At 37.2% G+C, this 72,089-nt stretch overlaps 1 protein-coding gene and 1 long non-coding RNA gene across 4 annotated transcripts; both read left to right on the plus strand.

The window, feature by feature from the left end:
* The first annotated feature begins 6,259 nt into the window (after window positions 1-6,259).
* On the plus strand, window positions 6,260-49,697 carry LOC109021288. Of its 3 annotated transcripts, none has more exons than XR_004797759.1 (14): window positions 6,260-6,873; window positions 19,601-19,918; window positions 21,049-21,228; window positions 22,519-22,654; window positions 23,926-24,260; window positions 24,670-24,799; window positions 25,017-25,145; window positions 25,251-25,295; window positions 41,873-41,952; window positions 47,692-47,781; window positions 47,939-48,028; window positions 48,951-49,004; window positions 49,117-49,182; window positions 49,278-49,697. XR_004797759.1 is itself a non-coding variant. In XM_035683371.1 (14 exons), the coding sequence occupies exons 1-14, from the start codon at window positions 6,488-6,490 to the stop codon at window positions 49,428-49,430; spliced, it is 2,199 nt and encodes a 732-aa protein (XP_035539264.1). In that variant the 5' UTR covers window positions 6,260-6,487; the 3' UTR covers window positions 49,431-49,697. The 3 variants fall into 3 exon arrangements, 2 of the variants coding, with proteins under 2 accessions (XP_035539264.1, XP_035539265.1); XM_035683371.1 differs by having other exon boundaries at window positions 47,692-47,788; XM_035683372.1 differs by having other exon boundaries at window positions 24,688-24,799; window positions 47,692-47,788.
* Window positions 15,860-17,517, plus strand: LOC109021315. The gene is made up of 2 exons (XR_002001072.2): window positions 15,860-17,014; window positions 17,293-17,517. It is a non-coding gene; the product is annotated as an uncharacterized LOC109021315 (long non-coding RNA).
* Window positions 49,698-72,089: the final 22,392 nt, after the last annotated feature.

Below are 72,089 nucleotides of genomic sequence, written 5' to 3' on the forward strand. Positions count from 1 at the left end.
TGGTGGCTGGGGTGGTGGAGCACGGCAGGGCACAGCGGAGCTGTGGGTTTTCAAGGGAAACCCATGGGTCTTAAGGCATGGAAATGGAAGGGAAAGCTTGGCTGGTCATGGCTGGCCATGGGGAAGGTCAAGATGTTGCTGGTGGAGCTATGGTGGCGAGGTGGAGGCGGCACGAAGCCTACGGCGGTGGATCTAAGCCAACGGGTGGAACCCGTGTGCTAGAGAGTGAGGGAGCTTGGGAGAAGGGGAGGACTTGGCTGGCATGGAGGAGCTCGGGAAGGAGTCACAGTGGTCAGGGGAGGTGTTTGGTGGGGCTAGGACCGGTGCACAACGGCGCTAGGGCCGACGGTGGCCTTGAAGCCGTGTGAAACTCATTTATGGGTTGGTTGCGTGCGTGCGACGAAGGGGGGAGAGGAAGGTTGCCATGGCTTGGGTTCCATGGGAGGGGTTCACCGATGAGAGGGGAGGCCGTTGGTGGCGGTGCGGTGGCCTGGGTGGTTGCGTACGATAGTGGAAAGGGGCTGTGCACGGTGAAACCGTGCGTGGGGGAGGACGGCTGCGAGGTGGAGGCTGGGCTTGACGGTGTGAGAGGAGGCTGTTGGTGGCGGCGGTGAGGCTCGGTGGCGCTGAGCTGGCTAAGGGAGAATTAGGTGAGAGGGAGGGGTAGGCGTGCGATGTACGCTGGGGGAGAGGGAGGAGAGAGAGGAGGAAGGGAAAAGTGAGGGAGAAAGAGAGAGGCTTGAGTATTTAATCCAGACCCTTCATCTTAGGGATCTACAAAACGATCTAACGGTGGAGGATTAAAACACATATTTGAAAATGCGTAAACATGAATTTAATTAAAAGCACTGATAGGATTTAAGATAGACTATTATTTAAACTAAACTTTAGTTTATAAAATAATATTCATTCATCATTAATAAATGATGAAGTCTTATTTAATCTTTAAAAGGATAAAACCATTTAATTAATTAGATTTTTCAACATAATTCAAATCTCATAATATTTTGAAAAATTGAAATCATTTTAATAATAATATTAAAATGATTTCCTAAAATTATAAAATTTTTGGAGTTCTTAAAAAATATTATAATTGTCGTATTTAAAATCAAGCTTAGTTCAGTAACACTGGAAATACCTCATATAAATATTTTCAGTGCATGTAAAACACTGGGCGTACTTTATAATTCACATAATATCTTTAAAAACACACCATCGAGATTCGACACGCATAACGAGGCTCACAATCGCTAGAGAGAAGGGTAGAGTGTTACATAATTTTCGTCCTCAAAACTAGCTTACGTCAGAAAGAAGGAACGAGGTGTTATACTTGGGGAGGAGGAAGGGGTCACCGGCGACGAGGTGCCGACAGCGGCCCATGGAGACGTTGGGAGAAGAGGGGGATTGGGGAGAGAGAGGCTACAACTTGGAGGGGGAGGAGAGAGAGGGAAGAGGGGAAATGCTAGGGTTTTAATCTAGGCTCTTTATCTATGGGTCCCTAAATCTAATCCAACGGTAGAGATTTAACATAGAGAAATAAACTACTAAGTAATAGGAAAAGAAATAGAAATACAATTGTGATAAATAAAACTTCAACTTCATTTTATTAAAATTAATAATTTTCATCATAAAATAAAATGAGCCTATAACCAGTGCAATGCGCAGATTGTTGTGTATGAGGGAGAAAGATTTAGAGAGAGACTGGGTTTTATAGTGGAGAAATTTGAAACGGTTTATATGACGGTTTATTTGACGAAAGAATATAAAGGTTGAAATAGTGCCTTTAGGTGGAGACTTGAATCGGTTTATATATTTATATGTAAGAAAATAAATGAAACTTAAAAGTTACAACAATTCATAATGAAACATTGCTTTTAAAAGGATTACTGTTCCATAAACGTAACATTTCAACTTTAATAGGAAGAATGCCTACTTTTATGGGTAGAATGCCACATCGGAGTCATATGACTCTGCTTAAAATACAAAATAATATAAATATTGAATTAGTACTTTTGGGTAGAGTTTTGAATCGGTTTATATTTTTATATGTAAGTACAGAAATAAAATTTAAAAGTTACAATATTCATAATGAAACATTATTTTTAAAAGATTTACCGCTTTATAAACATAACACTTTAAATTTAATGTGTAGAATGTCTAATTTTTTTGGTAGAATGTCACGTCAGAATTATATGACTTTGCATTTATATATAGTAATAGATTATGAGTTTTACAAATATTTCTAAGAGAAATAAATCCATCTAGATAATAGAGTTTTTAACATAAAATAAAATAATGAATATTCAATAATACTCTTAAAGAACTAAAATCATTTAAATAAAATGATTTGTTAAAACTTATTATTTGTGGGGCTCCAAAAATATAAAAAAGCTTATTTTAAAATTAGGCTTGGTCCAATAACACTAAAAATACCCCCATTTAAAATAATTTTGGACATTTCAAATATTTCGAAAACTTTAAAATAATGGGATCCATTTAGAAATCATCTGCTAAATTTAAAATACAACTTCAAGATTTTAAATGCAAAGATGAGACTCATGATCAATCGAGAAAAAAATGAGCAGTTGGTCACAAATGGTGTAGGCTCTTTAGGGTCTGAAACCCGCTTTTCTCTCTCTCCCTTCTTCTACTTTTACTTCCAAGTTCAATGTATTCTAGAGGTAGGTTTGTATGTGAGCCATGTGGCATGTGGGTAAGTGAGATGGTGCGTGCCCTAGGTGTGTGCTAAGCCCTACATCATCCTCCATTTTCTTAGCTTCTTCTAGAAGCCGTCATGCATGTTTGACAAGTGTCAACTAGATGCTAACCAAGAATGCTTCTTCCCTACGTTCAAATGATGTAGTTTTCCTAGGGGAAGCCAATGACCTTTCCCTTTCCAAGTGGGCGCCTCCCTCTGCCCAAACCCTAATTAGGATTTTTCTTGTCCCTTGGGCCCTTAGTGGCCAACCCTCACTAGCCCATGATGTGCCTCCTAGTGGGCTTGGGTGCCCTTTCTCTTAAGATGAATAAGGCCCTTGCTGCAACTCAAGTTTCCTTTCATGCTATAATTTGGACAATATCTAAGTGGGCTAAGATTAAGATAATAAAATGGCAAGTAAGGACTTAGCAAAAGTCCGGGTTGTCATACTAAGATTGAACTTTCTTACCATGCCAACCTCCAATGGAGACTTCTTGAATCTTTTCTTCCTTTTGGTGCACAAGGTTGGTGTTTGGATGGAGTAAAAAATGGTGTTTGGTTCTCTTAGGGTGGGCGAGAAAGAGAGGAGAGGAGAGAAATATGAAAATACAACAATGACCTTTAATCTTCCATCTCTCATGTGTATGGGTGCAAGCCATTGATGACCTTATTTATACTCTCTTTCGCTCCCACTTATTCTCTCTCCTATCATCACTTATTTCTGAAAAATGAAGAGCCTCAAGAAACCTAACTACATGGGTGCCAAGTGGCCCTTTGTGCTCTAGCTGCAAATCTCTCCAGCTACCCTTTTCAATCATTGCCTTTCTTGGAACTTCACAAGTTGCATTGCATGGAGAACAAGTGGCGCCTATTGCTTGTTGGCCGAAACCCTAGCTCTCCTTCCCTTTTTCCAGATTCTTCTAGAACCCTTACTCTAGCTTGCATGAGGGACGTGTGTTTTTTTTCTTAGAAAACCGAAACCCCCTTGTGTCTCCCTCATGATTGCATATTTGAACCCCTAAACCCTCATGCATTAGTGACAAGTGGTGTGTTCCTTACCCAAACCGACCACTCCCCTTCTTCCTTTCATTGTTGCTTTTCTTGAAACTCAAATACATCAGTGCATAGATTCCAAGTGGAATCCCTTGTCTTTCCCGAAAATGACTCTTCCTTTCCATCATCATACTTCTTCTAGAAACTTCAAAACCCATCTGGCATGCTTGCCAAGTGGCGTGTACCCTTAGGAAAGTAAAACTCCCTTCATGATTGCACCTTTTAGAAGTCCTAAGGTTCTTATGCATGAATGCCATATGGCAAGAGTGGAGGAGGTGACATGTGCCTCCTTAAATCTGAACCCTAATGCTTTTTGCATGCTTACCAAGTGGTGTGACCATCATGTTCAAGAAACCCTGATAGGCTTTCTCAAACCCTTTTCCTCTTGGTGGCCAAAAATCATTAGGCCTAGGGCCTAACCTTGTCCCTTAGGCACCTACTCACTAACCATGTAAGGACAAGATCCATCTCACCTCACAAGGTTTTAATTTCTATGGCCCTTGGCCTATATTCCCTTAGGTCAAAATAGAACTAATTCTAAACTTTAAGGACCTAGCTCGGGCTAGGGTGTCACATTAACTTAGTGCCAATTGCCGCTTGTAGACTTTTCCATAAATGAGATGTGAACCTTGAATTCTGATCTGACACTATACAGGGGCTGAATCCCGAACCGCTTGTAGCCAATATAGGGGTTGATGTAAACCTTTGCTTTAGTTCCTCAAAGTCCTACTCACATAACTCAGTCCAAATGAACTTGGTGTTCTTCCTTGTCAAATGTTGTAAGTGGACTTGATAGCTTGCATAATCATTCCACGAATCTCCTATAGGAGCCAACTAGTCCCAAGAAACTCCTAACTTCCTATACCATTGTGGGATGTTTCCAATCCATGATTGCCTCAGTCTTACTAGGATCTACTGCGACTCCTCCCTTCGATATCACGTGACCGAGGAACTCAACTATGACACCCTAAGCCAAATTGAGAACATGGTAGTTACGCTTATTAATCTTGGACTTGAATAGTTACATATGGAGGTGGAACTTAGGCCTAAGAAATCTAAGCTAAGCTATTAAGTGGTCCAATTTTATCGAATGTTTCAAGGTACTTGGAAAAATGGTACTCCATCTGAGGTAACCTATATCATTACTCTTTTATACAATATGACGTAGGAGTATTATTCCTTTTTAAAAAATATCCTATATTTAAATAAATTAAAAAAGAATTACAACTACACAACTCTCTCGTTGTTTTTAACATGAGAGGAAAAAAATAAGTGCTACAGTTATAAAGAGATTATACAAAAGCAACTCTACAAATTGACATGACTTCATATGAATTTGATACATTAGATCTACTTTACAATGAAAATATATTTACAATTTAACATATCAAATCAAATCTTGTCAACGTATGAATCTACTTTTGTGAAATCTATTTATAATTAAAACATTTGAAAAAAGAGTGCAACTAGGGATCAGACCCAGTGATTATCGCAAATTTACACCCTCCAATATATGTATGACACGTGTTTGTTAAGAAGTGTAAAATAGAAGTGTGTAGGAAATTAATTCCATGTAACTACTCCCTTCCCCCGGTCAATCTCTCTCTCTCTCTCTCTCTCTCCATTGAATGCCAAATTTTCGCACCCTCTCTCTCCCTCCCTCCTCAAACTGAAGTCCAAAGCATAGATCTCTCTCCCTCCTCAAGCCAAAGGCCAAGGCACAGATCTCACTAACTCGGTTGATCTCCCTTAGGCCGAAGTAGAGATCTTCGTGTACCTTCCCTAATTTTAGCAGGAGCGTACAATTTTTTCTTTTTTTCCCTTACTTTTTTTTTTTTTTTTTAGTTCTATAATAGCCAACTCACACACGAAGATGAATCTAAATCATGGCTTAGGTCCTCATCCATTACTTTTAGCAAGAGAAGATCTCATTTGGTTTCTTGTGTCATGAAAGCAGTTCCAGCATCAAGACCACCCAAAAAGGACATAATGGGTGCATCAAGACCAACCAACAGGAGAGGCATGTGAATCAAGCAAATCTAGCTTTTTGAAAGGGTTTCAAAGAAAGGGAGAGACAGGGTTAGAGAAAGTGAGAGGGTTTTGTCAAGAGGGGGAGAAGGGATAAGTGAAACAGGGGTCTTCACCGAAGAAATAATTTGCTTAAACTTGTTCCTATAGTTGGTTCTATAAATTGCTTTGTCAAAATTTTTTAGTGGATGTAAAACACATATAAACATGATTGAAGATACAATCTTTAAAATAAATTATGGTATCGTATGGATAATGAGTTGATATAAAATAAGATGAAATAAATTTAGATGAATTGAATAAAATATTATTAGAATATTATTTTTTAACATTATTATTATTTTAAAATTTAAAAAATTAAATTATTTATTATATTTTTAATAAAAATTTAAAAAAATTATAATAATAAAATAAAATGAATTGATGACTTAATTCAAACCGAGCTAACAAAAATCTACCTTTCGTAGAGAGGATCAGCATCGTAAGACATATTCCTTATCCTAAAATTCTACCAACGAGGTTTCCAGCACACGCGTGACACCTTCCCAACCCCAACCGTTAGTTCTCTTCACCGGTGAGGTTGGTTTCCTATATTTTGGACATCCGACATCGTACGTAGCCCAAGCACAACTGGTTGGGAGACTGCGAGTCACGCCACTCTGTAGATTCATCTTCCTATTTTTGAATTTCACTTGGAGTTTGCTTCTGATGTCTGTTCCTTGGCGAGCTTTCAGCAGCCTCGGCGCTCTCTCAATGCCACACCCTCTCTCAATGGCACACCGTTCTTTCGCGGCGCCCTACTCCGAATTTAGATTTCGTTGTTCTTCTATGGCTGGATATCAAGAAACGTCCACTAAACGAAGAAAGATGAAGATGGAAAAACCGAAAGATTTTGTTCCGAGAAAGGACGAGCAAGAACAAAATAAAAAACAAGGAGAAGAAGAAGAGGAAGGGATTTCTATTTCAAAATTACAAGTGCCAAGGCAAAAGTACATTCCGGTTTCAAAGGCCGAGCTATTAGACGCCATCGTTTCGATGATGTTCAAGTCGCAGAAAGATGGAGATGATTCTCATGAGTTTCTTCTTCTCTCATCGTAAGACCCAATATATTTGTAACAGTGTTGAGCCATTCATATATATTGGTTTTGCTTATTTACACAGGTTTTTGGGTTGTCGAGAAAATCCCTAGTTTCCGTTTTCTGCAGCTGAGTGTGTGTGTGCGCGCGCGCATATAGGAATACTCGCAGCCCACTTTCTAACTGATAGAATGTGCATACATGCATGGCCACTCACACAAGAATGGTAACTAAAAGGAATGCATAGATCATCTCTGTTTCTACATAGCACACTATTTTTGTGTGCCTTCCTTTTTCCTTTTTGGGATTTGTTTTGAGGAATTGGAAATTGAACCGAAAAGAACCATACGAGGGGAAGATCATCTAAAATCAAATTGATCCCTGTACGTCAGATATAAGAATCCTCTGTTCATGAGAACTAAGCTCCATAAACTCTCCGTTATCTTCTTACTTAATCACACGAAGAGTTGCAACAATTAAATGCATGTTTGATGCATAAAAGAATCAATAAATCCAGTTGTCGTCCTATTCTTTTAACAATATACTTATTGTTCTTCGTGGTGTCTTAATTCAGGCTTTTCTGAATACAAGCAATAGTGTTGGAGTTTGCCGCTGTGACAATAGTCCTGATCTCTGTCTCTGTCTCTGTCTCGGTCTCGGTCTCTCGTTGTCACTCTCAGCCCTGTTTTCTCGCTTATAATTCAAGACACAAAGCTGAGTTAACATTAGTAACAAAAGCAAACAGCGTTCCTCCAATTGCATTTTTGAGACTGCCTCCAAAACCACCCTTCTTGTTGCTAAGAAGACCATTTTTTCAAAACTGCCAGCCCTCTTTAGGTTTCTTTACCATATAGAAACAATCTCAACCAATTCTTAAATTCAGCTTCACATACTCTACTTCTCAATGAAGGTCTTGTTACTTGGTTGTTGTGAACCAATATTGCTCAAATAAGCTTTAATCCTAGCTAATTGGGATAAGGTATGTTGATCATCCTCTGCCTGCTAGCCCTATCTATGATGACATTTCAGGTGTAGTCTTTAACTAATTCTTCTGAACTAAGCTTGAGCTTTATTTGATTGCTATTTAGCCTAATCTAAAGTCACACTCAATCATCTTCAACCTCAAGCGTATTATAAAGCATCATTTCATCCTCAATCACTTTCCTAGGGAATGCCTTGTGAATGCTTTTCATTCCTCATCATTAAATAATTATAAGTTGGAGTGTAAGTTGTCTTCGGCACACTGCAAGCCACATTATCATCATGATAGTGATCTATCGGCAAATAAAATTCCTATTACTAGCTTCTACCTGTCTTTGCATGGAGCATTTCTTCAATAGTTTTATACATAGCCAATGGTGTCATTTTAAGAAAGACATTATTTCCCACACGCAACTCATGCATTGGGTACTTGTTGTACTTAATTCAACTTCTTATTGGAGTCAAGTCTTGATAGATGTTGTTAGGGAGCACAAAAAGCATGCCCATTAATCCATATTGACCAGTTTTGATACAAATACACTTTTGGGGACTTCGGTCAAGATATTGTTTGGCTTTACTTGTGTAATACTTTGGATTGTGTATTGGAAGGTGGTGAATGACATCCCATATTGCTTGGGTGTAAGAAGTTCAAACCTATATAATGATTTCAAGAAGCATCAATTGTATCCTTGACTAGTTCTTTTGGAGTATGGACCCAGATGTAGCTTTAGCCTTTCTTGGGTTGTTACAAATAATATCAGAGCCAATCTCAGCTTGAAATGTGGGAATGATCGGTACCACCTATGATGGAACTGGAATGACCCTCTAAAGACATCGGGAACTTAAGGGGGGGACGTTGTAATACCTCGAATTGTGTATGGGAAGATAGTGGATAAGATCATACATTAGTTGGGCAAGAGAAGTTCAAGCCTTTATATAATGATTTCAAAGAGCTCCAATTGTATAATTGATTAGTCATTCTGATGTATAGGTCTAGATGTGTTTTGGGCTTACCTTGGTCGTTACTTTAAATCTAACCTTTACATCCTATAGCATCTCCATATGTCACTGTTGTTAATGGTTCCCATGATAAGCTTAGAAGCTTGGTATCCACCAAACTTAGTGATTATATGTCTTTATCATCTATCGTATATGTTCCTGGTTTTCCTTGTAGTTTGTTTTTTATTGGAAAACTTACTAAATCCCTTCAATGCTTTGAGTTTTTGTCATTCTATATGTATAGTGTACATAGTTCAGGATTTTAAGACGTTGATGGAGTCATGGAGATTGGAACTGGGCATGAATCGGTTGTCTGTCCATCTTGACTTTGAGCCTTTATCTCTCCAAGCCCTCCAATCTTAACATCACCCTTTTAGTGGCATTGTGTAACACCCTTTTCCCGTAGGATAGAGATGTTACTAACATTCATAACATAATGCTCGGTAAAGAGATTCATATCCTGAAATACCTCATTTATTGAAAAACATCAAAATATTAAAACTGAATTGAACATGACTATTTCGAAAACTGAACGTAAAATAAAAGAACATAAACTAATCCTATGAATGACATAAAAGAAATCTAATTCTGGTATGCATATGACTTATTCCTTCCTAAGTCTTTGTACTAGATCTATTCTTGGCCATCCAGCTCAGCGTCATCATAATCACCATCTATAAGAATTAAACACGGAAGAAAACAAGAAGACAAACAAAAATGAGTCGAATTCTCAGTAAGTAGCACATCACACCATAAAATATAATTTGGCCAAACATGGACTTAATTTCTGAAGACTCTTCATAACAGCTTCATAGATTTACAATCATACACGTAACATGACTTTCTGAAAGACTTTACATACATATAGCGTCACAGATTCATATAGCATACGTATTCATCATTAACATGAGCGGAAGCATATATAATCATGGCAAACATGTAACTTGAATGCATAATATCTTGTTTATCTTGTCTTAACATGGAGTGAAACACGCTTGAGTCCGTGTTTCACTTAATTGGCGTTACATGGAGTGAAACACGCTTGAGTTCGTGTTTCACTTATCTTGCATAACATGGAGTGAAATACACTTGAGTCCGTGTTTCACCTAACTTGCATAACATGGAGTGAAACCTGCTTGGGTCCGTATTTCACCTAACTTGCATAACATGGAGTGAAACACGCTTGGGTCCGTGTTTCACTTAACTTGTAGTTAACTACGCTTGAGTCCGTGGCACCATAACATTTCTTATCTTTCTTAATGCATGAAAATTTATTGGGCTTCATGAACATTTTTAACATGACATATTCTTGTATATGGCATAGCATAACATGACATAATATGACATATTCTTGCACATGGCATAACATAGCATGGCATATTCTTGTACATGACATAACATAGCATGGCATATTCTTGTACATGGTATAGCATGACATAGCATAACATGTTATTTTCTTATACATGGCATAGCATAACATGACATGACATAACATGCTCTGAACGTTTTATGATATTCCATGGCATACATGATCTAAATACTACATGAACATGGCATACATGATCTAAGTACTACATGAACGTGGCATACATAATCTAAGTATTACATGGACATGGCTACTCCATGAGCATCTTGACTTGAATAACTACATGAGCATCTCATGACTTTCATATGATTTTAGTAACATTTAATTAATCGAATAACAAATTCATTCATTCAAGCATAATCTCATATTTCATCAAAGATCGTAAAAGGAATCTAACCTTGACTTGCTTCTTAGCGTAGCGTAGTTAACTATCATAAGCACATTATATTTTCATACATAACAATAATATTCACAGTACGCATACATTCATATGATCATACTATTTATTAGATTTAGTGTTGCTTTCACTATCTCAAGTCGTAATTGGTGACCTTTTAAAGAAACACTAGCCGATTGGGCTCAAGGCCCAAGGAAAATAGAGGCTCGGTAGCTTACACAACAAGGGTTAAAAGGGCATCTAGGTAATTACAGAATTAGTGGAGGGGCTTTTTGGGAAAGGCTGAAAACAAAACACATGAAAGGGGACACATCTTACGGTAAGACTAGGTTGACGGGTATTTGTGTAAAACTTATAGTAATGCATGGGTATTTTAGGGATGCTGAAACAAAATAAGAAAAGGAAGGAGACTTGCTTACGGGAGAGGAGGTTGTGCGATAACTCACCGAGAGGGGGCTGAGTGCAACAACGGCTCTGGGTGGCTAGGAGTGACCGGCGATGCGGCTGGTGTCTCTAGGCAGTGGTGCGGCACAAGAGAGAAAAAAGGGTGAGAGAGTTAGACAGAGGTTCTGTCTAGCCGATAAGCACTAGGGAGGAAAATTGTAGCCGACGACAATGGGCTTATCGGAAGGGAGTGAGCTTGACGGGGTTGGGCTGGTTGGTGATTTCTGTGGTGGTGTGGGAGGTGGTCCGACGAGGTGGCTGGGAACAAATGCAGGGGCTGTCTTTTATTCTTGGTGGGGAGGAAAGCAAAGACGTAGAGGACTTATGGGTCACGCACGTAGTGGAGGAGGGAAGGCTCACTGTCGGTGTGCTCAGTGGTGGTTTCTGGTGAGGTAGGTGTCTCGGTTGGATGTGAGAGTGGTTTTCTTGGTTTGCGGAAGCTGCTACGGTGGCTATGTGTATAAGGTTTCTAGTGTTTATTTCTAGAGGTCTCAGGGTGGGTTTTAAAGGCAAGGAGAAGGGTATCGTGGATCATAAGAAGATTGGATTGAGTTTGGAGTTGGGAATTAGTTTCAAACTAGGAACCTATTCCAATCTAGGAGACCAAACAAAAAAATAAAAGAGGTGTATAGTTGAGAAATCCTACTCAAACAAATTACTACCTCAAAACATATCTAATAAAATAATAACAATAAAGATAACAATAAAATAGTAGTAGTAGTAGTAATAATAATAATATTAATAATAATAAAATACACTTTTGGGGTTGGGGTGTTACACATTGTTTTCTTGGTCATCTTGCCCTTTCTATTTGGAAAGGCCAGGTTATAAGTCTTGAACATGTGTCCTCTTTAGCTTGTGAAGCGTTTTAACATAGATGACACAATTTTGTTGAGTTGATAGTCATCATTCAAGTCCTTTTAAATTGATTTAGTATAACTTGGGGGGACTAATTACTATCGAATAACAAATTTAATAAATTTGTGACATTTGTAGATGATCACTCTTTAATGACATTATTGTTTTTGATAAATGGAATCAAAAGCCTTTTTGGATGCAAAATTTCTTTCCACTTTTACTGTCATAGAACATGAATATGCTTCCTTTTTGTGTAACACCCGCTCCCCCTAGGGTTGGGGATGTTACTAAAACTAAATTTATCACCATATAAGAGATACAACATAAAGCTTTAACACATTTTTATTCAACAAAAAATTAAGTGGAACATGAAAACACCTCTCATTTTTATTCATAGAAGCCTCCTCCTTTTGTATTTTCAATCTAGGAACTTTCCAGCTTGTGAAGATTTCACAAAGAGGTTTCCTGGGATTTCTAGCAAGCTTCCTTTGATGATTTCTAGTAAGGCAAGAATTATTGATCTAATGAGGGTTATCTGGCTGAAAATTTGGGGCTTCTGCAGTCCAAAAAACCTGGTATTGATTCTAATTAAGGCAGGTTCCCATTCCTAAAATCTGGTAAAATCAACTTTTTTTTTTTGGTTGCCTATTATAACTGCTCAATAGGTTATACAACCAATTAGAACTATAAATCAGTCAAAAAACAGCTGAAACTAGAGATATGATGCATATTTCGGAGTTCTTAAAAAAAAGGGTGATTTAAGCCTTAGGAATTCGGGTGTGTGTGATACCCCATATGATAAAGATAATGGTAACTGGTGTATGAGATGCCATATTGCTTGAGAAGGAGAAATTCTTGCTCTTTATAATGATTTAATAGTGCTTTAATTGTATCATTGAATAGTCCTTTTGGAGTATAGACCGTGTGACTTGGGCCTTCCATTGGAGCGTTATAAATGATATTAGAGCCTATCCCAACTACAAATGTAGGACTTGGGCCGTGCCACCTACGATGGACTGGCCAGACGAGGATGTCCAATGATAAGGATAATGGTAGGTGTTGTATGAGATCCCAAATTGAGGGGAAGTTCTTGCTCTTTATAATGTTCCAATGGGGCATTACAGTGTGACATTTTGTTACTTACCTAAGTACATACAAGATTGTCTATCAAACCTCATATGCTCCTGCAGTATGAAGAACCAGCATGGCTGAATGCATAAATTGGAATTTGTTGAAGGTAACTTAGGCCTCGTTTGGATGTTGAGATTAGATGAGATTAGAACTCTGTGAATAGTAGTGAATGATTTGTGAATAGTAGTGAAATAGTTTGAATTAAGATATTTGATTGGGTTTTGGGAAAAGAGAGAAAAAGTTGAATAAAATAAAAATATTTTAAAGTTAAAATATTGTTAGAATATAATTTTTTAATATTATTTTGGTTTTGGGATTTGAAAAAGTTGAATTGTTTTTTATCTTTTGTTTGGAAGTTTAGAAAAATTGTAATGATTAGGTAATGATTAGTTGAAGATTTGAAATTGAAAAATCTTTATGTTTGAGTGATGTTTGGGAATGAAATGAAATGAGATGAGATGAGATGGAATGAGATGGGTTGAGATAGCTATCCAAATGAGGCCTTAGTCTTTTTACTTAACATGAAACTCCGTAAACAGTTTTGGAATGTTGTTGTTGTTACAGATTGCCACCTTAAGGATCAAATGCCAACCTCATTTTTTGATGGTGAATCCTCTCCTTTTTTTGTCATCAAAGGTCTTTGAATGTGTTTGTTATGCCTATTACCTTGGATTTAATGTTGATAAACTTGATAGTTACTCTACGATATATTTATCTATTTATTTATTTTTTCTGGGTTTGAAAAAGATATTTTTACTATAGTATGCTTTTCAGCTCTACCTTACAAGCATTGGTGACACCTTTGTTTTGTGTGTAGTGAGTCAATTATTGGCAGCTTTGAGTGTCTCATATTGGGATGGCATAGTGGTGAGAGTTTGATGAAAGAAAGGGAAAATATAAACTACAATTGACAACAAGAGAAGGAAAGAAAAAGGTAATACCCTGGCTTGAGTATAGGAAGGCAGTGAATGGGATCCCATGTTGCTTGGGAGGGAGAAGCTAATGACCTTTATAATGATTTCAAGGTGCTCCAATTATAACATTTACTAGTCTTTTTGGATTATAGACCGGGATGTGACCTTGACTTTCCTTTGGTCACTATAAATAGAATAAAAGCCAATTCCATTCAGGAGTGTGGAACTTGAACTATGTCACCTATGATGGAATGGCCAAATGAGGACATTAAAAATTTAAGGAGGGAGATTGCAATACCCTAGATTGAGTATAAGGACTATGCTGAATGAAATCTTACATTGCATTGGAGGGAGAAGTTCTTGCCTTTTACAATGTTTCTAATAGATTTCAAGTGTAACCTAGACTAGTCCTTTCAGAGTATAGGCCCATTTGTGGCTTGGTCTTTCCTTAGGTCATACAAAAAATCAAATTTCTATTATCAAATGCACTTAATGATACAATCTTTTCCCACTTCTCCTATTTATACCACAAAATACTACTGAAACTTCCCATACAAGGTTCATTATTCTAGGGAAATAATTGGCCTACAAATAGAACTTACAAAATGAAGTTTATAAACTAATGTGGCTGAATATAATACATTAGATTATTAAGCTATTTTTTATTGTAAAATAGGTCTGACGTATCATATTAAGGCATGTCAGCTTGTAAACTTCATTTTAAGAGATCTCTTTGTAGATGCAACACTTCTCTTATTCTATGTAGTCTAAGCACATTCCTAAGACATCTTATTGAAGACAATACAATGCACACTAAACATACATGAACATAGTAGATAGCTTAATTCAAGCTCCATTCTAAGTCAATGAAATTCTTGGTCTACAATTTTTGAAGTATCCGTATGACATGGCTACCACTCTTGCACTATAGGTTACTAGGGTGAGAAAGAAACCGCCCATGACCTGTCATCCGATTATCACTCTTATAATTGTTCTTGCAAACAATAACACATTTTTCTCAAGTGTAGACTTTCCACAATCTCTGGGGATTTTAAATAATTTTGTCCACCCTTTATTTCTTCAATGATTTACTCCCCTTAGGACCTAGATGTTCCAACAAGAGTATCTGAGAGGTATCTATGTTCATGTATGTTTAGTGTATGTTTAGATAGATGCTCACCAAACATGTACACTAAACAACTAAACATACATGAACATCACCAACCAGGCCTCTCAGATTGCCTCTATTTGTTGTCAATGGACCTTTGCTGTCCATAATCATTCTTCTTTCCTTCTATTCTTCATTCCTTATTTCACATTTCTTTAATTTACTTAGGCTTTTACAGTTAGCATATTGACAGAATATAGTTTCCATATAGCGCTAGAATGCTAGAATCACTCGGCAATTAGTTTCTTTCCATGTATTGTGATTTTGTAAAGTTCATATATAATATACAGATCACTCAAAGACCAATTAATTCGGCCATTCCATACGATTTTTGACATGGTACCAGAGCCCTAGATTTTTTTTTTTTTTTTTTTTTTTCTGGGCAAATTTTGTTTCGGCAATAGTTCCTTGGCTTGTGTCAGCACTGTCTGTTTTCAGACTAGTGCTTTCTGGGTTCTTGTGGGTGTGTTGGCACTGTTTGCCTTCACTACTCTCTGGATTATTTTTTTCTTGGCTTTTTTTCACCATTCTCAGCACTTTCTGTTTACAGAGAAGTGGTGTTCAACTTTGTTTTGTGATTCTCGGCACCCTATGTTTTTCAGACAGTTTGGTGCTTATCGGCACTCTTTGTTTTCAGAGAGGTGTTTTGTGGCTTTGTGTGGTGATTTCGGCACTCTCTGTTTTCTCAGAGAGGTTTTTTTACGGCAGCCTCTGGGTTTCAGGTCTTGATCTTTTTGTTCTCAGATTTCTTTGGCAGTTTGTCTTTTTCTGGTTTGGGTGGTTTTGGCATCTTTGTTTTTTGGTCTGGATATTTTTTGGCTTCTCTGATTTTTCGGCAGCAGGTCCTTCTCACTTGATTCTAGTTCCTTTATTTTTTTGATATTTTTGCTTTGTCTTGGGTTCCATTTATTTGCAATGGACTCCGCACTTGTGTGTCAAATTTACGGGCAAAATTACTCTACTTGGGCCTTTCAGTTTGAACTTTTCCTCAAGGGAAAAGACCTTTGGGGCCATATTGATGGCACGGATGTTGCACAAACATCCAACACTGACAAATCCAAGGATGTCAGGTCGTTTCCTTCTTGGGCTGTGCTTGATGCTCGAATCATGTCTTGGCTTCTTGGTTCAGTGGAGCCACATATTGTCACCAACTTGTGTCCTCATCGCTTTGCTCAATTCATGTGGACTTATCTGAAGAAGGTTTATCATCAAGATAATGATGCTCGTCGCTTTCAGTTAGAGCAAGCGATTGGCATTTTTCAACATGGCAGTCTTTCCATCCAAGACTATTATTCGGCATTGCTGACTCTTTGGAATGAATAATACTGATCTTGTTACAGCGGATGTTCCTATTGCCGCTCTTTCAACTATTCAGCATCTCCATGAGACTAGTTGGTGTGATTAGTTTCTTATGAAACTACGTCCAGAATATGAATCTGTTCGCTCCTCTCTGCTGAATAGATCTTCTGTTCATTCTCTTTATGTTTGTTTTGGTGAGTTACTTCGTGAAGAACAATGTCTTAGTACTCAAGCTACTCTGGAGCAATCTCATGGTAGTTCATGAACTGTGGCTTATGTTGCCCAAGGACGAGGACTGCCTATGCATTCTAAAAACTTACAATGTTTTTGCTGTAAGGAATATGGGCATATTGCTGCCAATTGTCCCAAGAAATATTGCTCTTATTGCAAGAAGAAGAGTCACGTTATCAAAGAATGTCGTATCCTCCCATAGAATCGTCAAGCTCAAGCATTTTAGACTTCTGTTATTGCACCTCCAGCAACACCTTCCATGGCAAATGGCTATTCTCCAGGTGATTCCTTTGTTCCTGCAGCAAATTACTGCACACCTAAAATGGTGTAACAGATGTTAATTTCGGCATTATCCGCAATGAGATTCCAAGGTAATAATTCTACTAAACTTTGGTATGTGGACTCGGGGGTCTCTAATCACATGACGAATAATCCCACAACTCTATGTCATGTTCGACCCTACGCTTGAAAATCTGCTATTCAAACTACCAATGGTAGTTCCTTGCCGATCGCTATTGTCGGCGATGTCTCCTTAAAGTTTACTGAAGTGTTTCTTGCTCCTCAGCTTTACACGAATCTTATTTCTGTTGGTCAGTTAGTTGAAAACAATTGTGCTATTAATTTTTTTGGTGATGGTTGTGTTGTGCAGGACTAGGTAATGGGGAAGCCAATTGCCAATGGACCTAAAGTGGGGCGCTTGTTTCCATTTTTGCCCGTTCCAGCATTTTCTTCAGTTTCTCCTAGTTTTTCCTTTACTTGTAATAATGTTCCAGATTTTAGTATGGTGTGACATTGTCGTTTAGGCCATCCCAATACTCAGATCTTATCTCATGTATTGAACTCTGGTTTACTTGGTAATAAAGAACGTTGTTCTTCCTCTCTTGAGTGTGCTTCTTGCAAGCTTGGTAAAAGCAAAACTCTTCCCTTTCCTTTGCATGCTAGTCGAGCTTCTCATTGTTTTGATCTTATCCATAGTGATGTTTGGGGACTTTTCCCGGTTAGTTCACATAACAAATTTAAATATTATGTGACTTTCATTGATGATCATAGCATATTTATTTGAGTGTATTTTCTTCGATCTAAATTTGAGGTTTTTTGTACTTTCACTGTGTTTTTAGCGCATATTGAAAATCAATTTCCTGCTTCTATCAAAACATGACGCACCGATTTTGGTGGTGAATATTTGTCTAATGAGTCCCAGGACTTCTTGGCTTCTAAAGGTATCATTATCAACGTTCATGTCCAGCTACTCCACAACAAAATGGAGTAGCTAAATGCAAAAATTGCCATCTTCTGGATGTGGTACATACTCTCTTGTTAGATCCTCTGTTCCATCCATGTTCTGGGTTGAGGCTATGAAAACTGCTACTCAATTGATTAATCGTTTATCTTCCCAAGTTTTACACATGGAGTCTCCCTATTTTCGCTTGTTTGCTAAGCAGCCTAGTTACGATAATCTCTGTACCTATGGTTGTGTATGCTTTGTTCATTTACCTTCTCATGAGCAACATAAATGATTTGCTCAAGCTGTTCGATGTGCGTTTTTGGGATATAATGTGTCAAAAGGGCTTTGTTTGCTATGATCCTACGTTACATCGTACACTTATTTCTCGGAATGTTATTTTCTTTGAAAATCAACATTTTTTTCTTGTGTCTTCTTTGTCCTCCTCTTCTACTGTGGTCCTCCCCTCCTTTGAGCATCAATTATCAGATTCTCCTTCTGTCAACTCTTGCTTTAAACCAGGTATTGTATATACGAGACGTCCTCGTCCACAGTCTCTTCCGGTGGCTCCCCCAATATCTGATCCTACCACGCTCCAGATTCAGTTAGTTACAGTACCTCCAGCTCTTTTGGTACGTTGCTCTCCTCGAGTGTCGGTAACCCCGGATAGGTATGGGTTTCCTTCTTCCAGTTCTGGCAATTCTATTTTAGTTCTTACTGCTACATTGTCCAATTTTGATATTCCCACATCCTACTCACAAGCTGCCAAGCATGATTGTTGGCAACAAGCTATGCTAGAAGAAATTGCCGCTCTAGAGGCCAATCACACCTAGGACATTGAGCCTTGTCCTCCCACCATTGTTCCTCTGGGTTGCAAATGCGTTTACTCAGTCAAGGTTCGATCTGATGGAAGTTTGGATCGTTACAAAGCTCGACTTGTTACTCTTGGGAATAATCAGGAATATGGAGTTAATTATGAAGAGACATTTGCTCCTGTGGCTAAGATGACTACTGTTCATACAATTGTAGCTCTTGCTGCTTCCAATGATTGGCCACTACATCAGATGCTACTTGACAGATTGATCTTTCTCCCCACTTTAGGCTTGAGAATTTGGGGCCCCAAAAGAATAAATCACTCCTTGGTTCAAAATGCTTTTATGCGAAGACATTTAAATTGTCCATATTTTCACATGACATTTTGCTTCAATGGAGAATGTGGAAAGCTTATTTAACAGCCAACTCAAAAGTGCCTTTTATATAGCTGAAATCATGATTTGTGTCGTACACCCCTTTCCAATGAGTGATTTTATCAGACTGATTCCTTTCAAACTGATTACTGATCAATGGCTGATACTATTAGTGTTCTAAATGATTATTATAAAAAAACATTAGTGTTCTAAATGAATATAGCTTAACTAGCCACTAGTGGCTCAACATGGACTTGTTTACACCCCTAGGCATGACTGTACATAAATCCAATCAAATTATACCTGTGTAATAGTTTTTAGAAGTATACATATTCAATTAGGAAAATGGTAGGATTGAGATTCCCCGCATTTATCTTCCTTCTGTATTTCTTCTATCCAAAACCTTGTTTAAAATCCTGAACTTTCCAAGTTCAACATCTTGACTGACAATCAAATCAAAAGAGGTTGTTCTTCAACTTAGTTTTTATGGTTACTGTTTTTTTCTCTATAAAACCAAGTTTTCTTAAATTTTCCGTAACTAATTGCAGGTGCTTGGACTCAATTGTTCATGCTGAACACAAAATAATTCTAGAAGAAATGCGTAGTGATTATTTCTTTGCTCATTCAATGGGGAAAGAAGAAACATTTAATGAGGGTTCAGATAGTTCATGCAGACAATCTGTTACTAATGAGGAGGAGTTGGAAAATGTTGGAGATGGCATTAATGGAGTAGGGAGCTTGGAGGGATATGAGAATGAAGATATTGAACTTGACACACCTATATCATTCATTCATGGTCTGGACTTGAGAAATCTATTGGGCTCTTTGGACAAAAATGTAAAGAAATATTCTGATAGTGGATCCAGGTTCGTCACAAATTATCTTCAAGCAATTAGACTGTTTTCTAGTTATTGTGAAGTAAATTCATTTATGAATTGAGCTTTGAAAGTACAAGTTGCATACTGTTGTGCTAGCACTGCATAAATGATGGCGGTTTGTTTTGTAACAAAAAAATGAAGATAAACTGAAAACAATAAGGGCAGGTTTGGGGCCAAAACCAAAACACAAAATTCTCATCTCATCTCATCATTACACCTTTTTCAAATCCCCATATAAAATATAATAAACAATTCAACTTTTTCAAATCCCAATATACCTTTTTCAAATCCCAAAACAATAATAATACCAAAACTTAATATTTTAAACTTCAAAACAAAACACAAAATTCTCATCTCACCCTCCAAACCTACCCTAAATGTCAGTTTAAGGTGTGACGGGCGTTAAAAACCTTTTCATGGCATGTATCCTCGGTGCTTCAGGTGGTGGAATTTAAGATGATGCACAACAGGCCTGGTTGGTGATGTTGAGTGGTAAAATAGGTGCAAAGCTACATAAAAGAGCCAATAATTAACTGCTTGTCTTCCTGGTAATGAACATAAGTACACAAGGTCAATAAGAAAGGGAAACTATAAGGTAACCAAAATGCTATGTGTGTGTTTGCTCAAGCTCATTTGTGAACTAAACAAGAAAAAATAAATTTTAATTCATAGATAATTGGCATAAAAGAGTTTCTTAAGCTGTTCAATGCCAAATGAACAATTTTAAAGAGATACAAAAGGAATATTCCTTGAGGAAACCAGACAAAAATACTCATAAAAAACAATATTCATTGAGGAAAGTGCGACTTATGATAATTCTGCTGAGATTTAATGAGGGCCTATATTTGAGATGGTTGTTGTACACTTCCTGAAAATACGAAAAGTTCCCAAATGTTAGTGATACTAGCACCATTTCTCACTCTTTTTCACTTATTCAATGCTGTAATGGTGTTTCAGCTTCATGCTTTGGATGTTTAACCCATTATGCAAAATTTTTCTCAGACTTACCGTTTCCACTCATTATAAATTTTAGTTTTATTCATTTATTTGATATTCTAATTGCTGTTTAGCTTCATTCTTGGGGTATATTTTAAGCTATTGTGCAAAATTGTTCGCAGAGTTGCGATTGCCACTCGTTTCCAGCGTGATTTCATGCAACTTCTTTATGATGCCCAGTTTGAAGAGCTATCAGCCAGGGATCTGATGTTGACATCTGCCCTCAACACAGATTATCTCCTTACTTTACCAATATATGTTGATTGGAAGAAAGCATCTGAATCCAACGCAATAATATTCAGGTAATGTAATATTTTTTGGATGTGTGGGTTTCATCTTCATATTTCCGTGAAAAATAAATTTGAGCAAGCCAAATGATGAAATTATTTAAGAAACAGCAGGTTTGAAACATATGAGTTTTATAGTTTTAGTTTCTGTATGAGAACTGTATTAAGGAAGCACCGACACAAGCTCTAGATTTTAGCTATAAATACAAATGCAACCACACATACTCACACATAATATATATTGCTATATACACGTGGATATATTGTTATACAATTCATATGTCCATATAAACATATAAATATATAAATATATATGCATGCATGCATTTTTAGTCCTATGGTCTCTAAAAGCTTCAAGAAGCCATGATATCTTGATATACGGAAGCTCTGACAGTTTAACTTGTATATTGAAGAATACATAGGGTACTTCCTGTATGTAATTGACTTATGGTTGCCTAGGGTACCTCCTTTACAGGGAATTCACTTATTGTAACTTAGCAAATCAAATCCAGCTTTTACTTGACCAAATTAGCTATATTTTAAAACTCTTTCGCTAACTATTTAGTTCGGAAGTATCATACATTTGCATTAATCATAGTTAAGCATATTACATCTATTTAGGATTAAATGAATAAACTTTAGTCCAAATAGAATCTCCTTTGCTTGTGGAGGGTGAGATCATTGGTTTAACACCCACTGATGTATGTATAATTAGCCAACAAAAAATGTATATGATTGAAAATGTGCAATTGGATAGGGGTAAGATGGATGTTCAAATTACAAAACGCTAGGCATTCAAATATATATGGTAAAGTGAAGCTGATTAGTGTGATTTCATGATATAAAAGTACAAAATTTAATGCTGGCCTAAGGTGCACTTGCGGGACTTTGTTCTTGGTGGCTCAAATGGTAAAGGTCTTGGTCTTAGTGGTCCATCTAGGTCTAAGGTTCGAATCCTCTTGGGTGCAAACAATTTCTAGGAGCCATCGGACTAGGAGAACTTCCCCTTGAATTACCCAAGGTGTACTTGCGAGAAACTCCTTGCCGAGGGTTTGTGCACCCTTGGGATTAGTCGGGACTTTGTTCTCGGACACCAGGTGCCAATAAAAAAAATAAAAAAAAAATAATGCTGGCCAGCAAAATGGAGTAAACAGAGAAAAAAAGGTGAAGATCATATTTTGTGCAATATCTTCCCATATAAAATGACCGAGTCAATTTACTTTTCCGCAATGGTCTAAATATTGGCAAGACGTTCTAGCATGCAAAATTTCAGGTCATTAACATGTCATTACTTTTTCGATGCAGGCGGGGATATGCAACTGAGAGGCAGAAGGGCCTCCTTATTGTGGAAAAACTTGATTACATACAGTCAAAACTTCTGCGAGGACTTTTCTTCGTAATATCCAAGCCATTAGGGAAACTTGGCAGCTGGATAAATGAGGTCATTCTGGAACTTATGTTTAAGTAGAAGGTGGAAGTATAAAGTGTAGAACATGCTTGCATGCATACTACACAGGCACTGATGCCTTCATAATCGTTTCTTTCTGTTGTCATCTTTATAGGGAATGGGCTCATATGGTGTTCACTACCACTTTATTTCTTGCTAAATACTGCCAAGAGAGTTATATGTGTACTATAGACAATCATATATTTGATAGTTGTACAAGCAGGTCTCTTTAAAATGAAGCCACTAACAAAAGACAGGAAATCTTAAAATGTGTCTAGGAAATATGGTAAATTATGAACTTTCTTGTTTGATAGGAACAATGAATAGAAAAATGAAAGGAATGCCTTTCATCATTCAATTTAATGCAATAAATGGTTATCAAATGTGAAAAGTATTCTTTTAATCATCAGAAATGTCAATTGACTCGTATTTTTTTAGGGGCATGAGCTGACTGTCATATGTATATATCTGCATTCAACTCATAGGGTAGGATTTAGCGGGGTGGCCACTCCCAGTTATGTAGCCCAGTAGACCAGTGTCAAAAAATAAAAGAAAGAAAATAACATTGTGAGTTGATGATTCAGCATTTTTTTAATATTGAAAAACCACAAAAGCTAAGTTCAAAACACTGTTCAAAACTTTTCTGATTGTTAAGCATTCTTTTCACTTATTGTATGTAAATTTTGCATGTGATTTTGGGCCTTACCCTTGTGCTAAGTACAAAAAATTGCTCCATTTTCATGCAATCACAATCTGGAATATAAAAACACCAATCACGGATAGAAACTAGGGAAACAGAAATCACATTGACTACTGTGTGGATGGAGGAAGTAGAGAGGAAAACACTGGCCTCTTTGCTAGCCTGGTTGAACATTGAATTTTGTAATTTCCATAGATTTGGAATAAATGTGTTGTTCCACTGCACATGTACTGGGTCTTTGATCGTTTCTATTGACCTGACTTAGAAACTCTTATCATTTGACACCTAAATGCATCAAATACGTGTGGCTGCATAATCACCGTTGTAGCCTTTTTCTTAATCAAACGTTGAAGCTAGCAATAAGATTTTCATGTCTGAAACTAATAGTCATGCAGTCAGAAAAGTCTTCTGGTCTTGTACATTGAAAAGGGACAATAGATTTTATGTTTTTTCATTGATGGGATTTTGAGGATTAGTTTCATGAACTTTTACATCGAGTTGTGTTCCTTTTCTCAATTTCAGACTATATCTTTTTAATGGGTTCCACTTATATTGCTCTGCACAGGCACTCCAAGTTGCTATCCAGACACAAGAAGTACAAGAGTGGACAAAGAGAATGAAGCTTTGGCTTGAAGAACTTTCAGTCTTTCAGCAATTATTACGTTATAGTCAAAATGCTTCTGATGATCTGCCTGGAGTACAGCAATTATCAGACAGGGACCTTCCTATTTGGCTGGCAGCACAGAGGGCGGTAAGTCGTTACGAAGGGATTTTGTCACCAGTTGGTCCCCGTGGAAGACTCCTGAGAAAATTGCTTTCATGGATTGGAGTAATCCCGGCTACACCTGAAGTGCCATATGAGAGTGATGGTGATAGTAATGCTTCCGAACCTTACAAGAGGTTTGCACCAATCACCAACTAAATTCCATGCTTCTAAAGTGGATGCTGTAGTAGTCTTTGTTTATTTAAGATATGAATGGATAAACTATCATAGGGTGCTGCCCATTTTTACATATTTTGGTTGACCATTTGTTTCACCTACAAACTTTATAGGTGGAGATCTTTTAGATATGAATCATTAGAGCCAAATGAATACTATTTGTTGGATGTCTTTGAAATTACTGTGCGAGTAAACATTTATATGCCAGGATGGAGAGATAGAAGGTTATGAATTTTGCTTGCCAACAAATAATTGGGAAGTGCATGTCTACTATTATTTTAGCATTTTTTTTTCTATTTTCTGTTTAATTATATGTCATTTAAGGATGCACTCATTCTCTGTAATGACCAAATTGTAGAACTCACACAGGCCTATTTTTTTATCAAGGATATCACTTAGTGATATCTGGAGACCAGCTACAAGGAAATACTGTGGCAACGATTTCTGGAAGATGTTTCAAACTTCCATTTCTATTCTTCTCTCACAGTCAGTTCTCCAGGTATTTTTCATGTATCTGCTGCTCTGCTTCTATTCAGAAGGTTGTCTTTTAGTGTTCACTATGCAAAATCAACTTAAGACAGCAAGACTAATTTTTACCCATTTCTTGGTTGTCAATCTTCTGTGTATGATTTGAGAAATTAACTAGTGACCTAAACTTTCATGGATTGACAATGTCAATTTCCAATCTATGTTCTAAAATTGTGTTCACAAATCAGGAGCCAGCATTCCAAGAATTGATTTTACTTTATACCAAAGAAGATAGCAAGGGCGATCCTGAAATTAGAGATGAGGTTTCATCATTGCAGTTAAAGATCTATGAAAGAATTCCAATCCCGGATTTACCAGTAAATACATATCATGCGATTTATGGTTCTTTACCTTATGCCACATTTGTTTTTGTAATTTTGATGATGATGAATCTGTCCATTTTTTGTCAAATTTCTTTGTAGGTCATCTTCCCCCACAAAAAGCTGTCTTTCCGTATCATTGACACGGTATGAATTGTTTAGATTGTTGACATGTTTGAAAGTTTCTACAATTGATTTCTGTGAATAATGTGCATTGAAGAATCTATAGCTGCTTGCAGTAGTACTTGTAATGCTTTTCATCGAGTACATAGCACATCGGTATCTATCTAGGCTATGCTTGTATCAAGTAAGAACACAGTCCTCCTCTAGAGTATGACTTCCAACAAGTCATACCAAGTGGAACACACTCCAACAGTTTCATATTAACAGGAATGTGATACTGTCCTGGGAATGGCATCAGGTGTATTATGCAACGTGCCAACTAATTTATCATTCATGCCATCACTTAAGCATGTTTATGAGTCATGGATGAGTGCCTAACAATTTCGTGATTCATAAGTAAATGCTTTGGGTCATATCACTGTAATTGACCCAAACTGACTACTTCGAGAGAGTCACTCTCCAGATATATGAGAAGAAGAGAGAATGATAGATGAGAGAAGAAGAAGAATCCAATTGCTGAATGTACTTTTCGGTTGGGAGCTTTTCCCTCCAACCATCTTTATTTATACTGAGTATTCATATGAAACGACAGTGTTTAACAACTTCCCTTACACTTTTAGTAAGTAAGAAACGATTGCGTTACAATTAAGAAGAAGGAAAAGTGCTAAACGACAACATTTTACTAAAGAAACAACTAACTAATTCTATATAATATGACATCGTTCCAAGTCTGTTCTTCGAATACAACTAACAACTATCACCTTTCCTTTGCAGCATTAACCACCTTCCTTTTCTGTCTTTAAACACACAGAACCACCTCCATCCACCAACACCTTGCCCACTGCCATAATCCCTACGTAGACTGCAATTCTTCCACTCCAGCATCTTCTCAGCCCATAACACACCCTCCCCCTTTAAAGCACCTTGCCCACAAGGTGGGGAAATTGTTGCCGAAGCTTCCAATAAGGTTCCCATGTCGAGTCTTCCACTCCAGCACCTTCCCATTGGATCAAGACTTCTACCATAGCTCTGTTGTCCCTCTTAATATTCCTACGCTCTAAAATTTTCTCAGGTTGAGGCCTTAACTCTCCTTGTAAGTCAACTGGAGGCAGGGAAGAGAAAGGTGTGAGCTGGTCTCCAATCTTTTTCTTCAACACAAAAACATGAAAAACAGGATGCAAGAGTGAATCTAGGGCAAACATAATCGATATGCCACTTTACCAATTCTGTGAGTAATCTGAAATGGCCCAAAATAACAAGGTGAAAGCTTAAGATTCCTCCTAATTGCCACAGATTGTTGCCTATAGGGTTGAAGTTAAAGATAAACCCAATCCCCCACTGAGAATTCTCTATCACTCCTGCGCTTGTCATAATAATACTTCATTCTATCTTGAGCAAGAGATAAATTGGACTTAAGTGTTACCAAAATTTGCTCTCAAGTCTGTAATAATTGGTCCACTAACTAATTTGCAATTAAACCAGGAATGTAGGCTTGAAGCCTAATTGGAGGAGTCCCATAAACAGCTTTGAAGGGAGTCAGTCATCTTTGTGGAAGTATGAAAGGTGCAATTATATCACCACTCAGCCAAAGAAAGCCAATCTACCCATAACTTTGGTTTATCACCAGAAAAAGATCTCAGAAAGTGTTCAAGGCATTTGTTTACTTTATCTGCCACCTGTTGATCGTCACAAACTTGCTGCCTAGGCTGTCACGTGTGCTTTTATGGGATATAGCCCTACTCAGAAATGATTTGTTTGTTATGATACTCATGCAAACAAATTCCGGATCTCCCAGAATGTGATTTTCTTTTGAAAATCAATATTTCTTTCAGTCTCAGGTTATTTCTGATCCTCCTATTATTCTTCTACCCGCTTTTGATGATGTGACTTCTTTTATTGAGTGATTTAAACCAGGTGTAGTGTATCATAGACGTCCTCCTTCAACTCCTCTTCCAGACACTGATCCGTCATCTGATTCTGCGGTTCCTATACCTCGGCGCTTGATATGAACTCGAGGGAATATAATTCCTTGAACCCACAATCAATTTGAAAACTCCTCAAGAAAGCTAAAATCAAGTCAATGGATGGAGAATCTAGACCTGATGAAAACTCGTTTCAAGAACCTAGATTACAAAGGAGGAACGCCACAAAAGTTGCGATTTACTTTTGATAAGTTCAAAAGTTCAATTAAGAACAAGAGGAGTAAAACTCAACTCACAATGAATAAATTTATTAAATTTCATAAACTTCTTAAAAATGACGCTACAAAGAGTATTTAAAGTAAAACCTAATCAAACCCTAGTCAAAATAAAGCCCGTTTTACCCAAAATGCCCTTGGATGAACAGTGTCGCCGCTACAGTAATGCTACAGTAACCTCTTGAAACCCTAGTTCCTAAAAGGTAACTTTCCAAATATGCCATTGGCCAAAATACAAGGCCTTCCCAAAAGTTTTAGTTCATAAGAAATAAGAACTTTCCCAATATGCCTTTGAATAGGTCCCTCCTTAAGTCCTCATAATTAAACCCAATAACTCTAAACTAATAAATAAGTCATTTAAATAAATTAAATAAATTGAAAGCCTTCAAGGGCCCAAAGCCTTTAAGTCATGTTGGTTCCTCTTTCATAGCTTATCAAATGAATTAAAACTGGATCTTCATCCTTCAAGTTCGTCATGAGTGTTGGAGTCTTGTTAGCTTCATCCCAAGTAGATTGTGTCAATCATTGCATTGTCTCCTTGATCTTCTTGACTTTTGATCTTGTAATTAACCCATCTGGAACATGCAAAGGATATTTAACACTAGGTCCATCTTTGTGCCCATCATTCTCCCTCTCCTCAAAATGATTCGACCTCGAATCTTCACTTGGATCAAAAGGAAAAAAGGTTAGTAACATTGAAAATAGCAGAAACATGATACTTACCTGAAAAATTCACTTTATATGCATTTTCATTAATTTTCTCAAGAATTTGAAAATATTGATCCAATCTACTTCTATCATCAACAAGCAAAAGCATCAAAGGTAAAGGAGTAAGTGGATTAAAACCATAAACAATTTCAAATGGAGAATAAGAAATAGTAGTATGCAAGGTTTTATATGCACACTCTAATAAGAACAAATGATACTCCCACAAACGTCTATGTAACAATTCAATGAATGACAAATGATATTCTCACAAACGTTCATAAAACACACCTAAAACTTTCCTTACACTAAAATGATCACTTCAATTATATGCAAACCCAATGAATGGCAAATAATACTTCCACAAATGTTCATGTAATATGTTAATGAATGACAAATGATACTTCCACAAACGTTCATGCAATACGTCAATGAATGGAAAATGATACTCCCACAAACGTTCATGCAACACATTGAAAGTCTTCCTTACACTAAAGTTACCTAACAAACCACCATGTCTATTACACACAAGAAACTTATGCATAAAACTAGTAGGCACACAAAATATATTCTCTCTAAACAAGTATCAATCTAGTTTATAGAACTTATCAAACGGTGTTTTCTCACTTGTTCCATACACACTAGCAAAGTCATTATCATTAACATGCAATTCCTTATCATATTTAAGTCTCAACAATTTTGCATATAAAATGAAGACAAGGACATACCTTCTTAAAGCATAAATCACAAAATTTTTCATATATTGTGTATTTGAATACATGAGGAAAAGTCTCAATACAGTCCTCCCACTTAGCATGCATTCTACTCAACAACTTACCTTGTCCATTCAAGTGTGTCAAGGATTCATGTTCCTCAAAGAAATGTCGGGTAGGGATTGTCGCACCTGATACAAAATCAATGTAGTGCTCTATCTCCCTAATAGGTGGCAATCCATTAAACACATCGCTAGGAATCATGACCTCATATCCCTGCAACAAAGAAACAACAACACTAGGCAAATAGTCATTAAATTCGTTAGTATAAAAGCTTGCTTTAGCTTAAAAATTCACTTTTGTCTTTCTGTTTCTCTCTGCAATCTCTCTTTATTTTTCCTCTTGTAGCTCCACTCTTTTTTGTTGACTCTCAACCTCCTCTCTATTTTCTTTTTCATTATTTCTTTCTTTTGATGTTTCGGGCTCATTCTTTTTTTCCTTTCACTCTTTTTGTTCTTTTCACTCTTTTATTCTCACTCTCCTCTTATTTTGAACTTTCGGTCTCACAATTGTTTTTCAACTTATTCTCTTTTTCTTGAGATTTTAGCTTCACCCAAATCTTTTCCCTTAGGTGGTTCGGTTTTCCCCTTTGTTACAGCTTGGTCATTTTTGTCTTACTTTGGTTTTCAAGGAGTACTAGAAACCGAAGTATACCTTGATGTATCCTTTCCTTTTAACTGCCTCTCTACCTTCATAGCCATGTGCACCATATCCTCTACCTCCACATAATGTTGCAACTCAACTACATTGGCTATCTCCCTATTCAACCAATTCAAAAATCTTGTCATCGTGGCCTCCTGATCCTCCACTACATTAGCCCGAATCATAGCCACCTCCATCTCCTTATAGTAATCCTCTACACTCCTAGACCCCTGTGTAAGATTTTGCAGTTTTTGGTAGAGGTCTCTATAGTAGTGGTTAGGTACAAATCTTTGCCTCATGATAGCTTTCAACTCTCTCCATGTTTCTACAGACCTCTCAATTCCTCCTCCAATTGATCACTAATTGATCCCACCAAATAATCTCATAATCAGTGAACTCAATTACAGCCAACTTAACCTTCTTCTCCTTAGAGTAATTATGACAATCAAACACCAACTCTATTCTTTTCTCCCATTCCCGTTGGTAAAGAGCCACTCCGGTAAGACATTGTAAAGTGCTACACAAAAGAATGTAAGTCGTAAAAAAAAAAAAAAAAAAAAAACCTCACACACTCCCCTTACGTGTTTACACTCAAGTAATGGCACTCCACTCTTATTTCACTCTTAATTGGCTTTCTATTCGATAATAGTCTTACACTCTCTTGCCTTTTACCTCAAGAGTTTTCCTACTTAAGTTCTTTAAGAACTAATTGAACTCAATCAAGACAATGCAACCTTGTTTTGTCCCAACTAGTAATTAAATCCAAGAAACAATGAAGTAATAAAATGACACGAGACTCAAGGAATTTATATGAAGGAAAGAGTAATTACAAAATAAGATATCAACTAGAAAGATGTATTCAGCCTCTTTGATGATAAAGCTCAATCAACAAATGTCGTTCTTTCTTTTCTTTGTAACTATTAAGCAATTGAATTCAAACACACAAGAATTGATAATGAAATAGAAGAGAAACAATGAAACGACACTCCAAGCAATCGACAAACTTATAGATGCAAGAAACCCTAGGTGATGCAAATTTTAGCCAAACCAAAAACTTTAAGAATTTCGGCAGTCTACTTTTTGTTTTTCGTTTTTTTGTTTTTTTTGCAACCCTAGAATAATGAAAAGCCCTAAAATTAAATTTAAAGATACAAGAATTAAAAGATAGAATCAGACCTGATTGGAAACCTTGTGCTGAATACCAAATGATATGAACCCGCGGGAATAGAATCCCTTAAACCCACAATCAATTTGAAAACTCTCCAAGAAAACCAAAATTAAGTCTATGGATAGAGAATCTAATCTCGATGAGAACTCGTTTCAAGAATCTAGATTATATTAAAATCTAGACCCATTCAAGAACCTAGATTATATTACAAAGGAGGAACGCCACAAAAGTTGTGATTTATTTTTGATAAATTCAAAAGTTCAATTAAGAATAAGAAGAGTAAAACTTAACTTAATGAATAAATTCATCAATTTCATAAACTTCTTAAAAATGAGGTTACAAAGAGTATTTAAAGCAAAACTTAATCAAACTCTATCCAAAATAAAACCCTTTTTACCCAAAATGCCCTTGGATACAAGGTCTGTCTAAAATGAGGCTACATAATGCTACAGTAATGAGGCTACAGCAAAACTTAATCAAATCCTATCTAAAATGAGGCTAAAGTAATGCTATAATAACCTCTTGAAACCCTAGTTCCTAAAAAGTAACTTTCCAAATAAGCCATTGGCCAAAATACAAGGTCTTCCCAAAAACCCTAGTTCATAAGAAATAATAACTTTCCCAACATGCCATTGAATAGGTCCCCCATTAAGTCCTTCTCATAATTAAACCCAATAATTCTAAACTAATAAATAAGTCATTTAAATGAATTAAATAAATTGAAAGCCTTCAAGGGCCCAAAGCCTTTAAGTCATGTTATTGCTCTCTTTTTCATAGCTTATCAAATGAATCAAAACTGGATCTTCATTCTTCAAGTCCATCATGAGTGTTGGAGTCTTGCTAGCTTTATCCCAAGTGGATTGTGTCAATCATTGCATTGCCTCCTAGATCTTCTTGGTTCTTGACCTTGTAATTGACCCATTTGGAACTTGTAAAAGATCTTTAAGATTAGGTCCATATTGGTACCCATCAATGCTCCACCCGGGTTACACATCCACCAGATAGGTATGGTTTTTCTCATACCTCGCTTACTGCCACTCTCGACACTATTTCTATTTCTCACTCTTATACTTAGGCAGCCACCTAAGCATGTTGGTAGCAGGCCATGCAAGAAGAAATCCGAGCTCTTCAAGACAATCACACTTGGGATCTTGTGACTTGTCCCTCTGGTCTCAAACCTATTGGTTGTAAATGGGTGTACTCTGTCAAGTTTCAGTCTGATGGCTCACTGGACAGATATAAGGCCCGTCTCGTGGCTCTTGGGAACCGCAGGAGTATGGTATTGATTATGAAGAGACATTTACACTTGTTGCCAAAATGACTACTGTACGGACTATTTTGGCACTTGCTGCGTCGGAGGGGTGGTCTCTCCTGCAGATGGACGTGAAGAATGATTTTCTACATGGGGATTTGAAGGAAGAAATCTATATGTCTCCACCTCTCGGCATGTTTGCTACACATTCTTCAGAGGTTTGTCGTCTACGCCGATCTTTGTATGGACTGAAACAGGCTCCACGTGCATGGTTTGTTAAATTTCGCTCTACTCTGCTTGCTTTTCACTTTACTCAGAGTCAGTTTGATTCCTCTCTGTTTCTTCGCAATACTTCTGCAGGAATTGTATTGTTTCTAGTATATGTTGACGACATCGTGATTACTGGCTCTGATGTTGAGTTAATTAAGCAATTACAACAGCATCTCAAGGCCTCTTTTCACATGAAAGATCTCGGTTCCCTGTAGTACTTTCTTGGCCTTGAGGTGTAGATTACTTCGACTGGTACATTGTTACACCAGCACAAATACACGCAGGAAGTTATTTCATTGGCTGGTCTCCAATCGAGTAATTATGTTCTTGCTCCCTTGGAGGTAAATCTGAAGCTTCGTCAGGAGGAAGACGAGCTTCTATCAGATGCATCCTTGTATCGGCAACTCGTTGGGAGTTTGAACTACTTGACGATTACTCGTCCTGACATTTCTTTTGCTGTGTAGCAGGTCAGTCAATTTATGCAGGCCCCCCGACACCTTCACTTAGCCGTTGTCCGCCACATTATCCGATATTTGAAGGGCACCTCTACACGAGGGTTGTTCTTTCCTAAGGAATCTTCCTTATAGTTGGTGGGGTATAGTGACATTGATTGGGCCGGATGTGCTAATACTCGTCTCTCTGTTACTGGCTGGTGCATGTTTATAGGCAATGCACTCATTTCTTGGAAGAGTAAGAAGCAAGACAGAGTTTTCAAGTCTTCCACTGAGTCTGAGGGTACGTTTGGGTAGTGAGAAATATTGAGAATGTTTGTGAATAGTTGTGAAAAATTAATAATAAAATATTAAATAGTAGAAAAATAGGTAAAAAGTAATAATAAAGTAAAGAATAGTAGTGAGAGTACCTCAAGTACTCTCACTTGCCAAACATACCTTGAGTGTCGAGCTATGTCTTTCGCCTGCTCTGAGATCACATGGCTTCGTGGGTTATTGGGTGAACTTGGTTTTCCTCAGCTTTATTCCGCTACTCTTCATGCTGATAATATCAGTGCTATTTAGATCGCCGCTAATCCTGTCTTCTATGAGCGTACAAAACATATCAAAGTCGATTGTCATTCCATACGTGAATCCTTTGTAGACATGTGATTTTTCTTCCTCACATTTCTATCGAACATCAAACTGTAGACATATTCACTAAAGCTCTTTCTCGGCACCGACATCAGTTCTTGGTTGACAAATTGATGCTTCTTGATCCACCAGCATCAATTTGAGGGAGGATGTTACGGAGATAATTTAGGGATTTGATTTGTCATATTTTAAGAATGTTTTTCTTGCTATCTAGATTGTATATAGCAGATAATTTAGGCGCTGGAAATATGGCATTATTTATGTAAAGTTCTTCTATATAATGAAAGGAAACCCTATGGAAAGGGCATTTTGACCAATTTGACACAAACAACTTCCATTCCCCTTTAAAGAATTTATGATTTGGGTCCTTGGGGGTGTGAATAGGTCGTGCATCCAACATGCTAGTTTCTTCCTGTAGAATTAATTGGATATCTATCAGCCTTTATTAGGGGCTGATCTTTAGAAGATTTACAGCTAACAAATCAGTTGATTTATTAGCCATTTTGGTTCCACGATTTTAGGGGATTTTGGTAGCATGTTACTTGATTCTTTAGATGGTATTTTCCTATTTTATTGTTTTCTGTCTTAAATAGGATTGATTGTATTTTCAGTAAGTTGTAAATATCCCGAGTAATTAGATGAGAATTATCATCTATTTAAAGGGAATGTAATCTTTTTCAAAGGCAAGTGGAATATTTAGTTTTTTCATTCCACAATTCCACACGGTATCAGAGCATCCTTTGAACCATATGACCAAATATGGTATGGCCACCGAGAGATGCGACTCCATCTCTTCAATCTCTGAAGTCACCACCAGTTAGGAAGCCATGGTTTTGGGCTACAACAGCAGTTCAAATAGTAGCCTCGTACACATTACAGGACACAAACTTAATGAGAATAGCTATCTCCAATGGTGCCATTCCGTGATGATGTTTATATGCGGGAAGGGAAAGGATGATTATCTCTCAGGAGTTGCATCCCAACCAAGCTAGGATGATGTGAAGTTCAAAATGTGGAATTCGGAAAATAACATGGTCATGTCATGACTCATTAATTCCATGACAAATGACATTGAAGAAAATTTTCTTCTCTACGGAACGGCGAAGGAGATTTGGAAAGCTGTCTAGGAAACGTAGTCTAACAATGAGAATACATCTGAATTATTCGAGGTGGAAAGTGTTCTCCATGACTTATGTCAAGGAGAATTGATAGTGACCCAATACTTCAGCTCACTCAACCGCTATTGGCAATAGCTGGACTTATTCGAGGAGCACAATTGGAGCTGTCCCGAAGATGGAATCCAGTATAAACAAATTGATGAAAAGAAGAGAATATGCAAATTTATGATTGGATTAAATAAAAATCTTGATGAAGTATGAGGAAGAATCCTAGGATCCAAACCACTGCCAAACGGCCGAAAAGCATTTTCAGAAGTTCGCAGAGAGGAGAGTTGAAAGAAGATAATGATGGGCCCTCAAGATTCTACAACAAACTTGGAGAGTTCAGCCCTTGCGGTTCGAGTAAATCCATACAACAACAAATATAGTAGACTGAAGAAAGGGCGGCCGTGGTGTGACCATTATCGACGTCCTAGTCACTCCAAGGACACCTACTGGAAAATCCATGGTAAACCCGCAGATTGGAAGCCTTCCCGCTTTTCCAACGACAAAGAAAGACGAGGCAATTTGGTCTTGTTAGATGAAAAACCGACACCACCCGAGCCCAGTCTGTTCAGCAAGGAGCAACTAGAATTATTGCAAAAAATGTTCAGCCAATCATTAGTAGCCCTTGCCAACATTGTGGTTGGTTCCAGTTCTTTGGCGCACAAAGGTAATTTTTTAAGCGCTCTTAATGTTAAAAAGGAGAAGTTAGGTCCATGGATTGTAGACTCAAGAGCATTGAACCATATGACTGGAAATGAAATTTTTTTTCTACTTACAGTCACTATTATGAAAATTTAACAGTCAGGATAGCAGATGGTTCACTCTCAAAGATGGTTGGTACAGGTTCTGTTAAACTTTCAGAGAACCTAACACTCAACTCAGTTCTCTTAGTGCCAAATTTGGATTGCAATTTACTGTCTATTAGTAAACTCACTCGGGATCTCAATTGTGTTACTAAAGTTTTCCCAAATATGTGTTAATTTAAGGTCTAGGATTTGGGGAAGACGATTGGCAGGGCTAAGATGTGATCGGGGCTCTATCTTCTCGAGGTTAATGATCATCCTCAAGGAAAACTCACAAATCCGAATGTTTAGCGTCCAGAAGTCAAAGTTCTTTTTCTGTCATTCGTTCTAATAATGATAGTGCAATTATGATGTAGCACTATATGTTAGGACATCCAAATTTCTTGTATCTCTAGAAGCTTTTTCCTTCATTATTCAATAATAAAAATTCAAATGATTTTCAGTGTGAGATTTGTCAATTTTCAAAACATGTTTGCAACTCTTATCCCAACCGACCCTACAAAGCATCCCAACACTTTTTCAATGATTCATAGTGATGTGTGGGAGCCATCTAGGATCAAGAATATTATTAGATCTCGCTGGTTTATATCTTTTATAGATGATCACACTAGACTTACCTGGGTATTCCTCAAGAAAGAAAAGTCAGAGGCGGGTCAGATTTCCAAAAATTTAACACCATGATCCAAACACAATTCCGAGCAAAAATACAGATTGTGAAAACTGATAATGCCAAAGAATATTTCAAATCCATTCTTGATGATTATCTCTTGAGTCAAGGTATAGTACACCAAAGTTCCTGTGTCGACACTCCTCAGCAAAATGGAATTGCCGAAAGAAAAAACCGGCACGTACTAGATGTTGCTCGCTCCCTCATGTGCTCTACACGTACTGAAACACTTTTGGGGTGAAGCCATTCTCACTGTAGCCTACTTCATAAACAGGATGCCCTCTCATGTTCTCAAATTCCTAACTCCCTGTCAAACTCTACTTCGGTCCTTTCCTATTACTCGACTCATCTCCACTATTCCCTTCAAAGAATTTGGGTGCTCAGCCTTTGTTCATGTTCATCATCAACACCGGGGTAAACTTTATCCTAGAGCCCTTAAGTGCATTTTTCTCGGGTACTCTCCAAACCAAAAGGGGTATAAGTGCTATTCACCAGTTACTGAAAGATATTGTCACTCCATGGATGTTACTTTCTTTTAGCAACAACCATATTACCCCAAATCTGATATTTAGGGGGAGAGCAATCTTACACAGGAATACCAGCTCTAGGATATTGAAGAGTTGTGTCACCCTTCTTCTGATTTTGGCCCATTTCACCCATCACAAACCCTTGAATCCATTCCTCCTCCACATCTCTTAGAATCTCTTGTGAGACATCAAACCACCAATCTGCCAGTTTCTACAAATCAACCTCAGAATTTGGACACTATTCAACCAACAAACAATGATGAGTTGATTATTCACGGAGGAGAAGGAACTAAAAGGAGATAGAACAATGAGCATCTCTTGAGCAAATCCAAGAGTCTGATCCGAGTCCTAGATCAAGTGAAGATCCACCAGGTAACTCTAATCCTGAGACTTCCCATAATGAGTTAACTAATGATGATAGTGATTGTCCTATTGCTATGAGAAAAGGTGTGAGATCATGCACAAAACACCCAATATACACATTTGTGTCGTATCAGGGATTGTCACTGAATTTTAGAACCTTTTTTGCCAACCTCGACAAAATCCAGGTCCCTAATAACACAGGAAGCTCTCGATACACCTAAATGGAAGTCTGCAGTTTGTGAAGAAATCCGTGCCCTAGAAAAGAATGGAACATGGGAGATCACAGAATTACCAACTAGAAAACGTTCAGTAGGTTGCAAATTGATATTCACTGTGAAATACAATGAAGATGGAAGTGTTAACTGATTCAAGGCTCGACTGGTAGCAAAGGGATTCACTCAATCATATGGAATCGACTACGAGGAGACATTTGCCCCTGTAGCCAAGGTAAACACAGTGCGGGTCCTCTTCTCTTTGGCTGCAAATTTAGACTGGCCTCTTCACCAACTAGATGTCAAGAATGCTTTTCTTAATGAAGACCTAGCTGAATAAGTCTACATGGAAATTCCTCCTGGATTTGAGACACAAGCTACACACAACAAAGTCTGCAAACTCAGAAGATCCTTATATGGGCTCAAGCAATCCCCAAGAGCCTGGTTCAAGAGATTCACAAAGGTTATCAAGAGGCATGGCTATTCTCAATGTCAAACAGATCATACACTATTTGTTAAATACTCTCCTGAAGGAAAACTTGCTATCCTCATTGTATATATGGACGACATCATTCTAACGAGAGATTATGAGGAGGAAATGAGTAGTCTCAAAAGTATTCTAGATAAAGAATTCGAAATCAACGACCTTGGGTATCTCAAATACTTCCTAGGCATGGAAGTTGCACAGTCAAGAAAGGGAATCCTTGTATCCCAAAGGAAATACGTTCTGGATCTTTTAAAAGAGACTAGGATGCTTGAATCCAAGTCGGTAGATACTCTTATGGATTCAACAACCAAACTAGGAGCCAAGGAAGACAGTGCACCAGTGGATAAAGGCAGATATCAAAGACTAGTTGAGAAACTTATATACTTGTCTCACACCCGACTTGATATTGGCTTCTCTGTTAGTATGGTGAGTCAATTTATGAGCAATCCCAATGAAGAACATATGGAGGCAGTTTATAGAATCCTAGGATACCTAAAGCTAACACCAGGTAAAGGATTATTTTTCGAGAAAACTCAAAGAAGAGATATTGAGGTATTCGGTGATGCGGATTGGGCATGATCAATACATGATTGAAGGTCAACTTCTGGGTACCGCGCGTATGTATGGGGAAATCTAGTTACATGGTGAAGTAAGAAGCAATCAGTTGTGTCAAGAACTAGTGCAGAAGCTGAATTCAGGGCAATGGAACACGACATATGTGAAGGAATATGGCTAAGAAGGCTTCTGAAGGAATTAAAGATTTCAAGTGAAGAACCTATGAAGATGTTCTGTGACAATCAGTCAGCCATCAACATTGCAAACCCAGTAAATCATGATAGAACAAAACACGTGGAGATTGATCGACATTTCTTAAAGGAAAAAATAGAGGAAGGGATAATCAAGATGTTGTACGTACTTACGTGTCTCCAAATAACCAATATCCTTACCAAGGCTCTACCAGGAAGAATTTTGATGATCTGAGTTCCAAGTTGGGCCTAATCAATATTTGCTGCCTAGCTTGAGGGGGGGTCTAGAATTAATTGGATATTTGTCAGCCTTTATTAGGGGCTGATCTTTAGGAGATTCTATTAGGGGATGATCTGAGTTCCAAGTTGGGCCATTTTGGTTCCACAATTTTAGGGGATTCTGGTAGCATGTTACCCGATTCTTTAGATAGAATTTTCCTATTTTATTGTTTTTTATCTTAGATAGGATTGATTCTATTTTCAGTAAGTTGTAAATATCCCGAGTAATTAGATGAGAATTATCATCTATTTAAAGGGAATGTAATCTTTTTCGAAGGCAAGTGGAATATGCAGTTTTTTCCTTCCACAATTCCACACTTCCAGAAGGTCAAGTACATAGGAAATTTCCTCTGAGATTGGTTGATACCCTTTTTAGATCTACTGACTTCAATTCCAAGGAAATGTCTAAGTTTGTCCAAGTCTTTTGTCTGAAACTGATCATGTAAAAACTGTTTCAGCCTAGCAATTCCAGTAGTCATTCCCAGTAATTACAATGTTGTTCACATATACAACTAACAAAATGTGACCTGCATCACTATGTAGGTGAAATACCGAATGGTCTGTTTGGCATCTATGAAGACCCAATGCCAATACAGTATCAGAAAACTTCCCAAACCATGCTCAAGGAGATTGTTTCAAACCATATAATGTCTTTTTTAACTTGTATACAACAAAGTCACTTCTTGTAATTACAATGTCGTCCACATAAGCAGATGATGAGGAGGATGTAAGGGCTCGAGTGGGTGAATGTTTAACATCAAGATAATATAGACCACTAGCTTCATGCCCCATACCAATCTTGTTTCCTATCTTGAGATCTCGAAAGACACATGAAGAGGGATAAAAGGTCACTGAACATTGAAGACTTAGAGTAATCTTACTAATGTACATCAAACTAAAGGGAAAACTAGGAGCATATAGAACAAACAACAAGGATATAGAGTCAGTGAGCTTAGTGGATCCAATGCTTGTAACTTTAGCAAGAGAACCATTAGCGAGAGTAATACTTTTTGGAGATGTCACAATATCTAACTTAGATAAGACAGAGTAAAAACTAGTCAGATGTTCATTAGCTCCTGAATCAATGATTCATGGATTTTGAGTGGATGAGACAAGACATGCGAGCGTTGTACCTGAGTGGGCAAGAGTAGTTGTGAAATATTAAGCCCGTTTGCGACCCAAAAGCTTATCATACTCGTTCTTTGATATACTAATCATATCTTGGCAAATGACTTGTGATTAGCGGATCCAGATGGTCTACCATGTAGATCTCAACAATACTCCACCGAGTGGTTAGTGGGACCACAATGGGTGCACTTACGAGATTCTCGACTTCGAGTGCGATTACGCATCACGTCCCCACGTGGACCTCTACCACCCCGGCTTCCATGCCCATCAGGAGCAACATAGGAGGCAACCACATCATGTAACTGTGACTCAAATTTAGTTGTCATGGATGCAGAAAAATATCACAATTGCACTTGGAGACAAACTCCACACAAGATATGAGAAAAACCACAAGTCAACTTGAAAATCCGAGAAACACAATTTGGAAATGTAGAAACTCAGTCCAAGTATCCGAAAATCAACCCAAATAACAAACTTTTGGCCCTGTATCGGTCAGAATTACACTGTATCGGCTCTGAATTGCACTGTTTCAACCTATATCGGCTCTGAACCGGTTGGTATCGGCTCAAAACCAACTTGTATCGCGTCTGTATCAGCCTGTATCAGCTTGAAACTTGCTGGTATCGGTCTGTATCGGGTATCGGCCGAAACCTACTTCAACCTAAACTTAAAATCGGATTAGGTTATCCCTAATGAGAATAAGTGGTCTAGGAATTACCTCATCCTCGTTATCAAATAGGTGTTATTATGGATTAGGAACAAGCTCTTACTCCAGGTTGGGGTTATCCGCACTTGAGGATGAGATTGCTTATCCCTGCAACCAAACACTCCGTCCCTTTGATGTTGCCTGGGACAGGTAGCACTTTCAACGGCCGCTGATAGCTGCTAGGATGCTTAGAAAACGATGATTACCTTGGATCCAATAGTAGAAGCTACTGTTGAGCTTAGATCTAACGACAAAATTGAGATTGAACACCAAATATTACTCCGATCGAACACCACAAACTACTCCGGCGAGCTCAGACGACAATGTCTCTGATACCATGTAGACACTTATGGAGGGAAAATACTTCACATTACTTGTTCATTGATGTAAAACAACATATATATACTACATACAATTGATGATTATACCGTCACAAGTTACACTTATTACAACTATGTTCTCTAACAAAACGTCACCACTAAAGTATCTTTTCTCGAATAAAATGACAATCAATCTCTATATGCTTAGTCCTTACATGAGAGAGAGACAAAATTAAAGGCATTCTGTAATGCGGCTTGATTATCACTAAACAACAGGAGAGGAGTAGGAGTTTGGAAGCCAATCTATTGAAGAAAGTGTTGTAACCACGTCAACTCACTAGTAGCTTGAGCCATTGGCCTGTATTTAGCTTCTGCACTAGAACGAGCTACTACTGTTTGTTTCTTACTCTAACCAAATTACCTCTAAAAAATGTATAGTATCTAGTAACATCTTCTATCTGAAAGAGAACCTGCCCAATCAACATCTGTAAAAGCTTCTAGGCGAAGTTGTCCATTTGCCCTATATAGCAATCAAAGACTTGAAGCTCGTTTAAGATAGCGAAGAATATGGGTTACAACATCCCAATGTGAGACCCATGGAACTTCCAAGAACCGACTCACTAGACTCACTGCATAAGACATGTCAGGTCTAGTGATAGTAAAATAATTCAACTTTCCAACAAGTCGACAATACCTGCTTGGATCTTCAAATAATTCTCCCTTGTCCTTAAAGAACTTACAATTTGGATCCATTTGAGTATCAATAGGCTGGGCATCCAATAAACCATTTTCTTCAAATAAGTCAAGTACATACTTCCTCTTAGATAGTCTATTACCCTTCTTAAACCTACCAACTTCAATCCCAAAAAAGTATCTAAGTTTTCCTAAATCTTTGGCATGAAACCAATCCTACAAAAACTTTTTCTACCTATTAATCTACCTGGTATGGGGGGTCTAGGACTAAAAGACCAACCTTGTTAGCACTTACCTGATTAAGCCAGTCACATCAAGCTGGTTGTCCTTTAAATGCTTAGTTTGATAAATTATTTTGGAGAATAGTAATGGCCTGATGGGTCAATTTAATTTGTTTAGTTTTCTGAACTTACAGGTACGCTTGGATGCTGCCACAGTAGTGGGACTTTTGGCATTCTTCATAAACTACAAGTTTGAGGACCTCTTATCTTCGCCGTATGTATTTCTTACTTCTCATGAAATAGCTCTTGGAATTTGGCATGAAATTGCTCTTGCAAAAAAGGGTAATCAATCCTGACAGCAAATTTCTTCTCAAATACAGATGAATTCTGATGGTGTCAATGATCACTGAATCTTATGTTGAAAGTTCAATTTTTTAAGCACCTAAAAAAGCTAAAAGCTCACTTTTTTAAAAGCACCAAATTGACACTTATGTTGAAAAGCTCTTGCAGATAACGTAAAAACCATCATAGCTAACTTTAAAAGCGGTTTAGGTATATGTTTACTAAATAGTAAACAAAATTTTAATAGTAGAACTTTTTAACAAAATGTCACGAGCCATGATATAGCAGGAGCTTTGGAAAAGCTGTCTCTATGAAGTGAAGTGGCTTCTACAGTTAGGCCTCAAAAGGAAGAGCATTCATGATGTCCACCTCTGAGGAGCTCTTTGCTCTTGCATTGATTGTTCTCGAGTGGAGGTCCTATCTTTTGAGAAACTTTTGTGGTTAGGACTGATCAACAAAGTCTCAAATACCTACATGATCATAAGGTAGGTATGCCGATGCAACAAAAGTGGATCATTAAACTTCTCGACTATGATTTTATACTAGAATATAAGAAGGGAACTGAGAATAGAGTAACTGATGCCTTGTCTAGAAGAGGAAATGAAGATGAATGCCCAGTATCCTTAACTACTTTCCCTACAATAAGCTGGATGGACGATCTTATGACAGCATGTGGCTGATGACCACTTGCAGGTACTTATATCCCTTTTCCAAGAGGGCCAGCTATCACCACAATACTCTATGAGGGATGGACTACTCCTATACAAAAATCGAATTTGCATACCCCATCATGAATTTAACAATAGACTACACAACAACCCTTGGGTTGGGCATTCAGGATATGATAAGTCAATACATAGAGGGAGTAGGAATTCTTTTGGCTGAGACTTAAGAAGGATGTGACAAAATTTATCAAAAATTGCGACTTATGCCAAAGAGTCAAGGTTGATAATACCCTCCCTAGTGGTCTGCTACAGCCATTACCAGTCCCAACTTGGCCTTAGACTCACATAACAATAGACTTCATTGAGGAGCTGCCTAATTCCCATGGCTACAATAGACTCACTAGGTACAACCATTTTGCCCCCACTAATCCACCCCTATACAACTAAGACTGTGGTTGAAATCTTCCTCAAACATATCTTTAAACTCCATGGTCTACCTATTTCAATCAACTCAGATTGAGACGGCACCTTCACTAGCAATTTTTGACAGAAATTCTTTACTCTCCAAGAGGTCCAAATGGCAATTAGTACTGCATACCACCCCCAAAACTGATGGGCAGATCGAGGCATTCAATAAAACCTTAGAAAATTAACTACAGTGCTTCATTGGAGATTGACCAAAAGACTGGTCCTCACGGTTTCAATGGCAGAATGACGGTATAATACTACCGCCACATGTCCACCAAGCTTACCCCATTCGAGGTTCTTTATGAGTACCCACCTCCTAGGATCCTCAACTATGTACTAGGTTTTCCTGAATGTATGCTTTGGAGACCACACATCAATCCCGAGATCAAATATTGCAACTCCTATGCCATAATTTGCACAAGGCCCAAGATTGCATGAAACAATATGCAAACTTGATTTGAAAGGAGTAGCAATTTGATGTTGGGGAATGGGTATACCTTCATCCCCAATCATGCTGGCAGCTCTTGGTGTCTCACAAGCGTAATCTTAAGCTAGTTGCCCGTTTCTTTGGCCCCTTGCAGATTTTGCAGAAGGTAGGAGCCATCGCCTACAAACTTGATCTCTCCTTCACAGCCCAAATACATCCATTTTCCATGTTTCCCAACTCAAAAATAAGTTAAGCTTGAAGATCATGGCATTGCCAGCACTACCACCATTCGATTCCATGGGGATCATTAAACCAGGGCCCAAAGAAGTCTTGGGCCACCAAGTGAAAAAATCATAAAACTGCCGCAGGTGGAGCTCTCGATTCGTTGGCAAGGCTAGGGTACCGACAACGCCACATGGGAAACATACACTCAGCTCAAGGAAGCCTGCCCACACCTTGTGGGCAAGGTGTTTTAATGGGGATGGTCCATGACCTAGTAGGAGGTCATACCTTGGGTGAGAAATCAATGAATACCAAGAAATCTAACAACCTCCTAGATTCCCAGACACTGAACCAATACTAGAAGTAGGAAAATAACAACATAAGATTCAATACTCAAATTATTGACCCGAAAGGCTTGCTGGACTTAACTAAGGTAAAGTAAACAGCGGTCCAACCCAAAGAATTACCCTTACTCGGTTGCCCTTTCATGAATCGATCAATACAATAAAAGACTTGGCTTGACTGGCCCAATAGACTCCAAGCTAAAGACATGTGCAACTAAGGAAGATACACATGCTTCTTCCACTTCTGATAGTCTCTGGAACCTAGGGCATAGGAAGATAAATGGAGGGGCAGCAGTTTGAGAGGTCTCACGGTGGCTGACCTGCTGGGAAGAGGGGCTACCTGAATCTCCATATGTGTCTTAAGTATATGTATATATTTGGCACCTAGGGCATAGGAAGGAGAACCATGCATTGGGATTCTTTTTTTTATAACATGGGCAGAGTCTCACATTTGGGCTTAAGTCTTGGGTCTTCCACATGAGTTTTGGGTCTTGGGTTCGTCCATGGGTCACTAGAGGACTTAATAAATGAGTTGGCCCATTTAGTAGGCCTAATCAAATTCCAGGGTTTGTCTGTAATATCATGGGCCAAGTCACTTAACAAACCCTAATGGACTGATCTTAAATTCCAAAATGAGCCCAACTTGTCTAATAAATACTTATGGGCTTTTATATAAATTCTTAGGCCTAATACCAATTAAGTATTGGCCCATTTGCTCCATAAATATTAAATTGGTTTTAGTCCAATTATTGAGCCCAATAAAAATCTTAATCGATCATAATAAGTTTTGGGCCATGACCTATTCAAAATTACTCCATAAATCTCAACTTTGCTTCCCAAAAATATTGGCCCATTTAACCATCCAAAAATCATTCTCTAAACCTCAATGGGCCTTAAAAATAAACTTTCGGTTCTATGAGCCAAATTAAATTTCCTAGCCAACCTCAATAAACAATAGCTCATTGGCTTCCGCTTATCCAATATGGCCCATTAAACATAATGTAGGCCAAATAAAATTATTCATATTTTCACCCTACTAAAATGTTTGGCCTCGTCACTACACTTGTATTGGAGGCAGGCTAGTCCTCAAACCTAGCCAAACTTCAGTCAAATTGTCCATCTCATTTCCTTTCTCGATTTCCATTTCAAATCTATATATTTCCAAATTCGCGGGTATATCACAGCTATTATCAGAAAAATCTTGATCCAAAAACAGAAAGTATGGCCAAAGGTACTCACGTGTGTAGTCAGATGCAAGAATCGGTGGCTGCTTTGGAAAGATTAACTGATGAATCGATTGATTCTTTGCGGAAAACCACTGAAAGTCATCAGCAGATGTTTGAGGCAATTTGTCAGCAATTGGCAGTCATTATGCAATGGATGGATCACAGTGAATCATCCAGTAGAAGTCAGCATTACCTGCATGAAGAGGAATCCTTGTATCAAGAAGAGGATCGGAAAGAAAGCAATAGGATTCTGCAGAGAGAATTGGAAGAAGGAGCTGGTAGTATCTACAGCAAAGCAGTGAGGCTGGACTTTCCAAGGTTTGATGGTGAGGATCCTACGGGAGACTGTACATGCAACTCAATTTATTAGGTTCCATCGAAAACCTGCACAACACAACACTTTGTTGTCCTCTTTTCACATGGAAGGGAGAGCATTGATTTGGTTCCAATACCTTGAGGGGACGGGAACCTTTGTTAATTCCCAGCCTTTGTCAAGGCTTTGTTGTTGCGATTTGGACCAAATGCTTATGATGATCCAATGGAAACTTTAATAGAGTTATATCAAACTGGTTCAGTGATAGGCCACGTCGTTCATCAAGATTCCATAAACCAAATCCCAAATATTTGGGATGATCTGGTACGTGAGGAACCGGAATGCATGGGGCGCGACTGGGTCAGCAGGAATTTACGCATGAAGTGCGCATGAAGCCTCGCACGAACGCACGAAGCCGACTGGGTCAGCGCGCAGGAAGCACGCACGAACGCCTGAAGCGGAAGAAAGAAGAGTCTGCAGAAGAAAGGGTCTTCAGTACTTACGTTTCTGTTAGTTTCATTTTGATTTTACGTTCTGTTTTATTTGTTTTATGCTCTGTTTCATGAGCAATATTTTCGGTTCTTAGTCCGCAAGTTTGGTTCTTAGTCCGCAAGTTGAGTCCGCAAGTTTCCTTTTATTTAGTCCGCAAGTTTCCTTTTATTTCGGGGTGTAAGCTACCTAATTCTGCTATTTAAGCAGACGTGAATGATGAATGAAGGGCATAAAAATCAATTGAGTCAAATTGTGGTACATTCTCACCCGAAGAGAATACAGTTTTCCTTTAGTATTTTCTGTTCTCTACATTTGGGACCTATCATTCAGCGGAGGAGTATACAAGCCAGTTTGAGGTGCTATCTAACAGGCTCAAAGGCCTCTCAGAAAATTACAAATTGAGCTGTTTTTTAAGTGGACTTAAGGAAGAGATACATCTTCCAGAAATCTGAGATATCATTGAATGTTATTACAGTTTCAGTGAGTTCGAGAACCATAAGGTTAATTGAAAGGTTGGGAAATCAATCTGTGGTAATTTTAGTAGATACACGAAGTAGTCATAACTTCACTTCCTTGATCCCCCCCCCAATGTTAAGCAGTTACATTTTCCAGATGATGTGTTCTATAGATTGGCGTGTGGGTGCTAAACTGAATGTCCAAGGGGTGACCTCCTTCACAGGCCTATTTGTATTGGTCTTAGCTGGATGTGATATCGTTTTGGGAATACAGTGGCTCAGCACCCTTGGCATATTAATTGGAACCTAAAGGAGCTTATTATAGCTGTAGAGGCCTAGACCCTTTACAAAGATTTTTAATATGTGATTTTGCTAATTAGCACAATATTTTGAACAATGTTTTATAAGCACTACCTGTGACTTGCTTTTATTTTAATAAAGCTTGGTCTTTCTATGTTTTATGGGATCTTTTATATCTAGCTCATTTAAAATTATTTTAAATGGAGGGGGTGTTAAATCTCTGTATTGAATTTACTTCAATCAACAATCAAGGAAGGTTGCGTTCAAACAACTCCACAATCACATTATCAATAGAATAAAAAGAAAGAACACAATTAACCAATTAATAAAATTTCGCGGCACATCGCATGGCTGCACTATTAGTTCCTGCAGAAGTAGGAATAATGGCATCATAGCAAACTGGTCTTTAAAAGTTACCTGCACATGATCTTATCACTTTACTGGATTTCATCTGTAGTGGCCTAGGAAAAAATGCTACTTGGATGAATTAATCTATATTTTGTTTATTTATCCAAACAATATCTGCTGCAGAACAGAGTTCTTGAAGAGGATCTTGTTTCCCTTCTTCTTTGCAGTTATTTTTTATTGATCAGTTAGGTTCATTTATGGATTGGGGAATTTATATATGTTGAACTGCCTCTTTTCTGCTTCCTTTGACTTGTTTTATTCTATAGTAGCAGTCTAATAACATATTTTTGTCTTCAACTTTCTCCATGAAAATTGCTGGTTAACAATATGTTGTTTTAATTTTCATGTCAGATCAGCAATCTTTCTTGATGTGGTTGCTATCAGTGCTCTTATAATTTATGTGACTCGTGTGGCTCTAGGATACAAGCAGACATGGGATAGGTACCAAGTGAGTCAATTCAATTAATTTTGTGCAGTCTTGGACATGGTTATGGTGTAAATATATACTTTTATTACTACTTATAAAAAAAATATACACTTTTATTACTAAATATTTTAAGCTACACATGAAATTCTAAAAACCTCCCCTTTGTTACAGTTATTGGTGAACAAGACACTTTACGAGAAAACCTTGGCAAGTGGCTTTGGCTCAGTGCATTTTCTTTTGGATGCTTCTGAACAGCAGCAAGTGAGAGTTCTTTTGGTTATTATAATCACTGTTATTAATTCTTAATATTTATGTGACATAAGGATTGTAAAGCTTATTTGTTAATCCATAATACCATTGTTTTTTACTAATGGAATGCAGGACACCTATCCTCCTAGTAGATAACATCTTTTTTGTTTTTTTAAATCAGCCAAAGTCTTTAGGATTGATTGTCTTCTGTCTTGGTTCGCAATGACAGTATTACTCTTTATTAAACCAAGATATGTCATTCCCAGAGCCTTACTAAGCTACTTGTTACCTTTTCTAACCCTTCATTTGGCAATTGAGCTTCACATTCTTTTTTACCAGGGCACTTAATTTGGTCTGATGCCATGTTGGTATAATGATAAATAGGACCGTATAAGTTATTAATCCAGTTGATTCATTTGAAGGATGCTTGTTTTCTCCAATATTGTAATGCAAATGGATGAAAACTTAAACAGAAACTAATTGAATATATTACATGTTGACAATATCAACCGGCTTTATTTGGTCTATGTTAGAAGTTGAGCAATGTGACTTTAAATTTAACCCAATTTTTTTTAACTCATTTCATCTAATCATTACAACTTTTTCAAATTCTCACACAATAAAATAAACAATTCAACTTTTTCAAATCTTAAAATAAAAAAATATATATATTTTAACAATATTTTATTCAACTTTCATCTCATCTGCGAAAACAAACGAGGCAACAATTTTAAATAATATTTAAAGAAGTTTGGGTGCTTGACACAAAGTTGCTGGATGCTAGCAAACTGCTTGGCTTGATGGGAATATTTTGAAAAGTTTCTGATGAAGACAGGATGGATGCAGGCAAAGTTTAGCTTCTTTTTTCTAGAGTGTTCTTTCTGATGATTATGCCAACATATAACATTCTCTGTATACCCTCATTTATATGCAGTACAAGGAAGCCATTTTGGCCTATGCAATCCTTCTCAGAGCAGAGAAGGGCCAGGTTGGGTTTTCCCATCTCATTCTGATGTTTCTACACTTTTGACGCTTTATACAGAAGCTAGTATGCTTTATACAGAACTTTTCCCATCTCTCAAGAAATTTTCTTCGTGCAGGCCCCTTGTTGCCGAAGTGTTGGAGACAAATGTGAGAGATTCATGTATGATGCTTTTAAAGTAAAGGTATCAAGATGACTGTACTATCTATTATTGGCCGTTTCAGTACTTTCTTTTAAGAAGAGAGACTCCTTGCGCTGTTGATAAGTGGGTTTTTGCAGGTCGAAATGCCAATTGACAAGGCTATTGATACCTTGATGAGACTTGGCCTTGTAACTGAAACTTCTATCGATGGAAGTAACAGACTGCGGGCTGTTCCCTGTCCAAAGGCATACGAGGGCCTTAAAGAACGATGGAATAGTTTGCTCAGATAGTTCGATTGTTAATATCTAGGGTCAATTTTCACACTAGCGTCTACGAATTAAATTTTTGTAAAATATGTTAGAAATGATGGTCTTCTTTTAATTTTCTTTTTTTATTATTTCATCAAAGGTATTTGAATTTTGAAGTTTGTTTCATAGGAGAACCAGAAGTAAATTTCTCAGTGGGTATCCTATGAGGGACGGGTACTATATACCATGTGATATTGTGGTACTATTGAAAGCTCCGGAGTCAAAAATTTCAAACTCCGTTAGTTTGCACTTTGCTCTGAATAGGTTTGCAACTTTGGAAAAGCAAACTGTCACAAATGTGATAGACTCCATTCAGCTTAGATTGGGGTGCACACACCAAGACATCATGATAGTACCATGAGAAGCCCCCAAGTGAAAAAATCCAATCTCATAGGTTTTCAACTTTGCTCTCAAAAGGTTTGAAACATTGTAAAATTTTGAGCCAACTCAACTCAAGGGATAGGGAGAACATACCACGAGATTATGGTGGTAATAGAACCTTCGAACTCAAAAATTGCAACCTTGTGTGTTTGCTACTTTGCTTTGAATAGGTTCGAAGCTTTGGAAAAGCAAAGTTCCTCGAATGTGACCGACTCTGTTTTGCACGGGGATTGGGTACATATATGGTAATTGTGTCCGTTTGGATAGAGAGATGATATGAGATAAGTTGAAATGATTTGTAAATAGTAGTGAGATTATTAGTTGAAATTAGATGAAATGAAATGAGATAGTTTCATCTCACCACTATATCCAACACAGGCACTAGTCTCCCCTAGGATAACAGTAAAACGTGGATTCCAAAAAATGGAGGGACTGTTATTCTACTAACCTTGTCTTTAAAAACAATTTTTACTTAATGAAGCACCAGGTATAAAATATTCACTTTTATAAAATAACATATACTTTATAAAATTGAAAGAGTCTGTAGAAGTATTTATTAATATTTCTCAACTCTTTTTCTATCAAAAGAATAAAATAAAACCTCTTTACATGATTTGGGCTTCTACCTCTTCTCCCTCCCTAAACCAAGTATTTCCTGTAGTTTCAAACCTCACTTTAAGCTTCACCTAGTAGAGTCACACATTTAAAACAGAAACAAGTGGAATACTCAGTAAGAACTACTACATATTATAAACTTCTGAGAACATATTATGGTCAGGGTCTAGTTCCTCAATTATCCTCAGCCAAGAGTTAGAATTCATCACTATCTTTTGGTTCTGTCACAACTTTTGCCGTTTCGGAAGGAATGACAGCTTGAACCACTATAGTGAGACTCGTTGAACTTTCAGTAAGTTAACAACCAATATACATAGAGATAATATGAACATGACAGATAATAAATATGCAATGCTTGTATGTGATGCAGAAAAAATTTATTTGTCTCCCATCTACATTTTTCACAATCTTTCAAAAAACTTTGATATACATTTTCTTATCGAGAATATTTCATACTTCATATTTGTGATAACCCAGTCTAATATTGGTCCTTACTCATATTTATTTTATTTCCTGTTTTAATTCAAATGGACTTGATTGGAGAGGTTAAGGGTGTAAGATTGACTTAGGCAATGATCTATTGATGCAATAGGCGCCCAAGCCCAACACCTAGTCATTTATGCCCTTTAAGGGTTTAGGGTTTGGAAAGGACCTAATTAGGGTTTGGATTAAGTGAAAGGCGCCACTTGGATGGAAGACCCTTGAGTTTTCCTAAGATGTAATCATTAGATCCATAGGGAATGGGAGATTCGGTTCACAAGGGGATGTGTCTCTTGGCAAACATGCAAGATGACTTCTAGAAGAAATTACATGAGAGAAGGAGTTTGGTTATGGCCATTGTCACGCATAAGTAGGGCTTTAAGGTTTTTAGAAGAAGTAATGATGAGGAAGGTGAAGAGGACTTTGGGAAGAGCCACACGCCACTCATGATGGCTTCTAGAAGAATCCATGGATGAAAACAAGACGAGGGATTTTGGTTAGGGTAAGAGTCAAATGCCTACCTTATGCCATTTGGCAACCATTCATTATCTTTCCCTTAGGTTTAATGAATCTAGACAAAAAATGAATGAAGGGGAGGCATGAAGTTTCAGTCACCCTAAAGGAGGTGCCACATGTCCTCCATGCAAGGGAGACCTTTAGGCTTCCAAGAGAAAGCAATGATGAAAGGAAGGGGAAGAGATTTTCGACTGGGGCTAGAAGAAAGAATACACTTGGTCCCCATGCAAGAGATGTTGGTGACTTTACACTTTTCTAGAAGATAGGAGAGAGAGTAAGTGGGGGGAACAAAAAGCACTTAAATGGAGCATTAAATGGCCAATGCCCATACACATGCTAGAGGGAGATCAAATGTCATTTTGTCTATTTTCATATTTCACTCTCTATTTTCCTTCTATCTCGCCCACTCTAGGAGAAAGCCAAGCATTTTTTCCTTCCAACTAAACACCCTCTATGCACAAGCATTGGAAGAAAGATTTGGACATCATGTTGGAGAGGCTAGCACGGTGAGGATCTTCATGTTTCTATCTCTTCTCATTAACACGCATGCACTTACAAGGGATTTTGAGTTGACAAAGATTCGGCTTGAGAGAAGAGTAAGGGACGTGTGTTATGGTGTTGTTGTGAATCTTATGGGATTTATGGAGTATTCGGTTCAACCATGCTTAATCAATATGGGTTGTCTAGGATTTTTCTCCAAGAACCCGAATCATCAATGGCCAAATAGACATGAAGGAACCCTTGTAGGGTTAGGTCACTTTCGACCACCACTAGGGTTTCCATGAAGGTCTTCCTTCTAGTAAGACACAAGTTAGAAATCCTTGCATATCTGCAAGAAACTTTTGGCCATAGAGTTGACACAAGTGTACTCCTTTCCAACAATGCACACAAACTGCCATTAGAGCTACAACGATCAACTAGCACCAAACCAATATGGGTTCTACCGAGTAAGGAAAGTGCTAAATATCATTCAGCCTAGGGTTTCCTCAAGGCATGAGTCTATGAGGCTCAAGGTAAGGGAAGGGTCACAAAGTGAGAAAAGAAACCCTAGAACCGAATAGGGTTAAGCCCTATAACAGACACACATTTGGTTTGAAGTATTGTTGATTTTGATAAGTCTAATGATTGAAATATTCACTTTCAGCTTACTTGATCGTCAGAAAATAATACTTTTGAAGTTTTATAACTTAGCATCTAACTTACTCCTAGATAATGTATTTATGTCATATGTAAACTTCCTATTTTGTCACTCAAATTGGATTATGGAATTGTCACTTGTCACATGCTATGATTTATATCTTATATGTACATGCCATGCTCAAAAGATGTTTATTGATTCAAATGACATGTTTGAAAAATGGTGTATGCTTTGTCGAGCTTCCATGTGTTATATGTAACACCCGGACCCAATATTGATATAGTTGGACTTTGGATTTTATTTATTTATTTGAGCTTTATTTTTTTAAAAATTTTTATATTACGGACTTGAGCAGTGATTTATTTTATTTTATTTTTCTGCACACGTTTATTTATTTGTTTATTTTTTATCCGCATGTATCATTTTTGTTTTTTTTTTTATTTCTCTTTCGGTCTTTATCTCTTATTTTTCCCATAAGTTTGTTTTTCTCATGCACGTCGTGCATGCTCGCACACAACTCATCTTCATCCGCTCACACATCTCCTCCTCTAGGGTTTTCTTTTCTTATTCATCCACCTATATATATTTATATATATATATATATATATATATATATATACGTATTCGAAGAAAGCTTCCGCCGTTGCCCTCCTACTCGAAACCTTAGCCTAGCATTTTTTTTCCTCCTCTTTGCAAACAGCGCTCACCCTCTAGCTCGGTCTCAACCCACGCCGTCCCAGCATCACCGCAGCCTGCCCTCACCCTTTCGGAAAGCACCATGCCAGTTTAACAGAAAGCCTCTGCCTTCCTACTCTGCGTAGCTTGCACCGAGTTGCATGCCGCGGGAAGCATCGCAGCCGTCTTACCGATGAACCTGGTCTACACCTCCTTAAGCCGCCGTGAACCCAAACGGAACCACCGCTGACCATCACCAAGAAAAATAGGAGAGCCCCTGTTTCTCCTCTCAAAAACAGAGCATCACCACTTTTTCGGTTGGTCACCACCGTACGTCGGGAAAACTATTGGGCTAGCCACAGAATCCGCCGTTGGTCACCTTTCCATCAGCCTCGAGCCGCCTCAGTTCTGTCTTGTCCCTCGCGGTGAGCTTTTTCCGAACGCTTGCACTGCTTCTCCGTCTTCTTTGTTTCTATCTCACCGTGTTTTTCTTTCTCTCTCTCTCTCTCTCTTCCAGTGCACCGCCGCAGTGCCTCACCACCGTGACCTTCTTCGCGCATAGCTCCTCCCTTGGCGGTGAGTACCTCGCGCCCCTGTTCTCACGGTTGTGCACCAAGACTGCGCAAATGCAATTCCAGTATACGTAAACTTTTTTGTTGCATAGTTTTTGAATAAGGAATTACAGTTTTACCCTTAGTTTTAGAATGTGTTCAAGTTGATATTTTTGGTCTGTTTTTACGTGGTTTATACGGGTGGTATAAGAAAAGTTTACAGAAATAAATAGGATTTTCAAATTGTACTTTGGTAACAAATTATTTTAGTAATTGTGAAATTTTATTTTAAACTTTTAAATTACGATTAAAGCTTTTTGTTTATTATTATTTAATGAAATTTTTACTTGTACTTACCTTAAACCACTTAAAGTATTTTAACATGTTATTAAGTAAATGTTTATTTTAACAGTAAACAATATTGGTGTATTGTTGTTATTTCTACTTTTTAGATATATTTTAGTCTTTTTAATAATAGTTATGGTTTATTTTAAAATATTTTGGGATAATTATATTACTTAGTATTAAGCTTCATAAGTTTTTTCATTAGTGAATAGGTCTGACTTTTAAATGTTTTAGTCATAGTATTAAATGAGAAATTCTATTTGCAGTCCTGAAGTGGAGACTGCATGTGCAGGCACATGCTTAAATGAGAGAAAACATTATTTTAGGAGGGATAATTTTGTAATTTTACAAAATTTTAAAGTTAAAATAGCCTAGGCCTGCACATGCAGTCCCCAAATGGGGACTGTACCTAGCATTGCTCGTATTAAATTAGCATTGACGATTTTAGAAAGTGATGATTGGTAATTTTAGGTTTTGAGGAATTAAATAGATTATTTTATAAGCTTAGGATTAAAGATCGAAATACGTGATTAATTGGAATTTTATGAGAATTACGTGATTATTTTATAGGTGACGATTAATTATTGTTCGACGTTTTTGAGGAATTTTGAAAAAAGCAAAGAAGTTCAGGTAAGCGGGGTTCCTATGCTAGACTTTGCATTTAAAATAAAATGAGCTGAGGTTATTTTTTGGAAAATATACATATTTGATGTTGAAAAGAAATTTGAACTGCCTCAGTTATTTGTTCTACATTACTCATGAGATTCTGTTTAAGAAGAAATTATTTTCTGTCATGACTGGTGTAGACATGAGCTTATTTTTGACATTTTGTTTCTGAACTTTGAAAAAGAGAGCGAATATGAAATTTTGTGCATAAATTATGTTGTGTAATGATTTTGTTCTGTTCTGAAGATTTTCTGTACTCTGATATGATCTGATGTGATTTCTGAAAACCTCTGGCATAACATTCTGTTTCTGTTTCTATTCCGTTCTGACCTCACCACGGGTGTAAAACTGTGGCCTCCGTTCGGGTTGGTACCAACTTTTCTGTTTCTGGTGCACCCACTTTGAAAACAAAGTGGTTTTCTGCGTGATCTTTCCTATATGCACACTCGGGGCTCCGAGAATGAATAAGGGGAAGATTCACATTCTATTTCTGCTCGGTTGGCTACCGAGGTTTGCACAACCCTACCACGGGGGTTAAACATGGTACTTGTTCTGATTTGATAAGATAAGATGTGATGTTTCAATTTATGCTATGCCAAAGGGATTTTGATTATGAATATTTTTGAACTTTCGCTCTGATATTTTTGATAATATGTTCTGACGCTGCATTTTGAAAACATTATTCTGATTCTGCATTCTAAAAGAAAATATTTTTTGTTTTGCATTCTGAACTCTGTAAATGCTCATGTTTACATACTAGTATATGTCCTCTGCTTACTGAGTTGTTGATAACTCACTCCTTATCTCCATATATTTTTTCAGATAATTTTGATGGTTCAGCTGGAGAACAAGAGTAGAAAGTTTTAGCAGGTGTGATGATCAGAGTGGAATAAGTGCCCGAGGGTACAAGTGCTTATTTGAGAGCCGTAGGTAGTAAACTGAATTTATGTTTCGGATATTTTGATTTGATGAGTTAAGGATAATTTCGAGTTTTAGAGAGTTTTTAATTTATGTTATTGAGATTTTCTTTATTTGAGAGCCGTAGTTAGTAAACTGAATTTATGTTTCGGATATTTTGATTTTATGAGTTAAGGATAATTTCGAGTTTTAGAGAGTTTTTAATTTATGTTATTGAGATTTTCTTTATTTGAGAGCCGTAGTTAGTAAACTGAATTTATGTTTCGGATATTTTGATTTTATGAGTTAAGGATAATTTCGAGTTTTAGAGAGTTTTTAATTTATGTTATTGAGATTTTCTTTATTGTCCCCATGGAGGAACTTAGATATTTAGATTGATCAATTTGATTAATATTTATTGGATTTTTCGGATTTTATAGTTGTATTATTTAAGTTGATTTGAGGTATTAAGAGTTAACTCTCCGGACCTCCTGGAACGGGGCGTTACATTATACTCAGTATATATTTCTGTATGTTCTAATTCTTTCAAGATGTAATTCTTTCAAGATGTAAAAGTGAGGCACTCTTTGTATGTGGCATAAGTATATGACATTGTTGCGTGAAAGTTACATGGTCACATGCCATATGATTTTCGGGTTGTGCATTAAAAAGATGGTTTTGTCACAACTCAAATGCTAGGATGGGGGAATATCCTAGTGGAACTTCTCTGTCCACTTTGGAGTGCTTAAATTGGAGTGATAACTCCTGGATTGGCGAAACACAGTCAACAGACTTCGAATGTGTTATTTTTAAAGGACTCCGGAGTGAAGTAGCACCTAATACTAGTGGGTGCAACACATTGGAAATGCGGTGAAGACGAATTGCGAATTGCCGTATCATATGGTCTCTGACGTACTTACACCTGGTCAAGAGGGCCGGCAATGTGATGCGGTAACTAGCAAGGAGCCCACGATGCATATGGGAGCTGTGAGGTATCCACCCATATTGTTATATGGATTAACAGTTATAAATGATTGAAATAAATTGAAAAATGATGTCTTACATGATTATTTGTCATTTTGTTACATGAATACATGGTCAACATTTTGAAAAGATCACGTGCAAGAAATAAATAAATTTTTGGTCAAGTTCATGTGCATGCATTCATACTCATGGTTTGCTTATACATGCTTATATTTTCTTCTTGTGTGTTATTGGTTTAACTTGTTGAGATTTCTTGAAATCTCACTGTGGTAATTTCCACTACTATTTCCCTGAAATGATAGAAGTTGTTACAGGATTAAAAGACACTGCTCAGGATAGACGAGTTGCCTAACCTCATTGAGGATGAGTTTACAATGAAGGCTCAATATCATTTAGCTATTTCTGGTCTAAAAGCTACCTCGCTTTTTCTCAAGGAGATTCAGGATATCCTAAATGAATATTACATACCGCAATGGGCACCTGAGCTTGAGGAAGCTCTTACTCTAGAGAACTGATTGGAGTACGTGAAAGACTACATAATTCAGGTGTAACAGCTTGCTAGAAATTCAATAGTGAAATTTCTATAGGCTTTAGGATTTTCGTGAAAACTTACGATTTTCACGAATCGACCAATCGCGTAGGTTTTAGTTTGTCACCATAGTTAGTGTTACCACTCATTATGGTACCTGAAGTACAATTTTATTTATTTAAGATAGTTAGAAGTGTCAGAATATGATATGGTCTACGTTATTAGACTTAGAGAAATATTTAGGATTTAATGGCGCAATAAACCCATTTCTAATTTTTGGATGAAACGTTTGTTTGAAAACTCATTTTGATGATTTCGAGGCACTTCGGAGTTGAATTTTGATAAATGAATTGCAATGTTAGGATAGTATGCTTATTTAGGAACTTTCCGTACAAAGTTTATTTTTCACTTTTTAGAAGTGAATAGTATCTCAATAGTAGCACCAAGTGCAATGTTTTCAAAATCACAGTGTGGAATATACAAATTAGGTTATGTGACGACCAAGACTTTCTACACTTTTCTGTAAATGATTTTTTTTTAGAGCTGAAGAGAGTTTCGCCCCTTGTAGGAAATTAGGGTTTTTTGAAGCCCATTGAAATTAGGGCTCACGCCCAACTTAAGGTTTATGCACGGTGTTTGACATCCAATGAGGTTATGTATAGGGCTTGATGAATCTAGATGGAAATAAGGGAAAAGAGGTGAGAATGAGCTTGGTTTTGGCTTACACGCCTATCATAGGAAAAAACTAGCACCTTTTTGCCATGTGTCACGCATGCATGAAGATCTTTGCTTGTGGAAGGAAGCCTTTGACACGTCACTATGGGGAAGGAACCTAGAAGGAAATTGTAATACCTGAGTCCTACTACGTAGGTCCTTACGTCATTTTATTAAATTCTTTAAGTTAAATATTTTGAGATAAATATTTTTATTACTTTTAATTATTTTATTTTAAGATGAGTATGCTTTATTTTTAAAATATGATTTATTAAAATAAATCAAGGTTATTATTTTTAAGACTTTGAAATATTTTCCCTTAAGCCCTTTTATTTTTATTTATTTAAGAAATGACCCAATTACTCTCTATCATTGAATTGGTAGGTGAAAAGCATCCTTGAGGTAGATAGATCTCCACCATCCACTTGCTTCCTTGTGATGGAAGGAGGAAACAAAGACCAAAAGTCCGTGTCCCTCCTTAAGCTTACGGTGAAAGCCATACAAAGGAGAAAAGAAAAAGACAAAACTAAATCACTTTATCCTAGGGCTGTGCAAAAAACCCGTTAACCCTAGCAACCCGTCTGACCCAATCAGATCCGTCCGACAATATACGGTTTTGCTAAGGTGTCGGGTTGAACCTGATAAATAACAGGGCAGACCGACTCTTACCTTTCTTCAAGTGTTCAGAGTAAAAACCCTAGCGCAGCCAACTTCTCTATTTGTTCTAAAGACGATTGTGCAGAAACGAAAGTGTAGCCACGACCCACGCCAGGAATCTCGAGAAGCTCAGCCTCTCTCTCTTCCGCTGGGGCTTCAACTCCTCTCAATGGTGCTTCTGTCTTTCTCTTTTCCCTTCTACTTTTCTTTTTTGGCTTTCCTTCCCTGTTGATCGCACTCATTTGGTTTGTCTATTATAGATAGATGACAAAAAAAAAAAAAAGGTGAAAAGATTGGGAAGAACATAGATCCATTTCTGAAAATGAAAGAAGCTTTTATGATGGGAAGTTTGAAATCATGTAAAGAAAATGCCGAAAATGGAAGATTCAGAAAGATCGTGTGAGGACTTTGCATGACTAAAGTAACTGAAACAACCAACCCAAATCTAGTAAGTGACTCAAATGCTTTCTTTGCACTGAACCTCTCTTTTTCTTAATAAATAAATGAGTTTGAGTTTTTCTGATTTTGCGTGTCCTTCTTGATTTCTCTCATCTTCTCACACTTGCCATGGTTTTGCGGTGCTTTTCTTAATAAATAAATGGTTTTAGCAAGCAAGAAAGAATGACAACAATCACTGGATCACAAAAGTTAATGGCTTGAAAGCAAGACAACCCAAAATTGCAAAAATGGGATTTTGGGAGCTTACAAAGAAGAGCAACAGAGTGAATGAAGAATTTAGGAGCTTTGAGCTGTCAAATAAGACATTTAGCAACAGAGTTCTTCACCACCTCCCTCCTCTGCCATTTCCCACATTCCAAATCTCCTCTCTTCCCCCAAAAACTCAAAAGTGACTAGCAACAGAGTGATTTAGATATATTTGTAGAGTTTTTCTTTTTTGTTTGTCTGAGCTCTAATTAGTTGGAGTGCAGTGATGTTGTGTGAATATTGGGTTGGATTCGTTTTCGACCCGACCTGACTATTACGGGTCGGGTTGTTGTGGACATGGTATGTGGACGGGTCGGGTCGAGGCCAAAATAAATACGGGTTAGGCGGTGTGCAGGCCTACTTTATCCCATTTCATCCGTAGGAAGCAACCAAGAAAGACAAAAGAAAAGTCTTCATCTTCTCCTCCCAATCTTATGTGATAAGTCTTGACCAAGTCAACTAAAGCCCTTTTATTTATTTCACCCGTGGGATTCCCAAGACAAGCAAATAAGCTTTGCATCCATAGGCTTCTAAAGCAAGCCATCAAGCCATTTGACCCACAAGTTTCCTAAGGAAGCTATTGCACCCATCGTCCAAGACAAGTCAACAAAAGAGAAAAGAAAAACTAAAAATTAATCCTAAGGCATTCTATCCTCCTACCCGTCGACCCTCACCCAAGAAAAAGAATAAAATTCCATCTTCCTTTCCAAGAGCTAACCGATGCACACCTTCCTCTTTTCTTCTTCTCTTTTCTTTTCATCTTCAAGAAAAGAAGCTCCTTTATCTTCCTCAAGCTTATGATTCCCTAGCAATGGAAGAAGAAAAATATTTTCTTCAAAGCTTGGAACCAAAGCTTGATCTTATCTTCCAAAGGATGAAATATTGAAGGTAATAAACTCTTGGTTCACTTCCTAGCATGATTTTCATATGGATTTCAAATGTCACCATTTCCTTATCCATTGATGTTTCGGTTTTGGGGTTAAAATAGTGCTATCACTTTGTTCTTCATCTACACGGGTTTATCACCAATTGGTCCTCCACTTGTGTTTTGAAAGAAGCTAAGAGCTCAAGGTAAAAATCCTAATTTGATTCATTTGATTTTAGTGTGATTTTGGAAGCCCGTTAAGTTGTTTTAGCTTGTGTTTTGGTGTAGTTAAATTCCTATATTGCAAATAAATATGTATGCCCTGTTTTTAGCCCAAACCGAATGGTATTTATAGTTGTTTTGCTATGTATTTTCCTATATTTAAAAAATGCTATGTTGTTATTAAACTTGGTTTAATTATAGGTAATGATTAAAGTGATTTTAAATTATATATGTTGGTATCATGTGCCTTGTGTTGAGGTTTGGTTGATAATCTATTCTTAGGATGCTAGAGGTTTGGTTTAAAGGTTTTATTTGGTTCTATAATTTTATATCTTGGTTTTAAAGGTATTAAGTGAGTAAATCATAAGTTTAAGTATTTAAAGGTTTTAAAGTTTCTTAATGGGTAACTTTACTATACTTTATGCTACTTTAATTTTAATGGAAGGTTTTATTTAAACTAATTAATATATTGCTTATGTGAATAAGTTATAGCTTAGTTAGTTTAGATATAAGGGATTAATTGTGCATAAGGTATTATGATATGCAAAGTTGTCCAAGTATTCCTAACTCCATGTCATACCATAAAAATAGCCCATTTATGTTGTCCCTCGTTTGATTAAATTCTACCTAACCCAAGAGTCTAAAATATTAATAAGCTAACCTTTTTATAATGAGGGACTACAAGCTTATTTAAAGGGCATGTTTCTTAAGCTTGTTTAGCTTACTTGAGATGTCTGAATCTATTTTAAAGGCCATTGTCGAGAATTCCAGATTTTATCTCCTAATGTCCATATCCCAAAGTGAGCTTGAACTAAAGAAACCTTGCTTGAAGCCTATGAATTCTTAATTACTTTTCATGTAAGCTTTTAAAAAAGCCTTTCCATGGACAGCTAGCATGTCTTAATATATATGTTATTTCTCTTATAAGTTGAGGTGAGGAGTAGTCATTTGGGTTAATGCTAAGCATAGAAGGGACGTTAGATTATAATATTGTGGCTTAGGGAGGGCTCAAGAATACTGTATGAGTATTAACACGCTTATGTTATTTATTGGAATAGGAATATTGATGGTGGAAGTATCGAGAAGCATAGAGGTAAGTAGCTATGACCAAGCTTCTTACACCAAGTTCCCTTTATGAAATAATGTCTCTCTCTCTTATTGCAAATGTTCTTCTAAAGAAAAGAATAAATGAATATAGTATATACAAGCCCTTTCTTGATAGCCCCTGTTAAGCACCCTATCGATTATAATCATGTGTATGTGTATAAGGTAATGCATGCACATAGGTTCTAAGTCATGAAATTTCCATACATGCTCTCAATAAACTTATTGATTATTCCTATATATAGTATAACATGAAAATGTATCTTATTCATAAAATGCATGTGCATCGAAGTAAGAAAGATGATGAAAATGTTTTGATTGCAAAGGAAATGAAATGAATGTCTCATGCCATATGCTTCAAGTGATGCTTTAAACGAGTTTTAAAATGCCCCTATGAACTGATGCTTTCAATGGCACGAAAAAAGTGTTTTAAAATGTCCCTATAAACTGATGCTTTAAATGATATGAGGAAAACGTTTTAAGATGTCCCTATGAATTGATGTTAATTTGTCCCTATGAACTAACGCTTTATGGATACCATGAAAATTGATGTTTAAACTCATGCTTTAAAAATGATGTTTCTTCATGATGCACTGTTAAATGAAAAGATGATGTTAAGTTCATGCTTTTAAACGATATTTTCCATGAATGAACTGTTAAATGAATTGGATTGAAAGGACTGACATGAATGAATGAAAGAAATGACTGAATGAATGAATGCTTTAATATATGAAACTATGTAATGGCCAAATGAATGAAAAGGGTACCAAAGGAATGGGCAGATTGCAATGCCGGGTAAGTAGTACTAGTAATGCACCCAGTGCTGCCCTCTGACTGAAAAGGGATTCCCAACCTGTGGCTACGGGCGGAATCCAGGTCTAAAGGAAGACCGCTAACCCCAGCACACGAGGTGTAATAGTGTGTACCGGCCAAAGAAAGTGAAATGTAAAGTAAAGTTATTTCTAAGAAATGTTTATGCATAAAAGCTAAGAAATGTTTATGCATGAAAGCAAATAAATGTTTATGCGTGAAAGTATGGCTTATTCCTTAAATTGCTATGCATGAAAGCATTGTCAAGAATTATATAAAATGTTTATGTATGCATGTTTTCAAAAGAAAAGAATAGATGCCTAGTATGTTCACTGCATGGTGTACTACTTATTGAGTATTCGACTCATTTTATTTTAAATGTCCAGGTAATGACGAAAAGGCTGGGGAGCAAGGCATTACTACAGAGGGAGAGGTAGACGTTTAGGACCTTCCCTAACTAGAACAGTTATGTTATGGATGATGGGTTATGTTTATACATATACGTTTTATGTTGGGATAGACTCTGAGAGTCTCTTATAGATGAATGTTCGAATAGAAAGTCCATCAGGTGTTCCCTTTATTAAATGAAAAATTTAGAGTGCACGCGTGTCATGTTCATGCCGATCACATGTTACTAGAAAAAGAAAGAAAAGAAAGAAAAATGCAATGGAAAGAAAGAAAGAACAGGCACGTACCTCACGATCCCACTCTTTCCGGGGCAGGGTTGTGACATAAATGATTAGGAATATGTGAAAGTGGAACTAAGAAAGGCCAAAGGTCATGGACGACAACAATGGGGGAGCAAAAAGGTTGCTTTTTGCCAAGTGTCTTCCATGCATGAAGGTAGGTAAAAAGGTTTTCTTGGGAAGGAGCAAGATCAAGTTTGGAGGGAGGCTACATGCCCAAGGCTTCTAGAAGGATGTTTTGTGTAGGAAATCCCTTTAAGTGGACAGCTAGGGCAATGGCCTTTATGGCAAAAAGGACCCATCACTTGTTTGTCCAAAAGTGTGGTGAAAAGCAAATCTTCTAGGGAAGAGTAGGGTTTTGGTAGCCCATGCAATGCACACACACTCCACATGCCACTTGGCACACATTTACACTTGTAAGAGATGGAGGGAAATTTGAGTTTAGTAAAAGACCATTTAGCCATAAGATACATTAAATCAAGACAAGAAAAGAGAGCGTAAAAGTGGAAGTGAGGTTCGGTTGGGGAAAGGAAGACGCCACATGCTATAAGATATTTTAGGGTTTCCAACTTGAGCTAATGATGAGTTAGAGGAAGAAGGTAGTAGGGCGACACGCCACTTGGCAATCATGTATGAGCTTGCTTCATGCAAGAAAGCCCTTGAGTGTCTATAAAAAGGGAAGAGCCGAAAACCCTAGGACCCTTATGGCCATCTTTGTGTTTTGCTCTAGTAAGTTTCGGTCACCCCCTTTTCTTCTAAGTATCCATCACTTTCTCACCATCCAAACAACCCATTGAGAGTAAGCAAAGTGAAGGGACACTTGCAAGAAGAAGACCTAGAAGGTATGAAACCAATTTCTCTTTTGTTACCCACACATACGCGCACGGCTTCAAGGAAGAGAGGTCTCGGTTTTGAGTCAAGTTCATCTAGAACTTATTCTCTCACACATGCACACTTGAGCTAGAAGAAGAAAGTTCATGGTTGAGGAAAGTGGGTCACGACACTAGTAAGTAGTAGCTAGGGATTATATTGAAGGCAAGTTTCGGATTTTAAAAAGGGAAGGGTTCAAAAACTTGGTTTTTCTTGGAAAGAAAAAGGTGTAAGACATACTACACATGAACACTTGGTTAGGGATTTTTCTTGAACAAGGATTCTAACTAGTATTGTATATGATTTTTCAGCTTGCTATTATTAAAAATAAATTTCGGATTTTTGTAAGTATACCTCTAACTTGTACTTGGATATTTTATGCATATGGCTTGTGAACTTGTTGGTTGATTCCCTTTTTGTATGATTGGTTGGAACTTGATGTTCTTCCATGTGTTATGAACTTCTTTGTTATGATTATTTTAAAGCATGATGTAAATGGTTTAAGGGAGATGCGTACGATAGGAAAAAGGGAGTAAGAATGCCATGTTAGGGTTCAGTTTCTACTATGTTTGTCTATACATGAATGGTTGTCACTCAAATGTTTTAGTATGGGACTAAACTCAAGAAACTATTGTCCATAACCACAAGGTTTCGGGCACCTATGAGAAATTCTTTATTAATTTATGTTCAATACATTAGAAGACGCCAAATTCATGATAATTGATTGAAATGCATGTCTACTAAGATAAGAGGTTTCGGCTAACCCTTTGAATGAAGCATGATCATTGGAGTCTTAAGACTGAGGTGTTACAAATGATGTTTGGTTAGGTTAGGGTCTTATGTGTTTCGGCCCTTACATGATGACGATTGAAATGTATGCCTTTGATTGGTTCGTATGCCTTGAATTGTTAAAAGGAAACATGTTCGCATGTTCTAATATTTTCAAGTTGTAAAAAATCTTTTTAAAAAGTAAAGTTTTTATCACGACCCCAAATGCTGGGAAGGGGGAATGTCCTAGTGGAACTCCTCTATCCTCTCAGGAGTGTTTAAAATGGAGGGATACCCTTGGGTCGATGAAGTACAGTCGGCGGATCTTGAATGGTACCTAAATACTGGAGCGGGATTTCACCTAAAGCTAGTGGGTGCACCTACGGTGAAGGCGAAATGCGAGCTGCTGTATATGGAAGACAAGACGTAGTCACCTTGGTCAAAGTAGCCAATGGTTAATGCGGTAACTAGCGGGGAACACACCGTGCATAGGGGAGCCATGAGGTATCCAATGTTATGTTATGATATGATATGTTATTAGTCAAGAACAGTTATGAGCTCATAAGTATGAAATGAAGAAAACATGCTTTCAAAAGTCAAGGTTATGAAAGTAATGTTTTTATAGAATGTCTGTGACACCCCCAAATTCCGCTTGGGATCGGACGTTTTTATAGAATGTCTGTGACACCCCCAAATTCCGCTTGGGATCGGACGGACATTTGAAGCGTCGAGACATGCAACACAAGGTTACCTGCCCCCATTCATGACATATAAGATGCAATATTTCTAGCATACATCTAGCATTATGCAATATTCGCAGCAGATAATTTTTTTCTTCAGCAATACTATGCACCAAACCGAAATATCCCAAATACTTAAAACATACTTCATACATAATGACGTACTAAACAACTGAGATCACAACACTAGTCTAAAATGGTTGTGATCAAAAGAGTGTTGGAGATTGAACACCACAAATACAAGTAGTAATGAGGTAACTATTGTACTACCAACTACGTCGCACTATCGCTTAGTCAATCATTTCCAGTTGGTCGATTCTCGTTTCTCCCTCAGATCCTGTAACAAGATCTACCATTCGGGGGGAATGGTAGTTGGGACTACCATAGTGAGATTTGATTACAAATCTCAGCAAGTTAACAAAAAACTTCCACACAGGTTAATGATGCATGCATGACAGTAAAAGCATGAATGCATAATCAAATCATAAGTAATCATAGCATAACTTGACATACAACATAACATAACTGGCATAACTTAAACTGAAACTGAAACTTAGCATGAACGTGACTTGAAACGTAACATATACTTGAAACATAGCATGAACGTGAACTTGAAACATAACATGGACTTGAAACATAACATGAACGTGAACATGCATAATTTGAACATGAACTTGAAACATAACATGAAACTGAGCATGACATAACATAAATGTGAACTTGGAACATAACGTAAACGTGAACATAACATAACATGAACTTGAAACATATTCTTGTCTTATGGGATTCCCATGATTGCTTGAACGTAAACTTAAACATAACATAACGTGAAACATGACTTGAACTTAAAATCTTATTCAATAGACTTAATCATTAAAGTGACCAGATGGGTGCTACACAGCTCCCCTTGAGTCGTGTATCCCTGTCGATTACCACATCACATCACAGGTGTCTATACCAGTTGTGAGTGCGTTAATATGTACTCCACAGTTGTTGTGGCCCCACGTATTCTACGTGTCACAATTGCTGTGTCTCACGTAGTGTATGCTCCAAAGTTGTTGTGGCCCCATACTTCATGCTCCACAGTTGTTGTGGCCCCATGACTTATTTGTTTGTGCCACACTTGCTATGGATACACGTAACATAATGTGTGGCACCATCGGCGTTAGTGCCTGGCGGGCTCTGGTGACCAGCTAATTAGGCCCCATTCGCAACCTGTTGACTGTACTTTGTCAACCTAGGAAATTTCACACCTATTTAGACGCTCCAGCGTGAACAAAGGAGTTCCACTCGGATATTACCACATCCTAGCGCTTAGGGTCGTGATTGACATGAATAACTTAACTGGCATACATGACATTTCGTAATGTGACGTAACATGAACGTGACATAAAAGACAGAAGTCCTGACGTAGCATAACGTGACATGAACTAAGACGAGATACATGACATACTTCGAGACATAAATGTAACAGAGAACATTTCATAACATGACATAAATGTAACATGCAACATTTCGTAACATGACATACTATATTGTTGACAACATTTCTTAACATGGCGTAACATGGGATAGTGAATATTACGTGACATGAAATACATGTAACAGATGTCATACTTAACTTAACATGACATACTTGCAATGAATAGCAATACGTGACAGAATATCTTGTGTAACAGATGAATAAATCATAACAGAATAAATTCTATGTAACAGATAAATATGCAATGACTTGACATGGCACATATGATAACATGGATACATACACTTTAGTTCCCTTATTTATCACTCATACACATTAAACTGATAGTAAGTTAAAAGCTAACTTACCTCGGTCTTCGGGCTTCTAGACAAAACTCAAGTGCGATCACGAGAAACTGAAAGTAGTGATTTCTAAAAATTAGAACTTAATCACTAACAATTAGGAATATGAAAAAAATATCAACTTAGAGTAAAATTACCATTTTACCCTCTACATGTGAGAAAATGGCCATTTTACCCCTAACTTAAGGATTTTGCATCCTAACTAAAAAAATCACCAAAATTTACATACCTTATGTAAATTTTGTCCTAAGCTCAAATATCAATTTAGAAAAATTTAAAACTAAACACAACTATTAAAACTCTGTAGGAGCGAAACTTACATAGGCCATTTCCTTTGATTTTTGTTGTAATTCTTTCAAATATCAAAACTCATGATTAAACCAAAATGTTTCTTCTACTATACTCATAACATATTCCTAAGAATAATCATGTTTTGAATCATGAACAAAAGTCATCAAAATCACTAAAACAATACTTGAACTTTTTGGTTTCTCTTCTAAGTTCAAAACAGATTTTTGTTTCTAACTTGTTTTGATCAACCTTTTGATCCATGACTTATAAAGAAGTGATCTTCATACCAAAACATCACATGGTTCAAAAAGGTGTCCTAAAATAGATCCAAGTTTCAAACTCTAGATCACATGGGTAAACATCAACCAAAACATAAATTTAGCCAAGAACAACATCACTTTGGCCTAACCAAATATCTCCTTGCATAAAATTTCATATCGTCGAAACCAACATCAAATATCATCAAAATAACATTCTAACATGTATATAAGAGGCTTAGGATCTTCCAATAAAAATATCAAAGCCATTGGTAAACCATAAAAGATTTAAACTTTCTCAAAACAGAAATTGTTTTTCCTCTTCCAGTTTCTAAGTTCTAGACCTACGAAAATATTTTACCAAAACTTTTAATCATGCAACAAATCCTCAACCAATAATCGTATACACATGTTAACAGTGCTCCATAAAAATTTCGGACCAAGATCTATTCATTAGCTTGGTCAAAAACTCTAAAATATAACACACTCCAGTTTATCGCCCAGAATGACCTTTCTGGGGTCTAAACGACTTTTTACCGACCAAATGATATCCAAATGGAACGAATAAGGTATCAACATAAACTAGACTCCAAACTTTCATGAAGGACACTTTGCGAGAAAACACTTACAAAAGCTTCGAAACAGGCGTTCAAAAGAGGTAAGAAAAATTGTCCGAGAGTGTCTTTTGTGTTCTATGGAGGAAAAGTATAAAGGAGAGTTACTTTTCGTGGGAAGTGGACTGTAGAGCCTCTTACACAAGTTATGGGAAGTGATATGACTGAAGGAAAGGTTGAGTGTTAGCCTTTTCTTCTCCTAAAAATCAGTCAAAGATCTTTTCTCAAGGTAGAGTGTAAGAGTGAAAGAGTGAGGTGGCCTTTTACCTTTGTATTTCAAGAACCTTCTAGGCCCTTCTTGTAAAGATCTGGCCAGCCAAGTGGGTACAAAACTTAGCCAAGAAGCAATGCTAATGTGGTCAATTTCGTGGGCCTTAGTGGGCCTAAACCGAATGGGCCTAAATTTTGGAGTTTAAAGAGGGTTTGAGTTGCTATCAAGCCCAAATCCAATATCACTTGGCCAATCAATTTTTCAAGGTTAACAAGGTTGGATAATGATGTTCCAACACAAATTTGAAGGATTAATAGGATGTGGAAGTGATTTAATTAAGTGATTAAACACAATGCTAGAAATCAAATTAGAACAGGTTTAGAGGCCAACTTTAGGGTTCTGATTTCAACCATGCTTTTGGGCTTTCGATTGGATTCCCACCATTTAGGATTTTACTAGGATTGGAAACCTATTTGGTCTGGCACAATTTGGTTGAGCAAATGAAACAAAGTTTTCCTTAAGTAGCATGATTTCACAGCTTGATTCCTTCAAATCCATCAAATGCTACTCATGGTGCCAAGTGTCTAATATTATTCACTAAGTGTGGCTAAGATCTTGCCAAGTGTCTAAATAAAATTTCTCTAATCTAATTTGGACATTTCACATTGTGATTTTGAAATACTACAATTGGTGCGCTTATTGAGGTTACTATTCTCTCCAAAAAAGTGAATCATAAACTTAACACTAAAAATTCTTAAATATCATATTAACCTACAGTAAAAATCTTTTACCAAAATTCAATCTCGAAGTGCCCCTAAAAATAAATTCACAATTTCCAACAGACGTTTCGTCCGGAATTATGAGAATAGGTTATTGCGCCATAAAATCCTAAATAATCCACTGAGTCTAATGACGTAGACCATAATGCATTTTGACACTTCTAACCACCTCAAATAAATAAAACTCATATTTCTAGCACCATAGTGAGTGATAACACTGACTATGTTGACAGACTAAAACCTATGCGATTGGTTGATTCGTAAAAATTTATGGGGTTTTTACGAGATTCCTAAAGTCAATAGAAATTCCACCAATGAATTTCTAACGGGCTGTTACAATGTCTTTGAAAGGTCAAGAGCATATGTGTGATGCCCATAGATTTCGCTTGGGATTGGATAGACATATGAAGCGTCGGGACATGCAACACAAGGTTACCTACCTCCGTTCATGACATATAAGATACAATGTTTCAAACATGCATATAGCATTATGCAATATTCCCGGCGGATAATTTTTTTTTTTGAGCAATACTATGCACCAAACTTATAATATCCCAAATACTTACAACATACTCCATACATAAAGACATACTAAACAACTGAGATCACAACACTAGTCCAAAATAGTTGTGAACAAAAGAGTGCTGGAGATTGAACTCCACAAAATACAAGTAGTAACCTAAGGCAATTATATCTAAGTCACACCGTCGCTTAGTCAATCGTTTCTACTTGGTCGTTTCCCGATTCTCTTTCAGATCTTGTAATAAGATCTACCATTAGGGGGGAATGGTAGTTGGGACTACCACAGTGAGATTTGATTACAAATCTCAGCAAGTTAACAAAAAAACATTCACACAGGTTAATGATGTGTAAATGACAATAAATGCATGAATGCACAATCAAAGTCAATAGTAAACATAACATAACCTAACATAACATGGTATGAAATAATAAGCATAACATGACTTGACATAACATGGCATGAAATAATAAGCATAACGAGACTTGACATAACATGGCATGAGTTGACATAACTTGAACTGAAACTGAAACTTAGCTTGACGTGACATAAACTTGACATGAATGTAAACTTGAACATAACATAACGTGAAACATGACTTGAACGTGAAATTCATGAACTTGGAATCTTTCTTAGTTGACTTAATTAAAAAGTGACCATAAGAGTGCTACACGGGTCCCCTTGAGCTGTGTGTCCCTGCCGATTACCGCATCACAACACATGTGTCTATTCCAGCTGTGAGTGCGTTAATACATACTCCACAATTGCTGTGGCCCCACGTATTCTACGTGTCACAATTGCTGTGTCTCATCTAGTGTATGCTCCACAGTTGTTGTGGCCCCATACTTCATGCTCCACAGTTGTTGTGGCCCCATGATTTGTTTGTGCCACACTTGCTGTGGACACACGTAAAATAAAATGGCTCCATCGGCGTTACTGCCTGGCGCGCTCCGGTGACCAGCTAGTTAGGCCCCATTCGCAACCTGTTGACTATACTTCATCAAGTCAGGGAATTTCACACCTATTTAGACACTCCAGTGTGAACAAAAGAGTTCCATTAGGATATTATCTTATCCTAGCGCTTAGGGTCGTGATTGATATGAATAACTTAACAAGACTGTTCTCGAGGTACACAAACTATATTCGAGACGAGATGACATGAATACGGAAAGACAGAAGTCCTGAAGTAGAGTAACATGGCATGAACGTAAGACGACAAACATGAAATACGTCGAGACAGAAATGAAGCAGACAACATTTCATAACATGACATGCATGTAACAGACAAAATTTTGTAACATGAAATAACATGTAACAGATAATATTTCATAACATGGCATAACATGTGATATTGAATATTTTGTGACATGACACACATGTAACAGATGGCATACGTAATGTGACATACTTGCAACAGATAGTAACATGAGACAGAATATATTGTATAACAGATAAGTATTTCGTGATAAAATAATTCATGTAAAAGATAAACATAGGATGACATAGCATGGCATGGCATATAAAACAAGATACGAATAAAAACTGTAGTTCCCTTACCCATCACACATACACAGTAACCTGATAGTAAGTTAAGAGCTAACTTACCTTGATAGTCGCGTTCTATGAGAATAAGTGCGAAGCACGAGAAACTGTAAGAGGGTGTTCTAAAAGTTAGAAATTAATTACTAACAATTAGAAATTTGAAAAGAGCCAACTTAGAGCAAAATGACCATTTTACCCTCTACATGTGGGAAAATGACCATTTTACCCCTAACTTAAGGATTTCACATCCTAACTCCAAAAGTTACCAAAATTTACATTCCTCATGTAAATTTTGTCCTAAACTCAAATATCAATTCAGAAAAATTTAAAACCATTCACAACTATGGAAACTTCACTATGGTCGAAACCTACATAGGCCATTTCTCTTGAAATTGTTCAATTCTTTCAAAATTCAAAACTCATGATTAAAGCAAAATTTTGTAACAAAGATATTTCTATCCGAAGTTTGAAAACACACTTAAAAAATCCATTAAGAAAAATCTAATCATCAACACCAAACTTTTTGTAAAAAGACCCAAACTTTTTAACAAAAGTAAACCCTTAAATCACAAGTTTTGACTTTAATAAAACATATCCAAGAATTCAAAAAAAATCAAATCTTACTTCTAACATATTCATAACATCATCCTAAGAACAACCACGCTCTAAATCATCAAAAAAAGTC

Source organism: Juglans regia, chromosome 12 (genome assembly GCF_001411555.2).
Source record: "Juglans regia cultivar Chandler chromosome 12, Walnut 2.0, whole genome shotgun sequence".
NCBI lineage: Eukaryota > Viridiplantae > Streptophyta > Magnoliopsida > Fagales > Juglandaceae > Juglans > Juglans regia.

What these genes read in the sequence shown, in the direction of transcription:
- LOC109021288 (XM_035683371.1), top strand. Translation starts at nt 6,488, where the DNA reads ATGTCTGTTCCTTGGCGAGCTTTCAGCAGCCTCGGCGCTCTCTCAATG. An exon ending in TCTCACAGTCAGTTCTCCAG is followed by an intron (nt 24,800 to 25,016) that starts GTATTTTTCATG and finishes TTCACAAATCAG; the next exon opens with GAGCCAGCATTCCAAGAATT. An exon ending in AGACATGGGATAGGTACCAA is followed by an intron (nt 47,789 to 47,938) that starts GTGAGTCAATTC and finishes CCTTTGTTACAG; the next exon opens with TTATTGGTGAACAAGACACT.